Source organism: Zea mays, chromosome 2 (assembly GCF_902167145.1).
Source record: "Zea mays cultivar B73 chromosome 2, Zm-B73-REFERENCE-NAM-5.0, whole genome shotgun sequence".
NCBI classification, from domain to species: domain Eukaryota; kingdom Viridiplantae; phylum Streptophyta; class Magnoliopsida; order Poales; family Poaceae; genus Zea; species Zea mays.
In genome coordinates this window covers 156,013,516-156,085,604 of record NC_050097.1, presented here as the reverse complement: position 1 = coordinate 156,085,604, position 72,089 = coordinate 156,013,516, and the positions used below count along the sequence as shown (strand labels likewise).

The window sequence follows — 72,089 nt, the reverse complement described above, 5'->3', positions numbered from 1 at the left end:
GGAAGCCCTGCTGCTGCTGCGGTAGACTGGTCGGCAGTCGTTGCTCCCTCCCCAGCAACATCCGCTCAGGGCGCCCCTCGCTGCTTCCTCTCTTCGTAGCCGCGCGGAACGACGAAAGCAGAGGGGTGAGATTGGAGAAGCGGGCGGCCGCGGTCGATTCGGACCTCTAGGCAGTGTCGAGATCGCGGAACCAGGCCTGGGGCATCTCCGGGACGACTGGGTGCTGAGACGACAACCAATTTGGCGTGGGTGGCCATAGCGATCGGAGAATTCGTCGCTAGGATCACCGCTTCGCCGCAAAAGCACCCTGCGCCGTGTGCAGCATCGCCGGAGCCATCGCATCGGGTATGGGTACCTTAATCCCCTTCGGATTGATTCCCGCATCGCGTAGGACTACTCGAATTTGGGCGGGTGGCAGTGTGGCACGGGTTGGCCATCTCCGGCCTGGGCGCTGCCGTGAGGACGCGGCCACCGCCGTCACCTGGCCGCGGGGTAGAAGACAGGATCCGTGCCGTTCGATCTTTGATGGACGACTAGGAATAGATTTGTGCGTACCCCTTGATCGGATGAACATGCGCCCTAGGATTTCGATCGGGCGGCCAGAAACAGAGAGTACCCATTCGGCCGGGAAAACATTCAAAAGAGTCCCTGTAGTTTATAGAAATCAACCCGCCATCCACCTGTAGCTGTGCGCTGTGTCTTGGGGATTTTTGCCCCGAGCCCCCTGCTGTTCTCATATTTTGAGGCCCAGTCCAGAGATCGTTTAAATCGAATAAATGAATAGAAAATGGAATTTTAGTGTAAAAATAAAAGGCTAGAACTTGTTTATTTCGTAGAAAATTCATATGAGCTCCAAATCACTTCATTCTAATTTCTAAATTTTTGTAATTTAATTCTCTATCACTTAGAGCCTCTGTTTTGTCATGAAAACAGTAAGAAATTTAATTCCTCACTTAATCTATTTTAAACACATAAAACCTTTGAAAATCCATAACTTAAAATCTATAACTCCAAAAATTATAATTCATGTTCCTAGGATTTTATTTTAATATGTAGATTATTACTGTGTATGTTGTTTACATGTTTGGTGTGATGTTAATTTTTTCCTATATATTGTGCTTGTTTGTATTGTGGCGAGTAGAAGAGACCGTGACTGAGGATCCTGGTGAGCAGCAGGTTGAAGTAGCTGAGCAGGAGCTCATTGAAGGCAAGTTGTGCCCTTGATCACTTTTTACCCAATAATGTTCTTTAATACCATTTATTCATGCATAGGTTAATTTTGATGGGACCCAATAGGTCACCCTAGATTGTTTATCTCATTACCTTGCTTACCCCTCAATCACTTGGGTAGTTTGTGCTATTGCTTTACATGGTTTTGGGATAATCATTTATTATATCTATGTTCCAATTCTTTTGTTAATCTATTTATGTTCATGTCAAGATCATTAATGTTAATTGGAACATAGAGCTTAACTTGAGTAACACGTGCCACCACAAGGGATTAATGGGACGCCCTTGGCTGACTAATTAGGAAAGCTAGTGGAAGACTACCTTACCCGAAAGGGGCAAGGGCAGTAGGGGAGTTGCATGCAAGGAGGTTCTTGGGTTGATTTAGCTGCGATGGCGGTCAGACGGGGGATTCTTGCAAGTGCTCTTCCCATAAACTGTAGCGGGTTTTCGGAAGCTAGTGGAACTTTGTAAAGGCCTCGTAGTGTTGCCCTGCCGCGCTTCCTAGGTAGAGGTGTATGGGAGTCGCGACCCCTTGGCAGATGGGTAACATGACTTGTGGGTAAAGGGTACAACCTCTGCAGAGTGTAAAACTGGTATACTAGCCGAGCTCACGGTCATGAGCAGCTCAGGACTCTCTGAGGATTAAATTATGGAACCTAAACTCAATTTGTCATTTGCATTTGCATGGGATTATTTAATTTTGTTCTATTATTTTTATTAAGGTTTGGTATTTACTTACATCTAGTAATTGCTAATAAAAGTTTGATCAACATTAAAAGCAATGCTAAGCTTTAATTATTCTCTTTGATAAGCCTTACACTCCATGAGCTCCCACCTTTGGTGACTTCATGTCACATTATTCCCCACAACTTGTTGAGCGATGAACATGTGTGAGCTCACCCTTGCTGTCTCACACCCCCCCCACAGGAGAAGAGCAGGTGGTTCAGGAGGAGCCACAAGGCGAGGAGTATGATCTGATCTAGGTGGCGTTTCTCAGTTGACATTGACGCCAACGATCCTTAATTCGTTTTATGTTTATTCCTTTATTTTGTAATAAGTCTTCCGCTATGTAATAAATACTCTGATGTTTTATAACATTTATCTCTATACACTCTGTTATTGTATATGTTGTCTTCTTGGCGCATGTATGAGATGCACCTAGCTTTGTTCCTTAAAGCCGGGTGTGACAGAAGTGGTATCAGAGGCAAATGTTGACTGTAGGACGAAACCTAGATAGAAATGGACAAACCCTTACCTACTTATCTTACTCTGATTCATTCCATACTTACCTTTTGCTATTCTACCCTGATTATTCTTACCTTTTCTGTTCTAAGACAAGATGGATTTCATACCTTGGAATCCTACATTTATGAACTTTTTTAAGAGATAGGAAACCTAAGACAAAATTATAACTATTTTCTATATTTAAAAATGTTGGTTGATTGTTCTGATGATCAATGCCTGATTTGCTTCTTTGATTGAGTGAAATAGTATAGACGGGCATCTTAGCATGTACCACCATAAGGTAATGAATTAGCTTTAGTAGGTGACACACTCAGCTAATAAATTCCCCAAAGTAACATGCTTCGTAATTACATGCCTTGTCTACAATCCTTTCTTTCTTACCTGTGTTCCTAACCCAGATGGACTACCCCTATAGTGTTAGAAGAGAGCACTATATACGTGATCCTTGGTATGTCATGGTTAAGAAAGGCAAAGGTAGTTTATACACTGTGCTAAAGGAACCATAGAACTCACCAGTTCCAAAAGAGAAAGATTTGAAGTTGGAATTGCAGTAACTACCGCCACCAGACTAGCGGCATTCTTAGTAGATGGGAAGTTTGTTGGTGTCAACATCCGTGTGGTTAGAGATTTTCCGGATGTCTTCCCAGAAGAGTTACCAGAGATGCCACCAGATAGTGATCCCTTACCTGGGACTGCTCTTATTTCTAAACGACCATATAGGATGTCCATAGAAGAACTAAAGGAACCTAAGAAGCAATTAACGGAACTACAAGAGGCTGGGTACATTCGTTCAAATTCTTCACCTTGTGGAGCACCGGTTCTATTTGTACAGAAGAAAGAAGGATCGCAAAGAATGTGTGTGGATTATAGGTCCCTTAATGATGTTATCGTGAAGAACAAGTACTCGTTAGCCACATTGAGGATTTATTTGATCGGATGAGAGATGCTAGGGTATTTTCGAAGATTGATCTCCGATCGGGTTACCATCAAATGAATATTAGACCCTCGGATATTCACAAGACAGCATTCTCGACTTGATATGGATTATATGAGTTCACTGTTATGTCGTTTGGATTAACTAATGCACCAGCTTATTTCATGAACTTGATGAACAAGGTGTTTATGGAGTATTTGGACAGATTCATCGTGGTTTCATCGACAATATTTTTAGTTTTCAAGAATGATAGTGATCATGAGGTACATCTGAGATTGGTGCTACAGAAGCTACGAGATAATCAACACTACGCTAAGTACAGTAAATGCGAGTTCTGGATTGACGAGGTGTCATTCCTTGGACATATCATTTCTAATGGAGGGATATCAGTGGATCCTACTAAAGTCAAGGAGATAGTGGTGTGGAGCATACCCACTACAGTTACTGAGGTCCGGAGTTTCTTGGGACTAGCAGGATATTATCGGAGATTTATTGAAGGATTCTCTAAGATTGCTAAGCCTATGCCTTCGCTTCTGGAGAAAGGAAGAGAATTTAAGTGGAACGAGAAATGCCAAGATAGCTTTGAACAATTAAAGAAGAGATTAATGTCACCACCAGTGTTGGTTATGCCAGACCTACATAAAGGATTTGATATCTATTGTGATGCATGTGGCCAAGGCTTAGGGCGTGTGCTCATGCAAGAAGGACATGTGATTGCCTATGCTTCTCGTCAGTTACGCAAACATGAATTGAACTACCCCACTCATGACTTGGAATTGGCAGCCGTTGTGCATGCGCTTAAGATTTGGAGACATTATATCATGGGGACCAAGTGCCAAGTGTACACGGATCATAAGAGTCTGAAGTATATATTCACTCAGAAGGATCTCAACCTTAGGCAACGTTGTTGGTTGGAGCTTATTAAGGATTATGATTTGGAGATTCACTATCACCCGAGCAAGGCAAATTTGGTTGCAGATGCCTTGAGTCGAAAGGAGCATATTTATTCAGCTGTTATTGCCCAGCTACCCGATGAGATTATTGAGGATTTCAGGAGACTTAACCTGGGGATAGTTGCTCACACTGAAGGAGTTACCATTGATGTGGAACCTACTTTGGAGCAAGAGTTCCGCAAAGGACAAATTGGTGATGCGAAAATACAAGAGATTAAGGATTTGATTACTGAAGGTCGAGGTCCGGAATTCACGGAAGATGAGCAAGGCACTGTATGGTTCAAGGACGGGATGTGTGTTCCTGATATTGAAAGCCTTCGAGAGACTATTTTAAAGGAGGCCCATGATTCGGATTATTCTATTCATCCTGGTAGTACCAAGATGTATCAGGATTTGAAACAAAAGTATTGGTGGTATGGATTGAAGAGAGATGTGGCTGCACATGTGGCTATGTGCGATGTATGTCAAAGAGTTAAGGCTGAACACCAGAGGCCAGCTGGACTACTGCACCCACTAAAGATACCCGAGTGGAAGTGGGAAGAGATTGGTATGGATTTCATTACTGAATTGCCTCGCACCCAGAAAAGGATATGATGTTATATGGGTGATTGTGGATAAATTGACCAAAGTGGCTCACTTTATTCCTGTCAAGACTACTTATAAAGGTTCTCAGCTAGCAGAGTTATATATGGCTCGGATTGTGTGTTTACATGGAGTACCAAAGAAGATCGTGTCTGATCGAGGTTCGCAGTTTACCTCAAGATTTTGGAGAAGCTTTCATGAGAATATGAGTACGAGTTGAATTTTAGTACGGCTTATCACCCCCAGACTGATGGACAGACTGAAAGGACTAATCAAGTATTGGAAGATATGTTGAGATCGTGTGCCCTTTAGCATGGAGGAAGTTGGGATAAAAGTCTACCTTATGCTGAATTCTCATATAATAATAGCTATCAGGCCAGTCTGAAGATGTCACCTTTTGAAGCTTTATATGGGAGAAAGTGCATGACTCCTCTATATTGGGATCAGACTGGAGAAAGACAGTTCTTTGGGCCTGAACTGATTCAAGAAGCAGAAGAACAAGTCCGTATAATTCGAGAGAATTTGAGGGTGGCTCAAACCAGACAGAAGAGCTATGCTGATAATAGAAGAAGACCACTGGAATTTGAAGAAGGAGATTATGTGTACCTCAAGGTGTCACCACTTCGTGGAATGAGGAGATTTAAAGTTAAGGGCAAATTGTCCCCTCGCTATATTGGACCATTCTTGATCTTTAGGCGAGTTGGGGAGATGGCATACCAACTCGAGCTACCTACTACGCTATCGGATGTGCATAATGTATTTCATGTGTCTCAACTTAAGAAGTGTCTCCGTGTCCCTGAGGAACAGTTACCAATGGAAGAGCTCAGTGTTCAAGGTGATTTGACTTACACGGAGTATCCGATCAAGATTCTTGACACATTGACTCGAGTTACAAGAAATAAGGTGATAAAGTTGTGCAAAGTGCAATGGAGTCACCATGGAGAAGATGAAACTACGTGGGAGAGAGAAGAAGAGCTTCACATGAATTTTCCCCATCTTTTCCCTAGTCCTTCTTAAATCTCGAGGACGAGATTCTTTTAAGGGGGGTAGGATTTGTAATACCCAACTGGTAATTTGTGGAGGATAACCTAAAAGGAGAAATGATATTCCTATGTATATATGTGTTTTATCCATATTTATCATTCCATGAGAAGATCACATGAAAACAAATAAATATAAAATAAATGGCATCACTAAATTATGCATCATGCTGGGCTTTACTTGATTGCGCATTTGTGGACAATAAAAATAAATGTGTCATTAACAAGATATTAATGGATACATAGAGATTAACTTCTATATTTGAAAACAAAACTCCAAAGTAAAGAAGAGGAGAGGAAAATCTTAATTATAACGTGCAAGAAAAATTTTATATGTTGATATCCCTATCTTTACTAGGGTCTTTGAATTAAACTTAAATTTAGGGATGAATTCCCAACCAAATTTGGGTTTGCACTTGAATTCCAAAAATGTGAGAAAAAGGAACTAGAAAAGAAAAGGAAAAACAAAATAGAAGTGAAAATGGCCGTGTGGGCCGAATTCGACTCGGTCGGCCCATATACCCAACACACCTGCTCGGTGGTACCACACTCGGTGCCGACGTCACGGCCCCATCGGGCAGTCACACCCTCGCGTCCAAGCTTCGCGTCTGTGTCGCTGGCACCATGGCCCCTGCCGGGCGTTTCTCTCCACTCATCGTGCGCCACTGGAAGCCTGGGCTCGATCGTCAGCTGTTTCTCCAACGCCTGGCCATCCTCGCGTGGATCTCGCTACGTGGAGGACACTAACAAACCAAACGCGCCGACGCAGCCGCAACTCCGAAATCCGTGCTGGGAACGCGACCGGTTCTTCAGTTGCGCCCGCACGACTCGATCTCCCATATAACCGGGCCACCTTCGACATTGCTGGTCCTTGCCGTGGTGCGACTGCAGAGAACAGAGGATAGGGAGAGAGTGAGCGCCGCCGCGGAACCGGGGAAGAAAAAAAAGCTCATCACCGGGGGAAGCCCTGCTGCTGCTGCGGTAGACTGGTCGGCAGTCGTTGCTCCCTCCCCAGCAACATCCGCTCAGGGCGCCCCTCGCTGCTTCCTCTCTTCGTAGCCGCGCGGAACGACGAAAGCAGAGGGGTGAGATTGGAGAAGCGGGCGGCCGCGGTCGATTCGGACCTCTAGGCAGTGCCGAGATCGCGGAACCAGGCCTGGGGCATCTCCGGGACGCCTGGGTGCTGAGACGACAACCAATTTGGCGTGGGTGGCCATAGCGATCGGAGAATTCGTCGCTGGGATCACCGCTTCGCCGCAAAAGCACCCTGCGCCGTGTGCAGCATCGCCGGAGCCATCGCATCGGGTATGGGTACCTTAATCCCCTTCGGATTGATTCCCGCATCGCGTAGGACTACTCGAATTTGGGCGGGTGGCAGTGTGGCACGGGTTGGCCATCTCCGGCCTGGGCGCTGCCGTGAGGGCGCGGCCACCGCCGTCACCTGGCCGCGAGGTAGAAGACAGGATCCGTGTCGTTCGATCTTTGATGGACGGCTAGGAATAGATCTGTGCGTACCCCTTGATCGGATGAACCTGCGCCCTAGGATTTCGATCGGGCGGCCAGAAACAGAGAGTACCCCTTCGGCCGCGAAAACATTCAAAAGAGTCCCTGTAGTTTATAGAAATCAACCCGCCATCCACCTGTAGCTGTGCGCTGTGTCTTGGGGATTTTTGCCCCGAGCCCCCTGCTGTTCTCATATTTTGAGGCCCAGTCCAGAGATCGTTTAAATCGAATAAATGAATAGAAAATGGAATTTTAGTGTAAAAATAAAAGGCTAGAACTTGTTTATTTCGTAGAAAATTCATATGAGCTCCAAATCACTTCATTCTAATTTCTAAATTTTTGTAATTTAATTCTCTATCACTTAGAGCCTCTGTTTTGTCATGAAAACAGTAATAAATTTAATTCCTCACTTAATCTATTTTAAACACATAAAACCTTTGAAAATCCATAACTTAAAATCTATAACTCCAAAAATTATGATTCTTGTTCCTAGGATTTTATTTTAATATGTAGATTATTATTGTGTATGTTGTTTACATGTTTGGTGTGATGTTAATTTTTCCCTATATATTGTGCTTGTTTGTATTGTGGCGAGTAGAAGAGACAGTGACTGAGGATCCTGGTGAGCAGCAGGTTGAAGTAGCTGAGCAGGAGCTCATTGAAGGCAAGTTGTGCCTTTGATCACTTTTTACCCAATAATGTTCTTTAATACCATTTATTCATGCATAGGTTAATTTTGATGGGACCCAATAGGTCACCCTAGATTGTTTATCTCATTACCTTGCTTACCCCTCAATCACTTGGGTAGTTTGTGCTATTGCTTTACATGGTTTTGGGATAATCATTTATTATATCTATGTTCCAATTCTTTTGTTATTCTATTTATGTTCATGTCAAGATCATTAATGTTAATTGGAACATAGAGCTTAACTTGAGTAACACGAGCCACCACAAGGGATTAATGGGACGCCCTTGGCTGACTAATTAGGAAAGCTAGTGGAAGACTACCTTACCCGAAAGGGGCAAGGGCAGTAGGGGAGTTGCATGCAAGGAGGTTCTCGGGTTGATTTAGCTGCGATGGCGGTCAGACGGGGGATTCTTGCAAGTGCTCTTCCCATAAACTGTAACGGGTTTTCGGAAGCTAGTGGAACTTTGTAAAGGCCTCGTAGTGTTGCCCTGCCGCGCTTCCTAGGTAGAGGTGTATGGGAGTCGCGACCCCTTGGCAGATGGGTAACATGACTTGTGGGTAAAGGGTACAACCTCTGCAGAGTGTAAAACTGGTATACTAGCCGAGCTCACGGTCATGAGCAGCTCAGGACTCTCTGATGATTAAATTATGGAACCTAAACTCAATTTGTCATTTGCATTTGCATGGGATTATTTAATTTTGTTCTATTATTTTTATTAAGGTTTGGTATTTACTTACATCTAGTAATTGCTAATAAAAGTTTGACCAACATTAAAAGCAATGCTCAGCTTTAATTATTCTCTTTGATAAGCCTTACACTCCATGAGCTCCCACCTTTGGTGACTTCATGTCACATTATTCCCCACAACTTGTTGAGCGATGAACATGTGTGAGCTCACCCTTGCCGTCTCACACCCCCCCCCCCCACATGAGAGAAGAGCAGGTGGTTCAGGAGGAGCCACAAGGCGAGGAGTATGATCTGATCTAGGTGGCGTTTCTCAGTTGACATTGACGCCAACGATCCTTAGTTCGTTTTATGTTTATTCCTTTATTTTGTAATAAGTCTTCCGATATGTAATAAATACTCTGATGTTTTATGACATTTATCTCTATACACTCTGTTATTGTATATGTTGTCTTCTTGGCGCATGTATGAGATGCACCTGGCTTTGTTGCTTAAAGCCGGGTGTGACAAGTAAATAGCATTGATCCCTCGTGATAGTACGGTTATCTAGCCTACTAATATGATTAATGCACTTCTCTAATCACCTCTTATCCGGCAAAAGCAAAAATCTATGGTTTATCCTTGCCTTGAGCTATTCAACAATTCATACTAAAGTCCTCCAAGACTTTATGTATCTCACATGTCGATGGACCAACCTACATTCTTAATTTCTCCAAAAAAAAATTGTTAGTCCATACATGTTTATCATTAATTACTAAAACACTACTTATATTACTAAAGCAGAGATTGCTGACACGAAGCTCGATGGTGATGCAGATATCGGCGACGATGTAGAGGACCTCGGCACGAAGCCTAGTGGCACTGTAAAAGTCGACAACGGTGACAAAGTGTAACCACTGACGCGAAATCAAATATTCCTTCTCTTTTTTTTCCCGTTCTATTAGGATTGGAGCGGGTGAGACTAGCATGCATATGTTGTGCATGGTTGTCAGACAATATATACTATAGGAGATGGAGCACCGTCCTTACATTATTAATGATATTATTATGGCCGGCTAAGCTACAAAGTTATTTTAGATTTTTCAAATACAAAAGTATCTTTAAAAAGTTTAAAAAAACAATTTAGAACGGAAGAAACAGTAATTACGTACAACCTTAGAACGAACGGACATGCGATAATTAATTGGGAGGCGCAATCAAATTAACCACGTTTTGTGGCGGTCAACAAATCTCTCCGAAGTGCATGTGAATCTACAGCGCTTTTCTTTAAAAGCTTGAACTGTTCAACAAACCGAAATAGTATAGCTAGTGTTTGCGGTGAGATCGATGTTTTGCTAGCCTTTGGTTGGGAGTCTCCGGACATCTATCATCCCACCTAAAATATTCCATAAAATATAACAACTGATCATCATCGTCCCCACAAAAGAGGCGTTCTGGCTCATCCCAATTATATTTTCCTTCTTACTGCGTACGTACGTACGTAGCTATACAGTGCTACACATGCATATATATCTGGCGTGCCGCCACAGCCTTGTCGTATGCGTGCATGCATGTATCAGCAAGAACAATCAAACATGCATGCATGCATGTCCATATGCTAGCGCTGATGCGCATGATTATATTATATATATATGAACACAGGAGGAATCTAGCTAGCTCATTTGACTGACCTTTGGCGCTTGCATGGGATACCGGCAGAGGCTCCGTCCTTGTGGTATACTGTGGATTCATTCAGCTCCAGCTTCACCACTCTGGTGAACTGGTCTCTCTGGACATGTGCTACACATGTCCACTGCATGACCACAGCAAGAAGGCGCCAAATGAACTGCAACCACGAGACCTGACTCATGCATGCATGCCGAGTACTACTACTAGCTAGTACAAGAAGGCAGCAGGTCAAGCGCCATCAGATCGGAGTCAATTAGAAACACAAACTGCTAACGTATGCTATCTTAAACTACTATCCGGCCGTAATGCTACTGCCGAACTACTGGACAAATTAATTAAAGAATACAAGGAGGAGTCACGTATACGTATAGCCTCTCTAAGACTGCGAACTCATGCTCAAGACGTGTCCATGGTATTCAAATGTGACGAGTGATTGTACAACAAAGAAATGATCGGATACCTTAGCGTGAGTGTGGTGGTATATACTGTTTCATGTCCATCCGTGTAGTGTAACTAGGCAAAGTGCCTAACCTTGACCAATGTCTTTGTTTGTTTTTTCATCTTTCCGTGTTTCGCTTATTTTTGGCATTTCGGTGTGGCTTAATTAGGACAGTGGTTATTTGAAAAGGAATTTTGATTGACTCTCATTCCTTCTTCTCTAGTCGTCCGGCCGTTCAAAGACCAAATATACACACGCTAGCTACAGAACCATGCAACGAATTCAAACTTGAGATCTGATGTTAGGTAAGCAAAGGATTCCTTCTCGTCGTTTCTTGCATCTGGGTGAACCATCAGCTATCCCAGTATAGAAATAGACGATGCTCGTCTGTGCTGTACATGGTGGTAAACTAAGACTATTTCGATCTAAGCAAGCTAGCGCGCGTGCGCAGGTCCGTGATTCGTCGGTCAAAATTCAGATGCGTCTATCGGAGCTCAGCTCCCCAGTTAAGCTAAACATAATAGTAGTATATATGTAGCTGCTGCCTGCTAGCTAGAACTACGACGACGCAGCGAGCAGCTGCAAGGCTAGACATGGAGAGAACAAAGAGAGCCAGCATGGTTAGTCAGGTGGAGGAGGAAGAAGACGGCGAGCACTGCACACACAAGACGGTGAGGAAGGGGCTATGGTCTCCTGTCGAGGACGCGAGGCTTTCCAGCCACATCACACGCTACGGCGTCGGCACGTGGTCCTCCGTCGCCGAACTAGCAGGCAAGCACACACACATAGGATTACGTATTTGTATATAGTAGTAGGTACCATTGTTTTAGCAGCAGGATTGCATTGCGCTATGTGCCAGCCGAGATGGATGGATATGATCGTGGAGCGCACGCAGGGCTGGAGAGGAGCGGGAAGAGCTGCAGACTGAGATGGATGAACTACCTGCAGCCGGACCTCAGCCGGGAGCCCATCTCCAGGCAGGAAGAGGACCGCATCGTGTCCCTGCAGAAACTCCTAGGGAACAGGTGGTCCGCGATTGCGGCGAGGATGCCCGGCAGGACGGACAATGAGATCAAGAACTACTGGAACTCACTCATCAAGAAGAAGAAGAAGAAGAAGCTCAAGCAGAGCATGGACACCGGCGGCGGCGGCGGCGACTACCACCAATCACTGCCGGGCCCGGAGCCGGAACCGGAAGTGCACCGGACGGCAGCACATGAGGGATCGTCCGCTGGTATGTACACTACTACTGGTACTGGTCATATCGATACGTCGGAGGTTCGAGTCGAGCATGGCGGTACCACAGCCTCGCACAACAACGACTCGGCAGATCACCCAAGGCCGTCGCCGCTGCCTCAGCTTCCGGTTTTCGCAGGCCAGGTACTACTGGACCCTGATGCTGCCGTTCGGAATGGCGAGCAGACAGCAGCACCAGCTCAGGCCTCCTCCCTCAGCCTAATACCGTTTCCCAAGAGCCGTGAGATGAACTTTGTGGAAGAGTATGTCCAGTTCCTCGTGTCTCTCTCGGATGATCTGCTGGAAATATGAGCGTGCGCTATTGGGGAGGGCGGCCAGGGTGCAACACAAGATGCATGCACAAGCAAAATATTGAAACAGCTGGAGATATGTTCATCTGCGCGCAAAGCAAAATATTCATTTTTTTATGATGATGATGAACTAGCGAACTGAACCATGCAATTGTGTGACTAGTACGCATCAAGAATCCAGTATTGTATCATTACGACTTTTTTTTGATAAATAATGTACTTTGCCTTAAAATGGGTCTGAATTATCTTTGTTGTTGCTATACCTGAGGTTTGATATATGACTATGCTTACCATAACAATACTATATATAGGGTTGTTTGGTGATGAGTAGTATAGGGTTCACGGGTGTCATTGTAGAGGTTAAAATCGGGCCCCCTAATGCATGCAGAGGTGGGTTGAGCGCGGACTCATATCCGTGTCAGGAGTTTATCATCTACTTGGGGGACTAGTCTGTTTGGCAACCTTATTTTTCTACAAAAATTTCTATTTAATTTAAAAAATAGTTTATTTAATTTTTCTTAGAAAAATGAGAATCAGCCTTTAATAAAATGGAATTGTCAAACTAGTCCTTTATATGCAATACATAGACAAGGAGATATGCTATCACCTCGTTGTCGCGAAGGGAGTAACTAGCGGCAGCCAAGTCAATACTAGCGTTCATGCATTGGGTTGAGAATCTATTCAATGTCAGCCACTGTGGAGATGGCGATCATCTAGGTAACCTATCAACTTGCTGCTTCGAAGACAGGGAAGAAGCTGGACACGTCATATGATGTAATATATTGACCTTTATTCGTAAGGTGAATGATGGCAGCGGCATGATGGATTCGAATAGTAGCAAATTAAGGTGGTGGTTTGAGAAGAAGAAATCATATTGGATATGGTCACTAGTACAATTTAGCTCTATACAAGCGGTAGGCTTTTTACATCACAGGCGGTTCGGTTAGAAAACCGCCTGTGATGTCCCAGGCGGTTCAGTACGCCTGTGATGTAATAGTATCACAAGCGGTTTTTGTTTAGGACCGCCTGTGGTGCTCTATCCTTTTCACAAACGGACCCTAAGAAAAAACCGCCTGTGATTGTAAAAATATGAAAATACAATTTAAATATGAAAATAATTTTAATTTTTAACAGAAATATGCAAATACAATTTAAATGAATTAATATTTATTTTTTAACAATAATATGCAAATACAATTTAAATGAATTATAATAGCACACATAGATAACTAGAGAGATTTTAAATTAATTGGCAACCACAATTCATAGTCGATCATACATGATAACAAATACAATTTGATTCATACAATTTTTCATGACCTACCATTTTTCCGCATGTATGGCTTTAAGTTCTTATCAATTTTCTTTTCCACACGCTTGATTCTCTCTGGACCGTTAAAGACGAACATCTCTTCATACTTATTGTATTCCTCATCTTGGTCTCCCACATTCTCAACTCCAACAATTTTTTGCTTTCCAGAAATAACTACATGCATCTTCTCATCTGCTGGATCGAGTACATAGAACACTTGTGCAACACATTCGGCGAGAACCCACGGGTCATCTTTATATCCTACTTTCTTTAAGTCTACCAGTGTGAGTCCGTAGTTATCCACTATCACCCCCACGGGATGTTGTACCCATTGGCACTTAAATAAGGGTATTTTCATGCTTGGGCCATAATCAAGTTCCCATATTTCCTCTATGAATCCAAAATATGTGGTCTTCTGTCCATGTAGGTCAAAAGCATCGACACGAACACCGCTATTTTGTGCAACACTTTTCATGTCTTTTGATTTAGTGTAGAATGTGTACCCATTGATGTCATATGCTTGCCATGATGTCACAAAACACGATGGCCCAGAAGCCAAATTCTTCATTGTTTTCTCTTCCAAAGAGTCTCTGAATGAGATGTTTTTGTCCATTAACCATTCGCTGAAACGATGTTTGTGCTCCCTCATGATCCAGTCCTCTGTGCGGTTCTGATTTTCTTTACGAAGCTCATCCAGGTGTTCCTCTATGTAAGGCTCGGCTATCGTGAGATGTTGTAGTACACTACCATGAGCACAATGTACTAGCTTGTAATCCTCAACGCGAAAAGTTTTCTTGCCCATTCTCCCTCTCCCACATAGTTTACCCTCATGTTTAGGTACAGGCACACCTATCATTGTTCCGTCACTGATGTAATCTATACAGCTCTCAATCACTTCTTCTGTAGTGTATCCCTCCATGATTGAACCCTTTGGGTGAGCGCGATTTCGCACATAACCTTTTAATACTCCCAGGTATCGCTCCAACTGAAACATATGATGTAAATATAGTGGCCCTAGTATTTTTATCTGATCCACGAGATGTATGATTAGGTGTACTTGCATATCAAAAAATGATGGAGGAAAACACATTTCAAGCTTGCACATAGTCTCGATGATGTATGCCTTTAGATAGTCCAAGTCTTCTAAAGCTATTACTTTTGTGAAACCGCATTGAAAAAGTAACACAAGCGTGTGATGACAACTTTGACATGCTCTGTTTCGAGGGCTCTTACCGCAATTGGGAGGAACACTGTCATCATCACATGGCAGTCATGAGAGTTGTAGCCAAATAGAGACAAGTCCTTCATCCTGACTAGTCTGCTGATATTGGATGAGAAACCTGTGGGCACTTTGACCCCACGCAAACATTTGCAAATCTTTGTTCTCTCCTCAACTGACAAGTTGTAGCTAGCTGGGGGGAGGTAAGGCTTCCCTTTGCCACTATCCACTGGATGAAGTTCCGGTCTGATTTGAAGATCTACTAGATCATTGCGTGATTTGAGTCCGTCTTTTGTCTTACTCGGCATGCCCAGCAAGGTTCCAATGATGCTGTCAAAAACATTTTTTGTTACATGCATCAAATCAATGCTGTGGCAAATTTCCATATCCTTCCAGTACGGGAGGTACTTGAAAAAAATTGATTGCTTCTTGAAAGTTGTGTAAGTTGAAGGGTCAGTTCTCTTTCTCTTTTCTCCTTTGTTTTTTCCCTTTCCGAATACAACATGAATGTTCTTTACAATTTCAAAAACAAGTTTCCCACTATAAGGCTTTGGTGCACCTTCACTTTCCAGTTGATTGTTAAATTCCGCTTTCATCTTTCGATACTTATGTTGCTTCATCAAGAACCGTCTGTGTCCCATGAACACCAACTTCTTGGATGATTTAAGGTACATGGAAGCAGTTCCATCGACGCACACTACACAACCATTCTTTCCTTTAGTCTTTTGCCCTGATAGTGTGGCGCCACCGGGAGAATCATGGATGGTAACAAATATAATTGCTCTTAAGTTGAAATACTCATGGCAATACTCATCCCATATTCTAACTCCTTCATTCCAGAGCTTTGTCATATCTTCCATAAGAGGTTCTAGGAACACATCAATATCAACACCAGCTGATTTCGGACCTTGAATAAGAATAGTCAACATAATGTACTTTCTTTTGTGACACAACCATGATGGAAGGTTGTACATCGTTAAAGTCACGGGCCAGGTGCTATGTACACTTCTTTTTTCACCAAATGGATTCATTCCGTCTGTACCCAAAGCAAATCTTACATTTCTGGTTTCTTTGGCAAACTCAGGATACATAAGATCGAAATTTTTCCATTGTGATGCATCAGCAGGGTGTCGAATCTGTTTGTTATTCTACTTGCGATTTTCAGCATGCCAACGCATAAGCTCAGCCTCCCTAGGATTTGAGAACAAACGTTTTAAGCGATCAATTACTGGAAGATACCACATCACCAAAGCTGGGTTCTTTGACTTCTTTTTCCCATCCATGTCATCAAAAGTGTCATCGTCACTTTCAGGTCCAATAGTGGATTTCTTGTTTTTATTTTTCTTCGGGAATTTTTTACACAGTCTTGATTGTAGCTCTTCTTGTATCGACTGACATTGCAAACTGGGAATCTTGATGCGTTCTCAAAATCGCCACGATACAGAATACAATGGTTCGGACATGCATGAATTTTTTGCACACCCAGAGCTATGGGAGATATAAGCTTCTTCACTTTATAAGTGCTTGTTGGTAGTTTGTTGGGTTTTGGTAGTAATTGAGACAGAAAATTCAAAAGATCTGTGAAGCTAGTATCAGACCATCCGGCCTAGCCTTCAACTTCAGAAGTTCTAGAACTGTACGCAGTGTAGTAAACTCTTTGTCACAACCCTTTGATTCATCATATAAAGGTTCTTTTGAAGCACTTTCCAGTCCCTCCATTTTAGATAGCCCTTTCTGCGATCCCACAGAACTCAACATTTCTGGTTCCATATGGCGCAACATCTCTTCGCAATCAAATTCTTCAAAATCTTGATTAGCATCCACATTATCCACTTTACCATCAACTTTAAGATCTAAAATTCCGACAACTCTCTCGTCATTACCAGGCACTTCACACGGATCCAACTCACCATGTTCTGACCATATCGTGTAATTGTTTGTAAACCCTCTTTTTAGCAGATGTGATTGGATTACTCTTGTATCTCTCCAAGCTATATTATTATCACAGTCGATGCACGGACATAATATCTCCTTGCTCTTTTGCAAATTCGTGTGCTTTTTGGCCGCTTCAATAAAGCTTCTCAATTTTCGAATATATGACGGATGTGGTCTTGGCACATTGTACATCCAACCTCGGTCCATTACCTATCCTTATATTGATTAACATCAATAAAATCATTAATTAATTGAATTCATCCATAAAACATGAAACGAATTGATATGTATGAAAATAAAACAAACATTGCAACAATAGATACCTTGAGGTGAGATAATTGTGTTTTTAAAGAATCTTTAAACTAGATCAACTATTATAAGTCCAAATCTTGAATTCCAAAGCTTTTCTTCAAATCCGTTCTATATTACAAAATTAAGGCAAAAAATCGCATCAAAATGAGAAAGAAAACAAATGGAGATCATATATATGCATAAACTATTGAAATCAATCAATAAACTCAAAAACAAAACCTTCTCCCTGTAGATCTCAAAAAAAAATCATCGCCGCTAGTGCTGTGAATTAGGGTTCTGCGAGTTAGGGTTCTGGAACCCGTCGGGGGCTAGCCCTTTTATAGTGTACACACATCACATGCGGTTATTTAGCAAAACCGCTTGTGATAGATAACATCACAGGCGGTTTTTTTTGTCGACCGCCTGTGAAGTTAATTTATCACAGGCGGTCGGAATTAACAACCGCCTGTGATGTTGTCTATCACAGGCGGTTTGGCTAAATATCCGCCTGTGATGCTTTACAATATAAAAAGCTGAGTGCCGCCAGGAACCCTAACTCTTCCCACCCGAGCACGAACCCGAGCGCCGCCAGGCTGCCGTCGTGTCCCCGTCCCCGAGCACGAACCCGAGCGCCGTCGTCCCCGTCCCCGAGCTCGAGCGCCGCCGTCCCCGAGCCCGAGCGCCGCTGTCCCCGTCCCCGAGCCCGAGCGCCGCCGTCCCCGTCCCCGAGCCCGAGCGCCGTCGTCCCCTTCACCGAGCGCCCGAGCAACGCCGTCCCCTTCACCGAGTCCGAGCGCCGCCGTCCCCTTCACCGAGCTCGAGCCCCGCCGTCCTCGTCCCCGAGCCCGAGCGCCGCCGTCCCCAAGCGCCCGAGCAACGCCGTCCCCGAGACCGAGCCCGAGCGCCGCTGTCCCCTTCACCGAGCCCGAGCGCCCACCGTCCTCGTCCCCGAGCCCAAGGGCCGCCGTCACGGTCCCCGAGCCCGAAGCGCCGCCGTCCCCAAGCTCTTAAACTTCTTCCTCTCGTAGTAAGGTCAAAGTTCAGGTTCATTTCTTCTAAGTTCATGGCTCGAATTTCCTATATGTGTTTGAATCATATATGTGTTGGAATCATATATGTTAATTGATGGCAGATTACTTGTGTTTGAATCATACTTGTGTTTGAATCAAATGGTTAGGTTAATCGAATGCTTAGGTTAATCAATGGTTCAAACACATTAAGGTGTTAATCAATGGCTATCCCTGGTTATCAGTTCTTAGATTAATTACTGTTGTTGTTTTCACTTACATATTTTGTTTGGTTGTCAATATGCTTATTGCTTATTGCTTGGTTGTCAATTACTTGTTTGGCTATCCCTGAATCATATGCTTATTGCTTGGTTGTCAATTACTTCTCATGTATCAATTTTTTATTTCTTTTATCCCTTCTGATTAAATGTTTGTATACCATTAAGGTGTTAGTATCCTTCGAATGAAGAATTTTGTGTCCCTCCATCGATTGGGATCTATTTTTATCCCTTCTGATTAAATGTTTTTTCACTTACATATTCAGTTATAAGAAAATCATGGAAGTACATAGCCATGACAATGTTATTATCTCCCTATGTTATAAGACTTGTTCTTATCTCCCTTCTTAGTTTTTTGACTACCTATCTTTGCTTCCCAACCCTATGTTATAAGACTTGTTCTTATCTCCCATCTTTGACTTGTTCATAGCCATGACAATGTTATTTGGACCCCTCTTTTTGCCCTATAAGCCACATCCTTGTTTTCCCTTTGATCCCTGCCTTTGTTGCGATCTCAATTTTGATTGTGAGACTTGGCCATTTTCAGTTTTAGAGATGGAAAAAGAGCCACTTGACATGGTTGAGAGCTCAGTTCGAGTCATCGAGACACATGTTGACACCATTCACAGTCTAGTGATTGATGGGGTTGTGGATACTAGTGAACCGGAATCAGTGTACACACTTAAGACCACTTTGTTTCAAATTGGAGATGTATGCGACATGCTTGAGAAGTGTGCTCTGTCCATCAAAAAGTATGCTGACTCCAAGAGGGCTAAAATTATTCAAGATGAAGCCCTGCAATATGCTGAAGATGATGAAGCTGCAGATGATTTGGAGGAACTCCCAAGCCCAGATCTCCTTACTCAAGCCGACATATTGGAAAAATATTTTGGAATTGAGTATGATAGCGACCAGTCAAGGGGTTGTTGATGTTTAGTCCTAAACAACACGATATGAGTATCGTAGGTTTCACTCTTAGAGATAATGTATTTTGTATGAACCTCTTAGAGAGTGTCAAGTCAATGAACTATCTTCGAGTACTATTGGGAAGTGGATCTCTTTGATGTATTTTTTTTAGTGATATCGATGGTGCCGAGTAGCACCAAATTTGGACTTGTGTCCATATCTATAGATGCTAGTAGTTGAGCACTAGCACCTACAATCTTGACTACCTCATCCCTATTCTCTGTTTGGGACTTATATGGAGAATGGCATCGGCGGAATGCCTGAATCGGGTCGGGAAGCAAGCTCGTAGATAGAAGTGCACTTTCCAATGCAGTTAGACAGAGAAGGCATGGCTGTGATGTTATAATGCTGAAGGACCCCAAGAAGAGATTAAGCCCTATAGTCTACCACCTCCCGTTATTTGTGGGCTTCACCGATGGCTGGAAACATTTGGTGATAGCAAACGACCTTCGGGCTGAAGACGTCTGCGAGCTTGTTAAGGGGCCAGACGATGGTGAGCCGGTGTACTATGTCCGGATGTGTGGTCACAAAATTTAAAGCCGCCCCGGCTGCATGTGTGTGCTTCTCTTCTCTTAGGTGGGGTGCTAAGTGATCTTAGTAGCCGACATAAGAGAAGAGAAGCGCACAGATGAAGCCGGGGCGGCTTTAATTTTTGTGACCACACATCCGGACAGAGTACATCGGCTCACCATCGTCTGGCCCCTTAACAAGCAAGCAGACGTCCCCAGCCCGAAGGTCGTTTGATGTCACCAAATGTTTCCCGCCCTCGGTGAAGCCCACAAATAACGAGAGGTGGTAGACTATAGGGCATAATCTCTTCTTGGGGTCCTTCAGCATATAACATCACAGCCATGCCTTCTCTGTCTAACTGCATTGGAAAGTGCACTTCTATCTGTGAGCTTGCTTCCCGACCCGATCCTGCCCCGGAGGGGGGTTTGGGCTCGATTTCTTTTGAATCACCTTTTCTCCAAGTTCCCTTATTGATGGAACCAGTATATCAGACTAATAGTATATCCCTTTATCGATGGAACCAGCTTGAATGGCAGACAACGAGCAGCCTAGTATGGATGTGGTCTGCACCGGTGCGTCTAACAAAGTTGATGAAGACGCGACCAAACTTGAATGGCAGACAACGAGCAGCTCCGGTGAAGGGAGCGGGGAGGATAGTTCTAGTGACGACAATCCTTGTACTCCTATACCTCCAAGGAAGAAAAAACATCAGATGAGCTTGATGCCGACTATATTCCCAACGATGAAGAGGTAAATAGAAATATGCCGACTATATTCTAAAATAATGTTCATATATGAAAGGCCATTAATTGTTTCACTATATAGATTTCAAATGAAGAGAAGAAAGAGGATGCATCTTCTACACGAAACACGGAGGATGCTCCGATGCCTGAATCATCCGTTTCACATAAGCGGAAACGAGGGCGACGAGGTCCGAATCAGATGAAAGAAGGTGCAGTTATGTACGTAACAAAACTAAATGCAGAGGGGTTTCCTGAAGAACCACTTGACGTGGTTACAAAGTTTCGAAATTCCTGCGGGTCTACTGTTAGAGATATAGTGCCAATCACACTTCAAAAATGGAAGGATTTAGATGAAGACACCCGCAACAAGCTATGGGCTAAGTTGTCTGAGTCATTCAAGTTCCCAAAAGGCACAGAGGATGCAGTAAAGAAGTCGATGCTCTCTGCTATGGCTAAGATGTTTCGTGGGTGGAAGGCCGAGATGAATAGGGAATTTGTTAAGAAGAATAAGGTTCCTCCGCCCAAGAAAATGGGGAAAATCACTCAAGCTCAGTGGGAGGAATTTGTTCGTCAGAAGACCGAACTGAAGGCCAAAGAACTGGGTGAAACTAATTCTCAGAGAGCGAAGATGAACAAACACCCCCATCGCCTGGGGTCAACCGGATATCACCATAAAGTTGTGCAGTGGAACAGGATAATCGAGGAAGCTATAACTAACGGCACTTTGGACCCAATATTAAAAGATATCGATGAGAGAGCTATTCGTTGGATCTTAGGTCGGGCAGGTTTGAGTGAGGACGGCAAACTTTTGCATCCAGAATTGGTAGGCGAAGTTTCGACAAAAATTCAAGAATATGCAGATAAGAGAAAAAAGGAGAATTTAAGCCTCGGAGGGAGAATGACATACTAACTGCAGCACTAGGCAATCCTGAACACACTGGACGGGCTCGGGGAATCTCTTCTAAGATTTCCTAGAGAGAGGCGTTTCCAGAGTATGCGTCATCATATAGGAAACACGAGAAGTCGAAAAGGACCCTTGAAGAGACTATTGATGAAAGGGTACAAAAGGCTATTAATGACGTGATGAACAAAATGAAGAAAACAGAATGCATATCATTTGAACTCAAGCCAAGCCACATGAGTCCACCTATAGTCCCTAGCAGCGTTGGATCTGTGCAAGATTTGACCAAGTACCCTGTAGACGATATTGTTGAGGACAAGCCTTGCTTTCTTCATATTCCAATCAATCGATCTGGGACAAAAACAAAGCAAGCTGCTACTGGTTTGGTAAAACCAGGACTTGTTAACTACAAGGATAATCATGTCCCGCCACACTATGCTGTGGTCCAAGTTCTAGAAATCACAGACAGTGGTTGTGAAGATTGGGAGATAGATTTTCCAGTTGAAGGGATCATAACTTTGCAGGAGGCAATGAACGAGTTGGTCCTTTGGCATCGACGCGACATCAAGTTGGGTGATGAGCCGAATTCAACACCAATGCAACAAAAAGATAGTTCGATCATTCCACACCCCATGGTGCAGGAAAATATGACACCGACCTCCAAAAAATCGTTGAAACAATCATATCGCCTCTTGCGAAGGAACTCGACGAGGGGGACGTAGACAAAATTGTTCCTCAGAATGTCGACGTCAACATCAAAAAGGAACCAAAGGTTGGCACCAATGTTGAAGGGCCAACTATTTCAAAGAAAATTCATAAGCGAATCGCCACTGACGATGTCAAGAAACCGTCAGAATCAGTGGCACGCTACCTACATAAATTGCAGAGAGTTATGACAAATCAATCAAAAGCGGAATCAGCATCTCATGGAGTAGGCACACGGTCGACCCAAATAGACAATTTCGAAGTATGAGAAGAAGATGGAATGATTCATACTCGAGAATCATTACGTCTTAAAACCAATATCTCGGTATACAAGAAGGAGGATGTTCCTCCAAAATTTGTGAATGGGAGGCCGTTCTTAACGACGGTGCAACTTTCTAAGTTGTCGACTCCGGAGATTAGAATGCATGAGTGGTACATGGTGGCTAGCAACAAATACAAACTCGAGGAATTCACATTTGTTGTGCCAGAAGATGCATTTTGGAGCAATGATCATATAGATCCTGTGCGGCATTTATTCTTTGACGATCTCTGGTCGTTGTACCACCGACAAAGGATGGAAACCAACTATTTAACCCTCTTTTGCTTGTAAGTACCTCTAAACTTTCATTTGTTAGTTTTGTACACGCACACATAAACGAGAGTCTAACGATTAACACTATTACACGTAGGATGCAATACATGGATGATAAGAAGAAACAACTTAAGACAGGGTTTCTTGACCCGTTGATGATATCCCAAGCTCGCTACAAAGTAGTTGCTCGGAGGCATGGAGAAGAATATAAAGACTTGGACGATGTTGAATTTGAGAAAGCCGTCAAACAGAATCAGAGAAAGAAAATGAAGGTAATGGCGGCATACATTGGACGAGCCATGTATAATCATGTACAACATGGCAAGGACTTAATAATAGCTCTGCACCACTTTAAGTAAGTTATCGACATGGTTTAATTTTGAACTATAAATTATGGCAATCGTGATATTAACATGTGTTTTCGTCTATGTCTATATAGTGACCACTACATTTGTATCATGATCTGGCCAAAGGATGGTAAAGTCGTGGTCTTCGACTCACTGAGAATGGAAAAGACTACGTATAATGACTTCTTGAAGATTTTAGAGAAGTATGATTATTATTGCACACTTGTACTTATTACAACTTAACAAATGTATTCTTAATCTCACAATGCTATTCTTATATGCAGTGCATACCGTTTTTATTGGAAAGATCTTGGCGGCGAACATCCAGAGGACAAGCCTAATTTGTCAATATCATTATTTCCATATGGTGACAAACAACCTCCGGGTACTGTCCTGTGCGGTTATTATGTATGCGAATGGTGTCGTGTCACCTTCCATTACATGGTCAATCGTGAGGATGTAAGTTCGCTATCATTGTCTATGTTGCAATTTTTATGTTATATTGTTGCTCATCACATTACTCTTAGCACCGCTTGCTTTTTGCTTTCATTGCAGGTTCCTAAATCCAAGATCAATGTTGAATGGTTAGAAAGAGATATGGTTTCCGTCGGCGTTGCTAAGGTTGTAAGAGACTTGCTTTACTTTATGCGCCGTGAAGTTCTTCATCAACAAGGGCTATTCTACAATATAAATGGAAATTTGCAAAAATTCCCAGAACTAAGTTTGTACACAATATCACACAGTGTTTAGGTCTTTAGTTAGGAACTTTAGATGTTTAGTTGTCTATGGAACTTTGAGATGTTTAGTTGTATATGGAACTTGATATGTGTATAGTTCTGTGTATGACGATGGAACTTGATATGTGGATGAATCTGTGTATTATACCTGTTATGGAACTTGTAATCTGTGTATTATACCTCTTATGGAACTTGTAATATGTGTAAATCTGTGTATGTGGATGAATCTGTGTATAATCTGTGTATTATGCAATCTGTGTGAATCTGTGTATAATCTGTATATATGAATCTGTTTATACCTGTTTGAAAATTCTGTGTATTATACCTGTTTGATAATTCTGTATATATGAATCTGTATAATGAAAACCGTTTGTGATTTATAGTGTATGCAGTCGGTTCCTTTGAACTGGACCGCCTGTGATGTGTGTCTATCACAGGCGGTTCCTTTGAACTGGACCGCCTGTAATCTGTGTTTTTTATAGGCGGTTTTTGATTGACCGCCTGTGATGTTGTTTTACATCACAGGCGGTGCACCACAAGCGGTTCCTGGAACCGCCTGTGTAGTGGCGAACCAGACCGCCTGTACAGAGGTATGCTGTAGTAGTGGGTGGATAAGGAGGAGGAAGAAGAAATGAAAGTTATATGGTAGACATATTCTAAAAATATGTTTTCTTGGTTCTAGTACTATGTTGATTAAATGGTTCAAAGTTTTTGTTGATCCTATGAGTCATGACCTATATTCTTTATAATCAAGGAGAGGAAAAATTATCTTCTACCATTATTCGTGTGGTCCCCATCCCCACGCGCGTAGCGAAATATTAAAAAAACACCCACTAGGATTTGAATCATGGTCTCTAAAGTCTCTAACCACTTCTACTTATGTTGGTTTATGTTATGTAAAGAAAACTATATTTGATATATAAAAACCATAGCGATGCTCGAATAACTAACTAATAACATGCTCTATTTAAGATATAGAAGACACATCTCCTGAAATCAAGGAAATATTGCTCCAGAAAATAATAATCTCTTACCATCTCTACATATGTCATAGTATGTTTAACAATCCGATTTATAAACTCAGAATCTGTTGTAATTTTCTTTTGCTCATGAACTCCTGTTCGTTTCTTGTAACGCTACCTCTTATTAATAATAAACTTCTCCTGAGCCCCAAGCCATTCCAGTCTCATAAAAAAACAGCGGTTGAGCTAGCAATAGATGCACAGCAACATCACTGCTGCAAACGGCCTTCTGCAATGTTGTATTGCTGGAGTGTGCCTGTGCTACTGCTAGTAAGGCCCAGCTACAAGCAACTTCACTATGGGCATGTTTGGTTCGGCTTTTTTCTGAAGAGCTTTTCTGAAAAGCTGGCTGTGGGAAAAAGCTGGTTGTGCAGAGAAGCTGGTGGTTAGAATCTAGGTGTTTGGTTCGCCCGCTGTGGAGAAAAGCTGGTGGTTAAAATCTGGGTGTTTGGATACGCAGATTCTGAGATTGTAGATTCTGATTCAAAAAGGAAAACAGATATAAACACCGAACCAACAAGAAGGTCATTAATTAAAATTAGTATAGTTCATTACAACATAACTATCGATACATTGACATATTAAACTACAACACTAATGCATTTGTGTATGGTGTGAAAATTGGTCAAAAATGCCCTTGTTGTCTTATGTGCGTGATATAAATAAGCTCATTTGGACATCACTTATTAATTATGTTCTTTTAGTGCTACTGTATTCTGTATTGATTTTTTATACGAATTATATTCGGAAGCGTGTAAAAGTCAAGCCACAGAAAAAAGAATTGTCGCCAGACGATTCTGGGTGACGCGGCCTTTCCATGGCTTCCGCGTGTAACAACTGCGGCCGCTAGAATCGCGGCGCACAGAAGCTGTTCCAAAAGCGATGCGTTTGGAACCTCGAAGCGCTTATTCCGGCCAGAATCGGCTCCAAAAGCCGATCCAAACAGGGGCTATAGTGTACACTATACAGTAACAGTTGAAAAAGAAGAATCATCTCTCTTAAACACAAATGCTTCAGTGGTCAAAGCGATTCTGAAATTACCATTGTGCAGCATCCAGGTAGATACTCCTGTGATGCAGTAAGAAACACACAAGACTGTTAAATTGCATGCATCAATCAATTCAACCTAAAAGCTTAAACTGATAGCAGGAGGTTAAGTTGTATTGCATCAAACAATTCAATCCAAAAACTTAAACTGATAGCAGGAGGTGTACAGTTTACTTATATTATATTCCAACACTCCTTACGTCGAGCCTTACCTCTTTTGGGTTTCTGACATGAAATATAGGAACGAGCAACAATTATTTTATTTAATTGTGCTAACCAGTGTATTCGAACTCGAGAACTTTAGCTCTCGAGAACTTTAGCTCTAATATCTTATTAAGTTGCATGCACCAATCAATTCAATCCAAAAGCTTAAGCTTTTAGAAGGAGGTAGACAATTCACTTATATTATATTTATATTATATTCCACCACAACAGTAAACAGACTCTTGTGTTAGAATACCCGTTTAGGGTTTGGGGTCTTTCCCGTGTAATGACCATCTCACCCCTCTGTAATGAGCATGGCCCAGTTTACTCAGCCTATTAATACATCATTGTTAGGGTTAGGGATTTACTATTCCAATATGGTATCAGAGGACTAGGTTTAGTTCTCTCGTCTCTCTCTCCTTCCCAACCCGCCGCTCCCTGGCTTCCCAGCGCCTCCAGCCGCCAGGGCCGCGCGCCGGCCGCCGTCACTCCCTCCCTCCCAGCCGTCGGCCGCCTCCAGCCGCCAGGGCCATGCGCCGCCCTGCGCCCCGGCCGGACCGCCGCTCCAGGAAGCGCCCAGGCCGACCCCCAGCCGCCAGGGCCGCGCGCCGCCCCACGCCCCGGCCGGACCGCCGCGCTAGGAAGCGCCCAGGCCGACCCCTAGTTGTCGGCACTGCCGCCGGCCACCTCCAGCCGCCAGGGCCGCGCCCCGGCCGGTCCCGACGCCCCGGCAGCCGCGACTCCACCCGACCGAAGCCGCCGCGGAGCCGAGCGCGCCTGCACGCCCGACGCCGCCCAGGCCGAGCCAACATCGCGCCAGAGCCGCGACGCCCGCGCTCAGGCGCCACCGCCCCCACCGGCAGTCGCGCCCGTCCTGCTCGCGCCCGTCGACCCCGCGCTGTCCAGGAGCACCCGCCCGGAGGACCCGCGCCCCTGCTGTTCTGCGCCAAGGAGCGCCCCTGCTGTTCCACGCCCGGCTATCCAGTCTGTGCCTCCCTGTGCCGGCTGATCGCGCCCCGGCCCCAGCAGTGCCTCGACCCTCCTGCACCGGTCGCCATGAGCTTTACCTCGTCCGCCGCTATCGTGACCGTGTGTGTCCTCCTCCACGACGGTCAGCTCATCCGGGGCATGTTTGTGTCCTTCGATCCAGTCTGGAACCCTATTCTTCGGGACTGCGTCGAGGTCCACCCTCAGGCGGGCCGTCATGTGCCTGGACCGCTTGTCTTCCCACGTGCTGCGATCGCCTCCCTAGCGGTTGAGCCCGTGTCATCTCCCTCCCTTCCTAGTGCCTCTGTCGGGGCACCTTCTTTGGCCCTCTCCGCTCACATCGTACCTTCGCCACTTCCACCTCCTCGAACCACCACTGATTGGGTGGTTGATTCCGGGGCCTCCTTCCACACCACCCCCACCACTAATTCGTTACTCCACTCCCATCCACCCCACCCCTCACATCCTACCTCCATCGTCGTCGGCAACGGTTCCACCCTCCCGGTCACCACAGTAGGTACATTGGTTCTTCCAGGACCATTCTGCCTTAACGACGTCCTTGTTGCTCCCGGACTGACTCATCCCCTCCTATCGGTTCATCGCTTCACTAGTGACAACCAGTGCTCTATGGAGTTTGACCCCTGGGGCCTCACCATACGCCACCTTCCCACACATGTTGTGCTCGCTCGCTGTAACAGCTCCGGCCCCCTCTATTCTCTTCACTTGCCCTCCACTCCCCACACCAGAGTAGCCTCATCTCCTGTACTTACTACTACCACCACATCATATGCTCTTGCTACTACCACCACCTCCTCCGCCATTTGGCACCGTCGCCTCGGGCACCCTGGACCTTACGTCATGTCCCAGCTTTCCGGCCACTCCGACATATCATATACTCGGGGCTCTTCTGAGCGCCTCTGTCATGCTTGTCAGCTCAGCCGTCACTCCCGTCTTCCTTTTTCCACTTCCATGTCCAGGGCTGTTCAGGCCTTTGATCTTGTCCACTGTGATCTCTAGACATCTCCTGTCCTTAGCCTCTCCGGCTACAAATACTACCTGGTCATTCTGGATGACTACTCCCATTTCCTTTGGACTTTCCCCCTTCGGCTGAAGTCCGATACGTTTACCACCCTCACTCACTTCTTCGTCTGGGTATCCACCCAGTTCTGGCACCTGGTCCGTGCCCTACAGTGCGACAATGGCCGCGAGTTCGACAACAACGCCTCCCGCTCTTTCTTCCTCACTCACGGCGTCCAGTTGCGTCTCTCGTGTCCCTACACCTCTGCTCAGAACGGCCGGGCCGAGCGCATGATTCACACCACCACGAACATGATCTGTTGCCTTCTCTTTCAGGCGTCTCTCCCTGCCACCTACTGGGCAAAGGCCCTTCATACCACCATGCATCTCCTCAACTGTCTTCCCTCGAAGGCGGTGAGCCACCCTACACCTCACTTCGCCCTGTATGGCACAGCCCCTTCCTACGACCACCTGCGTGTGTTCGGCTGTGCCTGCTACCCTAACATTTCTTCTACCGCCCCTAACAAGCTTTCTCCTCGCTCCACTCGCTGCCTCTTCCTCGGCTACTCCCCTGACCACAAGGGGTATCGGTGCATGGACCTCACCTCCCACCGCATCATCATCTCTCGTCACGTTGTCTTCGACGAAGATGTGTTTCCCCTTGCAGACTCCACCCCACCCACCGATCTTGACTCCCTCCTCGAGTCTGACCCGGTTCCCCCCCACCCCCGGCGCCCTGTCTTGTGTCGTTACCTGCTCCTCGTGCAGCCATGACGCCACAGCTCGCGCCCATTTCCGCGCCACGCGCGGCCACGTCGATCATGCCTGCGCCATGCGTGGCCCCGTCGATCCTGCCTGTGCCACGCACGGCCCCGTCGACCCCGCCCGCGCCACGCACGACCTCGTCGACCACGCCTGCGCCACGCGCGGCCCCGTCGACCCCGGCTCGCTTCGCCAACCCCACGCTCGTCTACCACCGCCGCGGCCACGCCACTACCTCCGCGCCCCCCGGCTCGGGCCCGTCGACGAGCGCGACCCGCTTCGCCAACCCCGCCGTCGTCTATCACCACCGCGAGCCGGCCACACCCGCCGCTCTCGATGTTCTGGCGGTCCGCTCCGAGTCGTCTGTATACCACCCGGTCGCCATCCACCGCGACCCCGGACACGTCCACCCGATGATAACTCGGCGCACTGCTGGCGTTCTTCGCCCCGTCGACCGGCTGATCCTGGCAGCTGATACGTCCAGCACTCCACCCGACGCTTCCCCGGTGCCCTCCTCCGTTCGCACTGCCCTCGCTGACCCACATTGGCGTCGTGCTATGGAGAAGGAGTACGCGACCCTCTTGGCCAACCACACATGGTGTAATACCCATTTTGTAAAAGAAATAAAAGGAGAATTTGTTTTCCTTTATATGTGATTTTTTTTATTATTCATCATCACATGTGAACACTCCATTTGAAAATAAATGATATATATACCACTAAATTATGCATCATGCTGGATATTGTTTTTGTGTGTGCATTTTGTGATAAGGAATATAGTAAAAAGTCCAAAGTGGAATTCAAAACTTAAAAGAGATTCTAAAATTTAGGAAGAGAAACAAACAAATATCATGTGAAATAAAAATATAAATAGTATATATAAATATCTATGCCCAAGCTAGAGCTTGTCATGACATAACATAATCTGTGGATAAAAATTTGCCACAAAACATTTGGATTTGAATTTGGAGCTAATTTGAATGGGAAAATGAAAGGAAAATAAGATTAGAAAAAGAAAACAGGAACTGCTGCGCCTGGGCTCAAGTTCTTCATTTCGGCCCAGTAACCAAAACACACCGTGCGGCCCGTCCAGCCGCCTGGTGGTGGTGCCGACAAGTGGGCCACCCTTGTCATCCCGCTCTCACGCGCACTTGGCAAGAAACTTGGTCTCGCTGCCAAGTGGGCCCCGTTGATCAGCCGCTGGGTGCCAGGAAAGGGGGCGCGCGTCTCACTGAGTGGTGGACCCGCACAACTGTGACCTCTCGGTCCCTCACTCACTGCTTGTGGGCCTCCCACGTTCGGTCTTCGTCCCCGCGAAATCCGTGCGCCGGCGTAACAGAACGCCGCCGCGTCCGCGCTATCCCCACCGTGCGTTCGGGAGCTCGAGTAACGGTATTAAATGTCGGGCGCCGTTCTTTCCTCCCCTCTTTCTTGCCCTCGTGTCCGCCACTGTTCTGCACTGCATTTTGCTGCCGCCATTGGAGTGAAAATAGAGAGAGGGGCGGGATCGTTCCGCCGCCGTTGACAGCCGCAAGGAGAGCGTTTCAGACCCTGATTGGGTTACCCAAAGCTCGGGTTGCTCGCGTATAGGCGGTGCGTAGGCGCAATTGGGAAGGGGATTCACGACGCCGCAGGAATTCTTTACCGAGGTCGGAGATGCGTCGTTCGCCGTGGCCAAGACTTTCTGCGTCCTACCGCGGGGTAAGTTCGCGTTCACCGCATTCATCACGCTTAGTGCATCGAGTAGAATATCTCGGAGCAGTGCGTTGCGCACGGTGCTGTGCTTTGGGAGATCCCGGCCATGGCGCCGCCGCGCCAGCTTGCCACGCCGTCGTGCCGAGTATCTGTGTCGCGGGTCGGTGAGGCAAAGTTAGTAGATAGGTTAATAGTCGTCGATCCGTGAATGTGCTGGTCAGATCTGTTGCAGCGTACCGCTTGGATTGGATAGGCGTAACCGTCCGATCGTGATCCGGTGACTGTGATTCAATATCGGAAAATAAGATCGGTATCGTTGATATACCCATCAATGGTCTATTTGCGTATGAGACCATCGGGGTATCCGGACCATCTATCTCCAATCGTGCGGTCCAAGCGCAACGATACCCCTTCGGCCTGTCTGTTTCACAAAAGAGCCCCTGGAATATCTGTGAATCAACTCGCCGTCCTAAGCGACTGTGCTCTGTGTCTGTGGTATTTTACCCCGAGGCCCCTGAGTTCTCTGTAAATAGTGCTCCCAGTCCAGAGATCGTTTAAATCGAATAAATGAATAGAAAATGGATTTTTTTAACATGAAAATAATTACTAGAACTTGATAAAGGCATAGAAAATTTATTTGGAGTCCAAATTAATCCATTCCACTTTCTAAAATCTTGTAATTTTATTCTCTATCACTTAGAGCCTCTGTTTTGTCATGAAAACAGTAAGAAATTTAATTCCTCACTTATCCATTTTAAACACATGAAACCTTTGGAAATTCATAACTTAAAATCTATAACTCCAAAAATCATGATTTCTGTTCCTAGGATTTTATTTTAATGTGTAGATTATTACTGTGTATTTTGTTTATATGTTTGGTGTGATGTTAATTTCTCTATATACATTGTGCTTGTTTGTATTGTGACGAGTAGAAGAGCCCGTGACTGAGGATCCTGGTGAGCAGCAGATAGAAGTAGCTGAGCAGGAGCTCATTGAAGGCAAGTTGTGCCCTTGATCACTTTTTACCCAATAATATTCTTAATATCATTTATTCATGCATAGGTTAATTTTGATGGGACCCAATAGGTCACTCTAGATTATTTATCTCATTACCTTGTTTAGCCCTAAATCACTTGGGTAGTTTGCTATTGCTTTACATGGTTTTAGGATAATCATTTATTATATCTATGTTCCAATTCTTTTGTCATTCTATTTATGCTCATGTCAAGATCATTAATATTAATTGGAACATAGAGCTTAACTTGAGAAACACGTGCCACCACAAGGGTTTAATGGGACGCCCTTGGCTAACTAATTAGGAAAGCTAGTGGAAGACTACCTTACCCGAAAGGGGCAAGGGCAGTAGGGGAGTTGCATGCAAGGAGGTTCTCGGGTTGATTTAGCTACGATGGCGGTCAGACGGGGGATTCTTGCAAGTGCTCTTCCCATAAATTGTAGCGGGTTTTCGGAAGCTAGTGGAACTTTGTAAAGGCCTCGTAGTGTTGCCCTGTCGCGCTTCCTAGGTAGAGGTGTATGGGAGTCGCGACCCCTTGGTAGATGGGTAACATGACTTGTGGGTAAAGGGTACAACCTCTGCAGAGTGTAAAACTGGTATACTAGCCGAGCTCACGGTCATGAGCAGCTCAGGACTCTCTAATGATTAAATTATGGAACTTAAATTCAATTTTGTCATTTGCATATGCATGGGTTTATTATTAATTTTGTTCTATTATTTATTAAGGTTTGGTATTTACTTACACTTAGTAATTGCTAATAAAATTTTGACCAACTACTTAAAAGCAATGCTCAGCTTTAACCATTCTCTTTGATAAGCCTTACACTCCATGAGCTCCCACCTTTGGTGAGTTCATGTCACATTATTCCCCACGACTTGTTGAGCGATGAACGTATGTGAGCTCACTCTTGCTGTCTCACACCCCCCACAGGAGAAGAACAGGTGGTTCAGGAGGAGCCACGAGGCGAGGAGTTTGATCTGATCTAGGTGGCGTTTCTCAGTTGACATTGGCGCCGACGATCCTTAGTTCGTTTCATATTTATCATTTTATTTTGTAATAAGTCTTCCACTATGTAATAAATACTCTGATGTTTTGTGACATTTATCTCTATACACTCTGTTATTATATATGTTGTCTTCTTGGCGCATGTATGAGATGCACCTGGCTTTGTCCCTTAAAGCCAGGTGTGACAGAAGTGGTATCAGAGGAAATGTTGACTGTAGGACGAAACCTAGATAGAAATGGACAGACCCTTTCCTACTTACCTTACTCTGACTCATTCTATACTCATCTCATCTTGATCTTGTCTCACCTTTTGCTATTCTACTCTGATCATTCTTATCTTTTCTACTCTAAGACAAGATGGATTTCACACCTTGGAATCCTACCACTATGATCTTTTTAAGAGATAGGGAACCCAAGACAAAATTTAAAACTATTTTCTTTAAAAATGTTGTTTGATTGTTCTGATGTTAAATGTCTGATTTGCTTCTTTGATTGATTGATATATTATATATGGACATCTTAGCATGTACCACCATAAGGTAATGTATTAGCTTTAGTGGATAACACACTAATCTACTTAGCTAATAAATCCCCGCAGTAACATTCCTCATAATTACTCGCCTTGTCTACAATTCTTCCTTTCTTACCCTGTATTTCTAACCCAGATGGACTACCCCTATAGTGTTAGAAGAGAGCACTATATACGTGATCCTTGGTATGTCATGGTTAAGAAAGGCAAAGACAGTTTATACACTACGCTAAGGGAACCGTAGGACTCACCAGTTCCAAAGGACAAAGTTTTGAAGTTGAAGTTGCAGTAACTACCACCATCAGACTAGTGGCATTCTTAGTAGATGAGAAGTTTGTGGGTGGCAACATCCACGCAGTTAGAGATTTTTTCGGATGTCTTTTTAGAGGAGTTATTAGGGATGCCGCCAGATAGGGAAGTTGAGTTGGTCATTGATCCCTTACCTGGGCTGCCCCTACTTTCAAACGGCCACACAGGATGTATGTAGAAGAGTTAAAGGGACTGAAGAAGCAGTTAACGGAGTTACAAGAGACTGAGTACATTCGTCCGAGTTCCTCATCCTAGGGAGCGTCGGTTCTGTTTGTACAGAAGAAGGATGGATCGCAAGGGATGTGCTTGGATTATAGGACCCTTAATGATGTTATCATGAAGAACAAGTATCTGTTGCCCCGTATTGAGGACCTATTTGATCATATGAGAGGTGCTAGGATATTCTCGAAGATTGAGCTCCGATCCGGTTACCATCAGATGAGGATTAGACCATCGGATATTCCCAAGACAACATTCTCGACTCGATATGGATTATATGAGTTCACTGTTCTGTCGTTTGGATTAACCAATGCACCAGCTTATTTTATGAACTTGATGAATAAGGTGTTTATGGAGTATTTGGACAGATTCGTCGTAGTATTCATCGACGATATTCTTATCTATTCCAAGAGTGATAGCGATCATGAGGAACATCTGAGATTGGTGCTACAGAAGCTAAGAGATAATCAACTCTATGCCAAGTTTAGCAAGTACGAGTTTTGGATTGGCGAGGTGCCATTTCTTGGTCATATTATTTCTAATGGAGGAATATCAGTGGATCATGCTAAGGTTAAGGAGATAATGGAGTGGAGAGTACCCACTACAGTTACTGAGATTCGGAGTTTCTTGGGACTAGCAGGATATTATCGGAGATTTATTGAAGGATTTTCTAATATTGCTAAGCCTATGACCTCGCTTCTGGAGAAAGGAAGAGAATTTAAGTGGAACGAGAAATGCCAAGATAGCTTTGAACAATTAAAGAAGAGATTAATGTCACCCCCAGTGTTGGTTATGCCAGACCTACAGAAAGGATTTGATATCTATTGTGATGCATGTGGCCAAGGCTTAGGATGTGTGCTCATGCAGGAACGACATGTGATTGCCTATGCTTCTCGTCAGTTACACAAACATGAATTGAACTACCCCACTCATGACTTGGAATTGGCAGCCGTTGTGCATGCACTTAAGATTTGGAGACATTATATCATGGGAACCAAGTGTCAAGTATACATGGATCATAAGAGTTTGAAATATATATTCACTCAGAAGGATCTCAACCTTAGGCAACGCCGTTGGTTGGAGCTTATTAAGGATTATGATTTGGAGAATTCACTTTCACCCGGGCAAGGCAAATTTGGTTGCAGATGCCTTGAGTCGCAAGGAGCATGTTCATTCGGCTATTGTTGCCCAGCTACCCGATGAGCTTGTGGAGGATTTCAGGAGACTTAACCTGGGGATAGTTGCTCACACTGAAGGAGTTACTATTGATGTGGAACCTACTTTGGAGCAAGAAATCCGCAAAGGATAGATTGGTGATGCTAAAATACAAGAGATTAAGGATCTGATTACTGAAGGTCGAGGTCCGGAATTCACGAAAGATGAGCAAGGCACCGTATGGTTCAAGGACAGGATATGTGTTCCTGATATTGAAAGCCTTCGAGAGACTATTTTAAAGGAGGCCCATGACTCGGATTATTCTATTCATCCCGGTAGCACCAAGATGTATCAGGATTTGAAGCGGAAGTATTGGTGGTATGGATTGAAAACAGATGTGGCTGCACATGTGGCTATGTGCGATGTATGTCAAAGAGTTAAGGCTGAACACCAGAGGCCAGCTGGACTACTGCACCCACTGAAGATACCCGAGTGGAAGTGGGAAGAGATTGGTATGGATTTTATTACAGGATTGCCTCGCACCCAGAAAGGATATGATGTTATATGGGTGATTGTGGATAGATTGACTAAAGTGGCTCACTTCATTCCTGTAAAGACTACTTATAAAGGCTCACAGCTAGCAGAGTTATATATGGCTCGGATTGTGTGCTTGCATGGAGTACCAAAGAAGATCGTGTCTGATCGAGGTTCACAGTTTACCTCAAGATTCTGGAGAAGCTTTCATGAGAATATGAGTACAAAGTTGAATTTTAGTACGGCTTATCACCCTCAGGCTGATGGACAGATTGAAAAGACTAATCAAGTATTGGAAGATATGTTGAGAGCTTGTGCCCTTCAGCATGGAAGAAGTGGGGATAAAAGTCTACCTTATGCTGAGTTCTCTTATAATAATAGCTATCAGGCCAGTCTGAAGATGTCACCTTTTGAAGCTCTATATGGCAGGAAATGCAGGACTCCTTTGTATTGGGATCATACTGGAGAAAGACAGTTCTTTGGTCCTGAACTGATTCAAGAATTAGAAGAACAAGTCCGTATAATTCGGGAGAATTTGAGGGTAGCTCAAACCAGACAAAAGAGCTACGCTGATAATAGAAGAAGACCACTGAAGTGTGAGGAAGGTGATCATGTGTACCTCAAGGTGTCACCACTTCGTGGAATGAGGAGATTTAAAGTTAAGGGCAAATTGTCCCCTCACTTTATTGGACCATTCAGAGTTTTTAGGCGAGTTGGAGAGATGACCTATCAACTCGAGTTACCTGATAATATATCTGATGTGCATAATGTATTCCATGTGTCTCAACTGAAGAAGTGTCTCTGTGTCCCTGAGGAATAGTTACCAAGGGAAGAGCTCAGTGTTCAGGGTGATTTGACTTACACGGAGTATCCTGTCAAGATTCTTGATACATTGACTCGAGTTACAATAAATAAGGTGATAAAGATGTGCAAAGTACAGTGGAGTCACCATGGAGAAGATGAAGCAACATGGGAAAGAGAAGAAGAGCTTCACATAGATTTTCCCCATCTTTTCCCTAGATCTTCCTAAATCTCGAGGACGAGATTATTTTTAAGGGGGGTAGGATTTGTAATACCCATTTTGTAAAAGAAATAAAAGGAGAATTTCTTTTCCTTTATATGTGATTTTTTTATTATTCATCATCACATGTGAACACTCCATTTGAAAATAAATGATATATATACCACTAAATTATGCATCATGCTGGATATTGTTTTTGTGTGTGCATTTTGTGATAAGGAATATAGTAAAAAGTCCAAAGTGGAATTCAAAACTTAAAAGAGATTCTAAAATTTAGGAAGAGAAACAAACAAATATCATGTGAAATAAAAATATAAATAGTATATATAAATATTTATGCCCAAGCTAGAGCTTGTCATGACATAACATAATCTGTGGATAAAAATTTGCCACAAAACATTTGGATTTGAATTTGGAGCTAATTTGAATGGGAAAATGAAAGGAAAATAAGATTAGAAAAAGAAAACAGGAACTGTTGCGCCTGGGCTCAAGTTCTTCATTTCGGCCCAGTAACCAAAACACACCGTGCGGCCCGTCCAGCCGCCTGGTGGTGGTGCCGACAAGTGGGCCACCCTTGTCATCCCGCTCTCACGCGCACTTGGCAAGAAACTTGGTCTCGCTGCCAAGCGGGCCCCGTTGATCAGCTGCTGGGTGCCAGGAAAGGGGGCGCGCGTCTCACTGAGTGGTGGACCCGCACAACTGTGACCTCTCGGCCCCTCACTCACTGCTTGTGGGCCTCCCACGTTCGGTCTTCATCCCCGCGAAAGCCGCGCGCTGGCGTAATAGAACGCTGCCGCGTCCGCGCTATCCCCACCGTGCGTTTGGGAGCCCGAGCAACGGTATTAAAAGTCGGGCGCCGTTCTTTCCTCCCCTCATTCTTGCCCTCGCGTCCGCCACTGTTCTGCGCTGCATTTTGCCGCCGCCATTGGAGTGAAAACAGAGAGAGGGGCGGGATCGTTCTGCCGCCGTTGACAGCCGCAAGGAGAGCGTTTCAGACCCTGATTGGGTTACCCAAAGCTCGGGTTGCTCGCGTATAGGTGGTGCGTAGGCGCAATTGGGAAGGGGATTCACGACGCCGCGGGAATTCTTCACCGAGGTCGGAGATGCGTCGTTCGCCATGGCCAAGACTTTCTGCGTCCTACCGCGGGGTAAGTTCGCGTTCACCGCATTCATCACGCTTAGTGCATCGAGTAGAATATCTCGGAGCAGTGCGTTGCGCGCGGTGCTGTGCTTTGGGAGATCCCGGCCATGGCGCCGCTGCGCCAGATTGCCGCGCCGCCGTGCAGAGTCTCTGTGCCGCGGGTCGGTGAGGCGAAGTTAGTAGATAGGTTAATAGCCGTCGATCCGTGAATGTGCGGGTCAGATCTGTTGCAGCATACCGCTTGGATTGGATAGGCGTAACCGTCCGATCGTGATCCGGTGACTGTGATTCAATATCGAAAAATAAGATCGGTACCGTTGATATACCCATCAATGGTTTGTTTGCGTATGAGACCATCGGGGTATCCGGACCGTCTATCTCCAATCGTGCGGTCCAAGCGCAACGATACCCCTTCGGCCTGTCTGTTTCACAAAAGAGCCCCTGGAATATCTGTGAATCAACCCGCCGTCCTAAGCGACTGTGCTCTGTGTCTGTGGTATTTTACCCCGAGGCCCCTGAGTTCTCTGTAAATAGTGCTCCCATTCCAGAGATCGTTTAAATCGAATAAATGAATAGAAAATGGATTTTTTTAACATGAAAATAATTACTAGAACTTGATAAATGCATAGAAAATTTATTTGGAGTCCAAATTAATCCATTCCACTTTCTAAAATCTTGTAATTTTATTATCTATCACTTAGAGCCTCTGTTTTATCATGAAAACAGTAAGAAATTTAATTCCTCACTTAATCCATTTTAAACACATGAAACCTTTGGAAATTCATAACTTAAAATCTATAACTCCAAAAATCATGATTTCTGTTCCTAGGATTTTATTTTAATGTGTAGATTATTACTGTGTATTTTGTTTATATGTTTGGTGTGATGTTAATTTCTCTGTATACACTGTGCTTGTTTGTATTGTGATGAGTAGAAGAGCCCGTGACTGAGGATCCTGGTGAGCAGCAGATAGAAGTAGCTGAGCAGGAGCTCATTGAAGGCAAGTTGTGCCCTTGATCACTTTTTACCCAATAATATTCTTAATATCATTTATTCATGCATAGGTTAATTTTGATGGGACCCAATAGGTCACCCTAGATTGTTTATCTCATTACCTTGTTTAGCCCTGAATCACTTGGGTAGTTTGCTATTGCTTTACATGGTTTTGGGATAATCATTTATTATATCTATGTTCCAATTCTTTTGTCATTCTATTTATGCTCATGTCAAGATCATTAATGTTAATTGGAACATAGAGCTTAACTTGAGAAACACGTGCCACCACAAGGGTTTAATGGGACGCCCTTGGCTGACTAATTAGGAAAGCTAGTGGAAGACTACCTTACCCGAAAGGGGCAAGGGCAGTAGGGGAGTTGCATGCAAGGAGGTTCTCGGGTTGATTTAGCTGCGATGGCGGACAGACAGGGGATTCTTGCAAGTGCTCTTCCCATAAACTGTAGCGGGTTTTTGGAAGCTAGTAGAACTTTGTAAAGGCCTCGTAGTGTTGCCCTGCCGCGCTTCCTAGGTAGAGGTGTATGGGAGTCGCGACCCCTTGGCAGATGGGTAACATGACTTGTGGGTAAAGGGTACAACCTCTGCAGAGTGTAAAACTGGTATACTAGCCGAGCTCACAGTCATGAGCAGCTCAGGACTCTCTGATGATTAAATTATGAAACTTAAATTCAATTTTGTTATTTGCATATGCATGGGTTTATTATTAATTTTGTTCTATTATTTATTAAGGTTTGGTATTTACTTACACTTAGTAATTGCTAATAAAATTTTGACCAACTACTTAAAAGCAATGCTCAGCTTTAACCATTCTCTTTGATAAGCCTTACACTCCATGAGCTCCCACCTTTGGTGAGTTCATGTCACATTATTCCCCACGACTTGTTGAGCGATGAACGTATGTGAGCTCACTCTTGCTGTCTCACCCCCCCAGGAGAAGAACAGGTGGTTCAGGAGGAGCCACGAGGCGAGGAGTTTGATCTGATCTAGGTGGCGTTTCTCAGTTGACATTGGCGCCGACGATCCTTAGTTCGTTTCATATTTATCATTTTATTTTGTAATAAGTCTTCCGCTATGTAATAAATACTCTGATGTTTTGTGACATTTATCTCTATACACTCTGTTATTATATATGTTGTCTTCTTGGCGCATGTATGAGACGCACCTGTCTTTGTCCCTTAAAGCCGGGTGTGACACCTGGGACCTGGTGTCGTGTCCACCAGGCACCAACGTGGTCACCGGCAAGTGGCTATTTCGCCACAAGCTGACCTCGGATGGCTCCCTCGACTGCTACAAGGCCCGTTGGGTCCTTCGGGGCTTCACACAGCGCCACGGAGTGGACTACGACGAGACCTTCAGCCCCGTCGTCAAGTTCGCCACTGTTCGCGCCGTCCTCTCCCTCGCCCTCTCCCACGACTGGGCGATCCATCAGCTCGATGTCAAGAATGCCTTCCTCCATGGCACTCTGACGGAGACTGTCTACTGCAGCCAGCCCACCGGCTTCGTCGACGCTGACCGTCCGGATCTGGTCTGCCGGCTGAACCGGTCCCTGTACGGCCTGAAGCAGGCGCCACGGGCATGGTACAGTCGCTTCGCCTCCTACCTGGCCTCCATCGGCTTCGTTGAGGCCAAGTCGGACACATCCTTGTTCATCTATCGGCGCGGCGACGACACCGTCTACCTCCTGCTCTACGTCGACGACATTGTGCTCACAGCATCCACTGCCGACCTTCTACACCGCACGATTGTCGCCCTTCAGTGGGAGTTCGCGATGAAGGACCTGGGGCCCCTACACCACTTCCTCGGCATCACCGCCGAGCGCCGGCCCCGGGGTCTCTTCCTCCACCAGCGCCAGTACGCCATCGACATCCTGGAGCGGGCTGGCATGTCTGACTGCAAGCCCTGCTCTACGCTTGTTGACACTCAGGCGAAGCTCTCTGATGACGACGGGTCTCCGGTCGCCGACGCGACGTCCTACCGGAGCCTGACCGGCGTGCTCCAGTACCTCACCTTCTCCAGGCCCGACATCACATACGCCGTCCAGCAGGTGTGCCTGCATATGCACACTCCGCGGGAGCCCCATCTCACCGCGCTCAAGCGGATTCTGCGCTACCTCCGCGGCTCTCTCGACTACGGCCTCCTTCTCCGACCATCCCCGACGTCGGAGCTCGTGGTCTACACCGACGCTGACTGGGCTGGCTGTCCCGACATGCGCCGGTCCACCTCCGGTTACGTCGTGTTCCTGGGCGCCAACCTCGTCTATTGGGCTGCCAAGCGTCAGCCCGTCGTCTCTCGCTCCAGCGCTGAGGCCGAGTACCGTGCCGTGGCCAACGGCGTGGCAAAGGCCTTCTGGCTGCGCCAACTCCTCCACGAGCTCCACAGTCCCCTCCAACGCGCCACCCTCGTCTACTGCGACAACGTCAGCGCGGTCTACCTCTCCACCAATGTAACACCCCTGGTGTTACGATTACTAAAACTCTGACATGTCATCATCAACATTTGCATTAACTTGCTTGATACACCTAGAATGCATTCACTAGGTCAACAATTTGCAAAATTGGGATGTTTTGTATCGAGTGTAGGGCTTAGTGTTAGGGCTTTGCTTGAGCTAAGTAGGTGAGAATTATCTCTTAGGCGAGTGACAGTTGACTTGGAGTCTTAAGTACTGAAGGTAAACTTAGAACCTAGAGTAACTTTACCTTTGAAGTGTAAATCAAGTGGAAGGATCGCTTGAGGAGAGGGATCGACTTCAAAACCCTAAATTGAGCCCAAGAGTGAAATGGTGTATAAACAAAGCAACTCCAAAAATAAGGGCCTTTTTGGCCATGAGTTCTGAGTACCGGAGTTGGATCTTTGATTAAGGAGTAACTTTGCTTTTAGTGGTGGATCAAAGTTGAGAGGTGGTTTGGAGAAATAGTAGTCACATTTGAAACTCTAAATTAGTCCCAAAAGTGGAATTTAAAATTGATTGAGAATTTGTCAAAAGTCCATATATCAAAGTTGTGGAGCTTGGAAAAGTGAAAAAAATTCATATTTGGAGCTCTCCAAGTGGTGTGGGAGAATTTGAAGTAATTTGCAAAAGTTCAGATTTGGGTCATTTTGGAATCAGCCCAAAACAATTTTGTTTATCTGTTTTTGGATCCCTGTAACATTTAATCCATGAGTATTTTGGAAACAGTTGCTATAACAAACCTATAGAGTAACTATAGGAGAACAATGTTTATGAAATGTAGCAGCCCTAAAACCATATGTAACTAGGAGAAAAAGGAGTTAAAAGTGGGACTGTCAGACTTCTGGATTTTCAGACTTCGAATAGTTGCCTAATTCTGAAATCAGTGTTTTTAGTGCCATTTTGGGGCTGTGTGTTGCCTGTTCTAGGCAGCTTTGGACCATGGTTGATATGGGAGAGTTGAAGAGCATATGTCAGTGAACAAATTTTGTTATGTGCATTAGGCCTGATCTGACCCAGAACATGGAGTAAAAGTTACTCAAAAGTGGGCTGTCAGTGTTTACATGGACTGAATTTTGTTCAGTTAACAGACAACTGAATTTCAGCGATTGGTGCCCTATTTAGAGCACTTGTGTGGCCATTCCATTAGGTCTTAAACTATGAATTATATAGAAACATTGGAGATCATAAGTTAGTGAACAAGTTTCCTTAAATAAGTTTGATTTGGTGCTGCACCAAATTTGGAGTAAATTGTGCCCAAACTCTCTCTGTCTGGTGTTGATTTCAGTTTTTGTTTCAGCTAGCTGAACCTGAATTCTTGTATTTTCACACCATTTTGGAGCACCATAACTTTTGATCCATGAATGTTTGACCTAAGGCTGCTGCAGCAAACATTTAAATCTATGTGTTGGGAACAATCTTTGTTAACTAAGATTGGCATGTATTGCTTGCACTAGTGAGGATCAAAGGGGTTAAAGGTAGGTCTTCAGTTGATTAGTGCTGAATTCTGTTTCAAGTGACTGGAAACTGGATTAAGTTTTTGGGAGCAGAAAGCTCTGCACGCTGCAACCATTCGCCCATTGTTTTAGTGAATTGAAGCTGTGCTTTAAGATGCGGAAGGCTGGTAGTTGAAAGGGGAATCCAAGCCAATCCAGTAACTGGGCGTGTGGGGCTGAATTTGTTTCAGTTTGGACAGCAAGGGGGAGGGGGTCGGCATGCTCAAACTGCACAAATTTGTGCTGTCAGGCAAAAGAGCATTGCATGTTGTTCAGTAATCCAGACTGAATTTCAGTCATGTTGCCTCAACTTTGAACTTCCTTTGGGACTATTCTATGCAGTTGTGAGACATGCCTTGTGTAGCAAGGTTAGAGACCAAGTATTAGTGAACAACTTTACTTAGAGGTGCTTAGCTTGGTGCTACACAAAGTTGGGAATAAATCTATTCCAAAGTGCTTTCCGTCAGGTTCTTGTTTTCAGTTAACTGAAAACGATATTCAGTGGATTGGGTTCACTTTGAGCATTTGTAACTTTTGTTCTGTGTGAGCTAGACTTTGGATTGTTGTAGTAACCTGATAGTGCTATGGTTGGGGAGCATTTTTGGCCAACTGGGTTGGTCTGGTGTCATTGAAATTTGTGAGAAAATGAGGATTAACAGGAAGGGTGCAGTGTGGCCTAAGGTTTAGATTCAGAGAACTGAACTTTGTTCAGTTGACGTGGGTGCAATGAGTTTTATTCGGTCTTTGGAGCTGTTTTGTGACTGATTCATGGTGTTATGGCCTACAGCCCCTACAACAATTAGTTAGAGGATAATATGGTAAACAATTGGTGTTAAAGTTGATCCCTTTGTTACCACTTGAAGTAGTGAGATTTTGGTAGGATAACAGTAGAGGTTCAGTCTAGGTGCCTGAAACCGTGGTTTAGTCTGTTCGAATTCAGTTTGGAGAGCTGGAGTTCATGGTGTTTTAAGCTCCTCACTCCCTATGTCTAGCTGGGGCTTTGTAACTGTGGTTGGATGACGTATGACAGTGAACCAAATGGTAAGGGAAGGACTCGTTGTAGATAACAGAAGTGGGCAAAAGTTGATGCAAAATGGATAGAGTTAAGCGGTGGCCCACCTGTGATGCACCTGTCTGTTCTGTCCTAATAAGACCGTCGCCACCTGAATTCGCCGTATGCCCATGCATGGCCACGCAGCTGCTTGCCTCTTGCGATGGCTTGTGACGTGTCGTGAGTTGGGAAATATCTTCATCCGGATAGGCTCGATGGAGTGCGTTCTCTGTTTTTCCTTTGTCTAACACCGCCGTTGAGCTTCTTGCGTTTCCTGGCTGAGAGTTCATCCTGCTCACCGTGTTGAAGCGCAGCCCTTTTTTTCGTGCGTTGCACGGAGTCGCCGCGCTTGCAGCCCCGTTCGCGGCACCACGCTCAGCCCCAGCAGCTTCTCCCGTGTGCCGTCTTGTTTTGCTTCGCATTGCCGGCTTTCTTGCCTCCAGCAGCGAACGCACTGCCATCCTTGCTTGGCCTCACATCCTCCGCAGCTGGGCGTCACCAGGACGCTATGCACGCTGCTCCCGCATCTGGAGCTCGCCCACCCTACTCGCTCATCGTCTGACCATGCGCACTCGCTGTCGGTCGCGCTCGGCTGCTCGTCGTTGTCCTGCCTCCTCGTCCACGCCGCAGTCGTCATCGACCCTCTCCAACCTCGTCTGCGTTGCGACCTCCATCCTGCCTGCTCGCGTTTTCCCCCTCTGCTCAAACGTCGGCGCCCGTGGTGAAGGTAGGCAGCGGCTCTAGCGTTTGGATTTATGGGTAGGTTTACTGTGTCTAAAACAGTGCTGAGTAAAAGTTTTAGTGTATTTAGAGTTGGTTTGTCTAGAGAACATTAAAATAGCTAAAAGAGGAAATATAAAAGCCACATAAGTAGTGTTAATATATGTTGTAGCGAAGTTAGACCCTATAAATTGTTGGGTAGCAAATTTAATGAACCTTAGTATGTTTAGTCCTCTAGTTTGTCTAACTAAATTCAGTTTAGACCTTTAGATAAAATATTAAGTTAAGTATGGGTAAGCTTGTCATGCGCTTAGTTAGAGGTGTTTATGTTCCCCATCTCTCCTTTATGAGAGTTTGCATTTCATATCATTACATAAACATCCATGTATCTGTAATTGACTTGTAGAACACCTAGAAGAAGTGGTGTTTGAAGAAGAAGCCTGCTCCAAGTACTATTGATCCAGTGGTGGACTCCATCTAACTGCCTATCGTGATAGAAGATCTCAGGTCTCCTCCTGTAATAAGGCAAGCCCCGGTGCATTTGCCCCTTCCTTGTGTTTTAAATGCTTTTTCACCTTATCTGATGCATTAGGTGATAGGAGTTGTGTGATGAAAAATTGATGCATTACCATTCCTTGGAAACTCCTTAATCCCTGTTTTATAAAGAGAACTGATATTGCTTAGCCCTGCTTAAAAACTGAAAAATCATTTGTTTTCAAAAAGAATGATTGTGGAACATTGGTTATGGGCTTTTTGATTCAAAAATCAAAGGAAACTAAGGTGATGACTCCACTTCGGCCGGAGTGGGCTCATCATTGGAAAAGAGTACCCCTGCCGGGTACCAAAAATGGGGAAATGATTAATAAATCTAGACCAGGCGCTGAGCAGACAGAGTCGCCCGTCTGTGTCGATTAAGGACCGTACCGTTGACTGGCCTGTTGTGGTTGAGACTTTGCAACTAGCCACATACCCTGGTATGGGACAGGGTAAGCTTGAATCCGGCTATTCCATACGTGAAGAGACAATCGCGCACTGGGAGTGGAGAGATGGCGGGAGTATCATGTACCCTCCTGGCACAGCGCACGCCTGGTAGGTAATGTGCTCTCGGGTGGCGCGGACCTGTTCATGTAGTGGAGGACTCCGTGGGAACGGTTGACATATGCAAGGGTTAAGTGCTACATATGTCGTGTGGTTAGAGATCCCCAGCTGGGTATAATCGGTTCGAATCGTCGTTGCTCCTCGGTTATGGAGACTCATCCCGGTGACCATCATCGTAGTTAGCAAGTGAAATATGAGAATGAATAAAATACAGCTAGTATAGGCTAAGTGCTTGAACTAGACCAGGCAAATATAGATTCAGGTAATAACCTAACTAGTGAAATAAAACTTGGCTTAAGGATCAACTGGTAGCAAGCTTTTCTGCAAAAAAAAGGAGCTTTGATCATTGATAAACTTTACCTTGATTCCCAATCAGTTAGCATACCCTTGAGAGTCCTTTCTTTAGTCGGGTAAGTCTTGCTGAGTAATTGCGTACTCAGGGTTTTATCCCCTGTTGTTTTTGCAGGAGAAGTTTTATTCCCTTATCTTTTGGTTAGTTACTTCATGTGGAGGCCTTGAAGCTTAGAATGTTATGTGTATCTCTTATGGAAAGGCTTCACCCTTCCAATTGTTATAATAAGTTATGCACTTTGGGTACTATCAGGACTTGTAATAATTACCATTCTTCTTATGTTGTAAAACTTGAGCTTTGGAAATGTAAAATATGTTTTGAGAAGTATTCCGCTCTATCTCCGAAGTGTGTGTGTATCGAGTGTGATTACTGTAATATGCATGAATGTGGGAGATCCTTGGGATGATGAGTTCCAGTTGGCGAACTCGATAGCCTTGTTAAGTTACCCGGTACACGTGCACAGCCACCCGAGGCCATTAAGGCAAGGATTGGTGCACGTGGGCCCGATAACTTGGGAGAGCTGTCACAACCAACCCCGTGCAACATCAGCGCACGAAGCATGTGGAGATCGACCTGCACTTCGTCCGCGAGCGTGTCGCTGCCGGCGTTTTTTCCGGTTCTCAGCGTCCCCACCACGCTGCAGTTCGCCGACATCTTCACCAAGGGGTTACCGTCGAGTGTATTTTTAGACTTTCGATCCAGTCTCAACATCTGTACAGGATATAGTTGTGACTGCGGGAGGGTGTTAGAATACCCGTTTAGGGCTTGTTCGGTTCTACCCCAATCCATATGGATTAAGGGGGATTGAGAGGGTTCCAATCCCTAGTAAGTTAAAATCTCCCCCAATCCGTATCAATCCCCTCCAATCCATATGGATTGAAAATAACCGAACAAGCCCTTAGGGTTTGGGATCTTCCCCGTGTAATGATCATCTCACTCCTCTGTAATGGGCCTGGCCCAGTTTACTCAGCCTATTAATACATCACTGTTAGGGTTAGGGGTTTACTATTCCAATACATTGGACAACGGCCCTATTATTTTCTTCATCAGAAGGCTAATAGTTATACTCCAACATTAATTTCTCAGTAGGCACCGCACCACCACCAACCAAATATATAGCATGGATATCCATATCCCACTATCCATGACCGTCGAACCAAACGCATGCCACTGTCAGTCTTCGGTATTCTTCATGTGACAGAGAGAGGGGGGGAAAGCTGAAATGAAAATGAACTATATATGTTAGTGTCAATACAATGTTTACAGCTCCCATTTCTGAGTCGTAATTCAACATGCAGGAGTAGTGAAAGATTTGAAACTTACCAGTATACCGACAATATGATCAATTTTGACCAAGAGACTACCAACATTGTGGTATTAATAATTGTCACTATACTAGATATGAACAAATTTACAACAATAATATGCAATATCCATACACCATAACAAAAGAATATGACAAAACTAAATTGCTGCAAATATTTCCAACTTCTCTGAGAAACTGATGAAACTATTTGATGCCAAGATGCCAACTTGCCTTCAGATCATAGGAAGGGCTTCTACAGTTCAGATCATAGGAATGGCTTCTACTGACATTGCCGAGAGCTCAGTTGACACTTGACACAGTGCGTCGGGTGTACATAAAGACAGCCAATGACCACATGGTGAAGCCGGAGCACCAGGACGAGGCGGTGATTCGACTGTGGCTGCCGAGCAAGGTGGTGGTAATGGACACTTGACCACAGCCCTTTCTCCTCCACGCCGGAGCGAGCTGATCCTCAAGTCATTGTGATCTGTAAGCGATGGTGTATCGTAGTCCCGTTGGAGGTTCCACCTGTTCTGTTCTTTCAGTGGTGCTATATGTAAGCCAATCAAGTTATCATTCATCTATCAATATAAAAAAAAGGAGGAAAAACCATGAGGTGAGAAGGCTAAATATATACCACTCTCAGTCACACACAAGGAAAGAAAGGAGGAAAACTAGCTGGTCCACACACTATATCCCGATCATCTACCATATTAGGCAACTCTGCATGCCAGAAATGCAGGCTCCTCCAGTCCTGAGACCCTCTATTTACAATAGGAATCACCGGAAGCCTTGTCGGTTTGACATAATTTGGATTGTCCACGAAAATGCAGCTCCCCTGCCTCATGCCCATCAAATCGTTAAACTTGTTAGATCGGTAGGCAGAGAGAGGCCAGACTGATGGGAATGGCAGCGAAGGAGCACTTTGTGCTTGTTCATGGTGAAGGGCATGGAGCCTGGTGCTGGTTCAAGCTCCGCTGGCTCCTTGAGGGTGCTGGCTACCATGTTACATGCATTGACCTAGCCGGAGGCGGCGTCGATCCTACTGACCCCAACACAATCCGGTCGTTCCAGCAGTACGACAAGCCACTCATAGACCTCATTTCAACCTTGCCGGAGGGGGAGAAGGTACGTGTATTCTTCCTTTTTTGCCAACACATTTAATATAAGTGGTAATTAGGTAATATGTTGGCATAATCTATAATATCATTACTACGGGTTGCAATGTAAATGACCAGAAGCCAAATGTTTCATGCCATTTTGAATAAAAGGTGTATTAGATTGCACAAAAGTAGGTGCAACCTATTTTAAATAAATCTTAAAACATGTGCTTAAGTCTGCTAGATGTATCTATCTTCTTGTATTTCCCCATTGTATAATTGGTTTACTGTATATTTTCCCTCCTGTACCGGTGTATATATATATCGGCCTTAGTGTCTCATAATGAATGCAAATGCTATTCATAACAAAGTCATGATCCTTGACATTTTATCTAGGATAACACCTGAAAAATACCTTATACCTGTGTTCTACAAGAAAAAGTTGGAAATTATGTGACCCCAGCAAACGTACATAAGGAAGTCAAGGATCTATTTAAGAATAATGTTGAAAATTGATGACCATGCATGCTAACCCATTTCAGTCCTATTCTAGGTGATTCTAATCGGACATGGTGCTGGAGGGCTGAGTGTGATTCATGCAATGCACGAATTTGTTGACAGAATCAGCCAAGCATTTTTTGTGGCAGCTACAATGCTACCATTTGGATTTCAAGCTGATGAAGATAAGAAAGATGTAATGTTTTGAAGAGTTTGTTTGTCCTCTTTATAAAGCATAGATCTCCTGGCAAATGATAAAAAAAATATAAGCCATAGACTACACATCAAACAAACATATACATACAGTGCAAACATTAAGGTTTTTATTATAGAAAAGGAAATGTAATAACTCATATGAGCATGGGTCCACCTAGTTGCAGTAGCTACTAAAATGTGTTTGATCAAAAGTAGGGTAATACGGTGGATAATGTCAACTAGGAACCTAGTTACCTAAAAGACTGACTCACTGTTAGCATAGTCAAATGCATAGTAGACAAGAAAGAGAAAGTTGACGGAATTTTAGAAGAACTCTGAAACGACTATATGAACTTACCTTAGGTCGTGGTGAATTCACTGCAACTAATCTTCTGTTACAATACAATGTATGATTATTACATACTTCTTATATTAACATGTAACAGGGGTTACCAACTTTGCCTGAGAACGAGATTGAGTTGACACTTGGTGCGGGAGCAGATGATCCTCCAACAACCATTTCCTTGAGGCCAGAATTCCAGCGTGATCGACTATCACAACAAAGCCCTGAAGAGGTACTACATATTTATATTGAATGAAATGTGCCATGAGAGAAACATTGAAGCAAGAATGGAAAACATAATCTCACTAAGCATAGTAAACTTATGTGGGAATGATCTCACGAAAGCCACCCTTTTTATTAAACTACTAATTATGTCACAAAAATCTATTAAACATTTGATTTTCATAATTCATCATAAAAATATATGTATATATTATTCCCCTTTAGTATTTCCTAAGTATTCATTAAACATCTGCTCCAATGAAAGGTGAATAATGATGCAGAGGTTACTTACATCCTTATTTTCGTCTTGCATCCTTATTTTTATCTGGTATAGGAATCAGTACTTGCTTCAATGCTGATGCGTCCGTGGCCTGCAACAGCTATCAGTACAGCAAGCTTCGAAGGAGATGATGAAAGATTGAACCGAATCAAACGAATTTTCATAAAGATGCAGCGTGACCACATGCTGGATCCTCAACAGCAAGATTCCATGATCAAGAAGTGGCCACCCAGCGAGGTTTTGGCCATAGATACAGATCACAGTCCCTTCTTCTCTGCACCAGAACAGCTGTTTAATTTAATAGTCAAATCTCTATGATGCATAAATGCAGAAAGCTACAGACTGGGGTTGCCCGGATTCTTGTAACACTACCCACAAACAATAATCACCACAAGATTTACGACCTCAGATTTGTCAAACATGCTTCTCAGTGATTCTTCAAGTCATATCTGCAAATGTGGTTTAATGATGCAAGACTGCAAGTAAAACATCGCTTAGCGCAAACACTTACCTTCAGTTTTTTGAACAATTCACTAAAGTCAGAGCCTTATAATTTCCATTCCAAAAGTTCTTACATGTCTGGATAAAAATATGTAAAATATAGATGCTACTTTGGAAGCACTTTTAACTGCACCGGTGATGGATAAGAATATGTAGTTTTGGCCACTCGTTGTTAATCTAACTGATACGTTTAAAGAGTTATTATTTTTCTCTTTTGAGTAATTCAAGAGTTCTTGTTTTCATCAAATATAAAGGAAGCAAACTTCTGACACCCTAAAAGTTCTCAGATAATGAACAATAGAATTTTCACTTCAAATAGTTTCATAATATACAATCGCCTCATGACGTGTAAAGGATCATACACCGTTTATACGTGACAAAGAAATTATTACTTCATTTGTATAAGGATATTGTTGGAATGCAATTCGGTAAGGGCATGGCAGAGGGAATTTCATTCCAAAGTTCCATATCTAGCCTTTCATTTGCATGAAAAAAACATTATTTTTTAGATCCAGAGACCAGTACATATTATTGTGTCATACTCACACGTGCCTTGCAATTTACAAACTGAACTTTCTGAGACATGTTTTTGGTTTGCAAACCCTTATAGCATGGATTCTGTCATATACTTGTGTAATTAGGGAGGCAACAGATTGTCAAGATTCCAGACTTCTCGAGTGATCTGCAAGTAATTTTAATGTGGTTTCTGGTGATTTTGCAAAAATAACTGCATAACCATCATCCATGTGCTCAGCGCTTTCAGGGAAAAGCTGCCAAACAAGGCAGCCTCCTCCAATCACCCCAGTCTTCCAAGAGCGCAAAAAAATGTTGTAGACTGTATCCATGAAAGCTTCACGAAACTTATGGCCAAACTTTCCATCCTTAAGCGATACCCCAAACTCCCCGATCAGAATTGGCATCCCAAGCAAGTTGGCTGCATCATCAATATGCTGTTGCATCCAGGTTTTCACAAAATGGAGGTGACTGACCTCTTCAGAGTGAGTCAACCTGGCAAAAGGATCTCACTCAGTCAGGATAATGAATTCAATCTCATGAAGTGCATAGATGAAGCATTTATAGCTGCTCAGCTACAAAACTCGTAGTGGAAACATGTCTACATGAGGACTTACCAATTGTCAGAATAAATATGAACAGAAGCCAAATCAATTCCCAGTGCATGATGGTTCCTGATAAAATCTGTCCCAATAGTTCCAGAATAAGCATCTGGGTTCACGTGCAGAAGTTCTGGAGTCGACGGACCATAAAACCCTTCAACACCGATCTCTAAAAGGTGCACAGGGTCTATATCCTTCACATAAGACGCCATCTCTTCTATCCATGCCTACAAGAAACACCAAGTGTTAAAACGCCTGTAGTATAGGGAAAAAAACAGAAGGAAACAGATCTGTAACAGATAGAAAGCAAAGTAAGGACCTGCAATGTGTCGCCTGATGGATCGGAATGGCAGTGTGGCTCATTAATCAGCTCCCAGGCAAGAATCGTAGGGTCATCCATGTAGGCGACATTTGTGATTGTGTTTTTTCTTGTCAAAACAGCCTAATACATGAAAGAACAACGTACGTTTGTGATGGCAAGACATGACAGAACAGCGATCAAACAAAACGAGTGCCGTAAGAAACAGCTGTTGTCGAGAATTAAGGTCACGAAGCTATGGATACACCGAGACTCAGCTGTCCATTTTGGGCCATGCAAGCAGGACGTTTACCTTAACAAAAGCTTTATAGTAGCTCTTGATTGTGGCGTGAGAGAAGAAAGCGTCGTCATCGGAAGTAAGATCCAGGCCAGCCTCCTTTCCCCACCTTACATACTGTGCCTTACCTCCGTAATCTTCCCAGTTATTACACAGTGACAGTATCAGTCTCATCTTATGGTTTCTTGCCTCGCTGATCACGAAATCTAATGCCTGTAACAATAATGGGATTTCTAAGCTCTGCTTAGGTGTCACTTGCTTAGTATGTACTAATAACTAGTAGTACTCGTACTACTGCACAGATACGGGGAATGTAGTACAAATGCTGGACGATGGCAATAAATGATGTGAAGACGCGACGACCATGTACCAATCATTTCATCGAACAAGCACCGCGCATACTAGCACCTGGAAGACCTCCTCGTCGTAGGAGAAGGGCTTGAGCTGCAGCGCGCGGTGCCCCCCGTCGTTGAAGGCCCAGGTGCGGCACACGTTGAGCCCCGAGTGGGCGGCGTCCGCGAGGGCGGCGGTGACGGCGGCGCGCGTTGCGGGGTCGGCCGCGAAGTACATGAGCCAGTAGGTGTTGAAGCCGTGGACGACGAAGGGCCGCCCCGACGCCCAAAGGTGCGGGCCCCGGCGCTCCACCGCCGCCCACTCGCCCTCGTCGGCGACCGGCGGCATGGCGGGGGGGATGCAGGAGGCAACGAGGAGGACGCAGCGGAGGAGCGGCACGCGCGGCGTCGCTCGGAGCGGTGGCGCCGCCAGGCGAGGGCACGTCTGGCTGTTCCACTCCCACGTCGATTCCATGGGTCTGGGTGTGGACTGTGTGGGGTGGGTCCGGTCGGCGGGTCAACGCCCGCCCCCAACGGGGGCATCTCGAAGCTTGCTCTTGTTTGGAGGCTGACACGTGGGGCCTACCGAGCAGCGGCAAAAAGAAAGTCCAACCGAACCACGTCGACTTCACGTCCCCGGCCCGTCCTTCACCAGGTCTATCGTGCTGCCTACGCCCGTTTTATCTGCTGTTTTGCTCGGGTTAGAGCATCTCCACTAGCTACATAGTTTGTCAAGCTAAATTTTAGCTAATTAATAACATAATAGCTCTCCAACAGAGTAGCCATTTAACTTGCTAAGCTATCTGGCTCTCTAAATTAACTCCCTCACTAGCTAAATTTGGCTAGCAACTCTTGCTAGCCAAGCTAAATTGTATTTTGGAGAGTCTGTCGGAATGAGATGTTATATGTAGAGTTTAATATTTATGGAGAGACAAATAAAGAGTCAAATAAAGAGTAAAAAATAAAGAGTCTCTTGGAGATGCTCTTACAGTTTAGTCAATTGTAAGCCTTTGAGCTTCAATGTCTGTTAGAGCTGTTTCACACCCATAATATCTCAATTTCGATAGAACTGCAATAGCTATCCCTCCAGGATGTATGATTTCATGTTTGTTTTCTTTTCGATCACTGATGATGTCATGTCTTGCTGGTGGGCTCCGTGCGGACCATGGAGAGAGTCAGAGAGATCTCTGTCCAAGCGGGACTCTGTTCAAGGCAATCAAACATTGTGCCTGATCAACATAGCATCGAACATCGTAAAAGTCTTGTAACGTCCTTATGTAATCACATCTCGAAATTATGGTATTGTGTCTGATCAACATAGCGTGGTTGGATGTAAAGTTCTTTGAACTTTTACACGACTTATGAGTAAACATATGTGACCTCTACAAAGTGAAAAATTATATATCAGTCGTGTCTATGGTCAAGAGCGACCTAGACCCTGACATCAGTAAATTATGGAATTAAATTAAATTGGACATGCATTGTATTGTGGATATTTTATTTATGATTATTTTATTTAATTGTGATGTCTTTTACTTATACTTAGTAATTGCTAATAAAATTTTGACTAACAAAAATTAAAAGTTAATGCTTAGCCTCGGATTTTTTTCCTTTGTAAGTGTTGGGGACTTGTTCTCAAATGTTATGAATTAAGAATAAGGCAACACAAAATGTTTAAGGTTAGGGTCCTTCGTCCTTCGAAGCATTATTCCTCTTAGGACATAATGATCTTCAGACGAAGGTCATGAAAGATATACCTTCATTATTGCAGTGTATATTGATGAAAGAAGAAACATGTAAAACATAGAAAACAACATGAATGATTATTTAACATTATTAACTCATCTTTTATTATATTGTCATGAATAAACAGAAATAATAGAGAATTATATTTGTATCTTCGGCTTGACAGAAGGAGATAGTACAAGCGTAATGCATGAGCAAGTACAAATCAGCGTGGACAATACGGCGGTACTGTTCATCTATTTATAGGCACAGGACGCAGCCTGTGAAAATTACATTCATGCCCTTTATATTCACTATTAACTTATGGACAACTCCACGAGGACTAGATAGCATTTCCCCCTTTAAGTCGGTTCATTTTTCCGCTATTTAGCCAAGCTCCCTTGCGCGTAGCTTCAGAGCAACTCCAGCCTTCGTCACGATCATGCTTTTTACATCGTATATGCTTTTAACCCGAGTTCGAAGGTACCTGTTCATATGTCACACTTGGAAGACATTGTTAAATCACGTTTTTGAGGACCTTCGGATGACGAAGGCCTCCAACAGTAGCCCCTCGCGGTATTAATTTGTTTAAGATAACGAATTCAGACTGCGACATAGACGAAGGCCTTAAGCCGAAGGTCCGAAAAAACACCTTCCCTTTGCTAGAATAGCAACAGTCAATGACGGACGGGGGCCCCCAATTTGGAGCGTGCTGAGCGTATAAATAAGAACTCGCACCAGCTACATTTGATACGCTGCTTGTGCCATTTGCTTTATTTTCTCAATTTCATAGCTCTTGCTCACTAACGCTTGCTAGTTTTTCAAGCTCTCTGAGCTTCGGTTAAAAAGACGCATTTTCGTCATTCCTGAAGAAGAAATGTCTCAAGACAAGAAGGTTGCTGCTGAGACGAAGCTGACTGAAGAGGAGAAGCTTTTTGAGGAGAAGAAGGCTGTGAATCCTTATATTGCTGGATTTATTGAGTCAATGGCAAAAACAAATATAGAGAATATTACTAAGGAGATACTAGAGGGTCTGTCTGAACATACTGGTGACAGCGATAGCTATGATGTAGAAAGTGGAGACGAAGATTCTGAGGATCGGCCCTGGAGGCCAAGTCATTCAATCTTCGGAAAATCAACCATCAAACAAAGTCATCTTGAGAACATGAGAGGAAGGTATTTCCGAGATATGTCTATTGTGAGAGCTGGCAGAGACAACAACGTCCCTGCCTTTGAAGAAAATAAAGTTATGATCTACCGAAACTTCTTCAAGGCTGGACTTCGGTTCCCATTGAGTAAGTTTGTAGTTGAAGTGCTGAAGACGTTCCAAATCTTTCTTCATCAGATCACCCCCGAAGCCATAATAAGGATGGGGATTTTTGTCTGGGCAGCAAGGAGCCAGGGGTTAGAACCAAGCGCAAAGTGCTTTTGTAATATGCATGAATTGCTATATGAGACGAAGGCCATGGGTAAAGAAAACAGTATCACAACAACTTCGATTATTATGGATTTATCGCCCGTTCCAACGCAAGCCACCTAGTACCAACATTTCGGAAGAGATGGCCCGGAGCTTGGATAGAAGAATGGTTTTATGTGAAAAATGATCTGAAAGCAAGGGAAGATATTAAGAAAATCATTATGCGCCCCATTTGGTCCTGCTTCGGCCTCCGGAAGCCGAAGGTCGAAATTGATGATGCCGCCGAAGCGTGTCAAAAGGCCTTCAGTACAGTCTGCTCTTTCATTGGTACTAGAGATTTAATTCAAGAGCATATAGCATTCAGAGTATGGCCGCTTGTAGAAAGCTGGGAAATGCCGAAGGAGACCATCACCAAGTCTAGCGAAGGTGATTTGGTCCGGCTGAAGTATACATTCAGGTTTGGGGATAAGTTCGATGAACCAAACGATGACTCGCTGAAATGCCTCGAAGCTACAAGTGATGAACTGCTTGGAGCTTATTCCAAGGCAAAAGATAATGCGCTATCTGTAGCCTTCGGAGGTCGGGAAAAAAAGAGAATGAACAGAGTTTTTGACGCCATCGGCTTCGTCTACCCCAACTACCGCTACCCGCTGCGGGGACAGGGGAAGAAGAGAAAAGCTCCTGCTCTGGCCGCCCCAGCTGAGCCTGTGCCGAAGGCCGCGGGCAAAAAGATGAAGGTTCTTACCCACCGGTCGCGTTACATTGAACCGGCTATGGTGCCTGAGTTTGGCGGGGAGGCCTCTTCAGCTGCTGAAACAAGAGAAACTATTCCTCCCGTGCAAAGGACTGAAGAGCCTACTATAACACCGAAGGCACCTTCGGTTGAGCTAGTTGAAACGAAGGTTGACAATTATAAGGCTGAAAGGTCAAAAATTGAAGAAGTAACAAAGATGCCAGAGATTTTAAGCCCTTCAATAGAAGCAACAGCGTCGAAGACACAAAAGAGTTCTGCCACAACTCCTAAGAGGAGGAGAATGGCAAATGTGCTAGATGTTGTATTAGAAACAGCAAAAACCTTGAATCTTGCTCCTACCAGAAAAATTGCCGAAGCTTCTAAGGCGCAACCCAAAGCTGAAACAAAACAGGCAGAAATCAAAGCTACAATAATTCAAACTGAAACCAAAGCTGGGCCTTTAGAGCCGGCTGAGATAGAGCCTGCCGAAATTGAAGAAAAGGCAACAGAAGAAAAGGCCACAGAGCAAATTTGGTCTGAAAAGGTTGCAACTCCTGCTCCCGAAGCTTTAAAAGAGAGCATTGATTACATCATTCGCCATGCTTCGGGAAAAGGACTTTCTCAAGAAGAAAAACGAGAAGCACAACACTATGCCCAAAAATTGAAATACCCGAAGGGGGCATTAGTGTTTAATGGAAGTGGGGAAGAAGATTTTTTCTACTGTCTCCCAGATAATAAAGAGATATATGTCTGCCGGGAGATAGGTAGAAGCATCGGATTTCCGAAGCTAGAAGATGGCCTTTCAATATTATTAAAGGATGAGCTCGCTGACAGTTTGGCGTATAATAGCATAAAGGTATAAAAGCTAATTTTGTATTTTGAAAACAAAATATTTTATTTGTTTATACTTAATTTTGTCCTTCTCTTGCAGGGCTTAATCCTTAGCAATGCCCTTAGAGCACAGAAAAACATTGAAGATGAAGGATATACAATGGCTCTGAACAACCTTCGTTCAGAGGTAATCGAATTAAGGAACGAAGGTCTTGAAAAAGACACAATATTGATTTCATTGGTAAACAAAGTGAATGTCACACCCGGGTTTTAGGGGTCCAAAGACCGGGCACGAACATAATCACCAAGTGTGCTGGGACCAAGTCTCACACATATGATGAATCATGGCACAGGATCGAATGTCACATCTTTACTATATAATAGGAGTTCTATACAAAATAAATAATTACATTATAAGGAGACAACGGTCCAGCAACCCAAAGTTGACTGGGAGACGACGGCCTAGATCTCTCACGAACTCATCGCAGCATCCTCCTTGCGCCTCATCCTGCGATACCTGTTCTTGACCTGTGGGGGGTGTGAGACAGCAAGAGTGAGCTCACATACGTTCATCGCTCAACAAGTTGTGGGGAATAATGTGCATGAACTCGCCAAAGGTGGGAGCTCACGTGAAGTGTAAGGCTTACCAAAGAGGATGGTTAGAGCTGAGCATTGCTTTTAAAGTTGGTCAAAATTTTATTAACAATTACTAAGTATAAGTAAATACCAACCCAATTAAGTAGTAGAACAAAAGTAACAACATCACCTGCGATGCAATGCATATGACAAATTGAATTTAGTTCCATAAGTTAATCGTCAGAGAGTCCTGAGCTGCTCATGACCGTGAGCTCGGCTAGTATACCAGTTTTACACTCTGCAGAGGTGGTACCCTTTACCCACAAGTCATGTTACCCATCTTCCAAGGGATTGTGACTTCCCATACACCTCTACCGAGGAGGCGAGGCAGGGTAACACTACGAGGTCTTTACAAAGTTCCACTAGCTTCAGAAAACCCGCTACAGTTTATAGGAAGCTCCAATGCAGGGTTCTTGCCTGACCGCCATCGCAGCAAAATCAACCAAGGACCTCCCTACACTGACCACTCCTCTACTGCCCTTGCCCTTTCGGGTAAGGTAGTCCTCCACTAGCTTTCCTAATTAATCAGCCAAGGGCGTCCATAAACCCTTGTGGTGGCACGTGTTTCTCAAGTTAAGCTCTATGTTCCAATTAACATTAATGATCTTGACATGAACATAAATAGAATAACAAAATAACTGGAACATAGATATGATAAATAATTATCCCAAATCCATGTAAAATAATAGCAAACTACCCAAGTGATTCAGGGGTAAACAAGGTAATGAGATAAACAATCTAGGGTAACCTATTGGGTCCCATCAAAATTAACCTACGCATGAATAAATGATATTAAAGAACATTATTGGGTAAAAAGTGGTCAAGGGCACAACTTGCCTTCCATGAGCTCCTGCTCAGCTACTTCTATCTGCTGCTCACCAGGATCCTCAGTCACGGTCTCTTCTACTCGCCACAATACAAACAAGCACAGTATATAGAGAAAATTAACATCACATCAAACATATAAACAAATACACAATGATAATCTACACATTAAAATAAAATCCTCGGAACAGAAATCATAATTTTTGGAATTATAGATTTTGAGATATGAATTTCCAAAGGTTTTATATGCTTGGAATAGGATTAAATGAGAATTAAATTTTCTTACTGTTTTCATGACAAAACAGAGACTCTAAGTGATAGAGAATAAAATTACAAAATTTTAGAAATTGGAATGGGATGATTTGGAGGTCATATGAATTTTATAAGTTCTAGTAATTCTTTTTCTCATTAAAATCATTTCAGATTTTATTTAACCATTTCTTATGAACTCTGGACTGTGCGCACTATTACAGAGGAAGGCAGGGGCCACGGGGTAAGAAGTCCAAGACTCAGTGCATAGTGAATATGGATGGCGGGTTGAGTTTTGTAAAGTACAGGGACTCATGTGAAAAACAGTTCGGCGAAGGGGTATGGACAGATCCTGGCCGTTGGATTAGACACCGAGCGCCCAGATTAAACCAGAAACTGCGCAAGCCGGTATTCATCGTCGACCCTAGGATCTGGATCCTACGGTCAAGGCGGGTCACGCGAAGGGCTACACTGATTTCAAATCTGAGCCGCTCATCTCCTAATCGATGTCCCTGATTACAACCCGCGAAGGGGTATTACCCCAATCTAATCGGAGCCGCGCAAATCACATCCAACGGTCCGCGACGGTTTCCCCCTTCTAGCTAAACGAGACAGCGGCGCCGCTGAAAGGGAATTAGGCTTACACCTAGTCCCTAATTAATTTTGGTGGTTGAATTGCCCAACACAAATAATTGGACTAACTAGTTTGCCCAAGTGTATAGATTATACAGGTGTAAAAGGTTCACACTCAGCCAATAAAAAGACCAAGTTTTGGATTCAACAAAGGAGCAAAGTGGGAACCGATGGCCCTCTGGTTTGGGAGCACCGGACTGTCCGGTGTACACCGGACAGTGTCCGGTGCACCACCGGACAGTGTCCGGTGCACCAGAGGACTCCAACTCGAACTCGCCACCTTCGGGAATTTCCAGAGGCGACTCCGCTATAATTCACCGGACTGTCCGGTGTACACCGGACAGTGTCCGGTGCGCCAAGGGAGGTCGGCCTCAGGAACTCGCCAGCTTCGGGAAACTCCAACGGCTAGTCCGCTATAATTCACCGGACTGTCCGGTGTGCACCGGACTGTCCGGTGTGCACCGGACTGTCCGGTGCAACTCCGGAGCAACGGCTATCTCGCGCCAACGGCTACCTGCAGAGCATTTAATGCACGCGCAGCGCGCGCAGAAAGCAGGCGTGCCCATACTGGCACACCGGACAGTAAACAGTACTTGTCCGGTGTGCACCGGACATCCAGGCGGGCCCACAAGTCAGAAGCTCCAACGGTCAGAATCCAACGGCAGTGATGACGTGGCGGGGGCACCGGACATGTCCGGTGTGCACCGGACTGTCCGGTGCGCCATCGAGCAGACAACCTCCCAACGGCCACATTTGGTGGTTGGGGCTATAAATACCCCAACAACCCCACCATTCATTGCATCCAAGTTTTCCACTTCCCAACTACTACAAGAGCTCTAGCATTCAATTCTAGACACACCAAAGAGATCAAATCCTCTCCAAATCCCACACAACGCCATAGTGATTAGAGAGAGTGATTTGCTTGTGTTCTTTCGAGCTCTTGCGCTTGGATTGCTTTCTTCTTTCTTGATCCTTTCTTTGCAATCAAACTCACTTGTAATTGAGGCAAGAGACACCAAACTTGTGGTGGTCCTTGTGGGAACTTTGTGTTCCAAGTGATTGAGAAGAGAAAGCTCACTCGATCCGTGGATCGTGTGAGAGAGGGAAGGGTTGAAAGAGACCCGGCCTTTGTGGCCTCCTCAACGGGGAGTAGGTTTGCAAGAACCGAACCTCGGTAAAACAAATCTCCGTGTCTCACTTGCTTATCGCTTGGGATTTGTTTTGCGCCCTCTCTCGCGGACTCGTTTCTTTATTACTAACGCTAACCCGGCTTGTAGTTGTGTTTATATTTGTAAATTTCAGTTTCACCCTATTCACCCCCCTCTAGGCGACTTTCAATTGGTATCAAAGCCCGGTGCTTCATTAGAGCCTAACCGCTCGAAGTGATGTCGGGAGATCACGCCAAGAAGGAGATGGAGACCGGCGAAAAGCCCACTACAAGCCACGGGAGCACTTCATCGGAAGAGTCCCGCACCAAAAGGAGGGAGAAGAAGAAGAGCTCCTCCAACAAAGGGAAGGAGAAGAAATCCTCTTCTCACCACAAAGAGAAGAAGGAAAAATCTTCTTCCCACAAACCACATCGGAGTGGGGACAAGCAAAAGAGGATGAGGAAAGTGGTCTACTACGAGACCGACACTTCATCAACATCAACCTCCGGCTCCGATGCGACCTCCGTAACTTCTAAACGCCAAGAGCGTAAGAAGTTTAGTAAGATCCCCCTACACTACCCTCGCATTTCTAAACATGCACCTTTACTTTCCGTCCCATTAGGCAAACCACCAACTTTTGATGGTGAAGATTATGCTAGGTGGAGTGATTTAATGCGATTTCATCTAACCTCACTCCACAAAAGTATATGGGATGTTGTTGAGTTTGGTGCACAGGTACCATCAGTAGGGGATAAAGACTATGATGAGGATGAGGTGGCCCAAATCGAGCACTTCAACTCTCAAGCAACAACGATACTCCTCGCCTCTTTAAGTAGAGAGGAGTATAACAAAGTGCAAGGGTTGAAGAGCGCCAAGGAGGTTTGGGATGTGCTCAAAACCGCGCACGAGGGAGATGAGCTCACCAAGATCACCAAGCGGGAAACGATCGAGGGGGAGCTCGGTCGGTTCCGGCTTCGCAAAGGGGAGGAGCCACAACACATGTACAACCGGCTCAAGACCTTGGTGAACCAAGTGCGCAACCTCGGGAGCGTAAAGTGGGATGACCATGAAGTGGTTAAGGTTATTCTAAGATCTCTTATTTTCCTTAACCCTACTCAAGTTCAATTAATTCGTGGTAATCCTAGATATACTAAAATGACCCCCAAGGAAGTGATCGGGCATTTTGTAAGTTTTGAGTGCATGATCGAAGGCTCGAGGAAGATCAACGAGCTTGATGATCCCTCCACATCCGAAGCTCAACCCATCGCATTCAAGGCGACGGAGGACAAGAAGGAGGAGTCTACACCAAGTCGACAACCAATAGACGCCTCCAAGCTCGACAATGAGGAAATGGCGCTCGTCATCAAGAGCTTCCGCCAAATCCTCAAACAAAGGAGAGGGAAAGACTACAAGTCCCGCTCCAAGAAGGTTTGCTACAAATGTGGTAAGCCCGGTCATTTTATAGCTAAATGTCCATTATCAAGTGACAGTGACAGGGGCGACGACAAGAAGGGGAGAAGAAAGGAGAAGAAAAGGTACTACAAGAAGAAGGGCGGCGATGCCCATGTTTGTCGGGAGTGGGACTCCGACGAAAGCTCTAGCGACTCCTCCGACGACGAGGACGCCGCCAACATCGCCGTCACCAAGGGACTTCTCTTCCCCAACGTCGGCCACAAGTGCCTCATGGCAAAGGATGGCAAACGGAAGAAGGTTAAATCTAACTCCTCCACTAAATATGAGTCTTCTAGTGATGATAATGCTAGTGATGAGGAGGATAATTTGCGTACCCTTTTTGCCAACCTCAACATGCAACAAAAGGAGAAACTTAATGAATTGATTAGTGCTATTCATGAAAAGGATGACCTTTTGGACACTCAAGAGGACTTCCTTATTAAAGAAAATAAGAAGCATGTTAAGGTTAAAAACGCTTATGCTCTAGAAATTGAGAAAGGTCAAAAATTATCTAGTGAGCTAAGCACTTGCCATGAAACAATAGACAACCTTAGAAATGAAAATGCTAATTTGTTAGCTAAGGTTGATTCTCATGTTTGCAATGTTTCAATTCCCAACCCTAGAGATAATGATGATTTGCTTGCTAGGATTGAAGAATTAAACATTTCTCTTGCTAGCCTTAGAATTGAGAATGAAAAATTGCTTGCTAAGGCTAAAGATTTTGATGTTTGCAATGCTACCATTTCCGACCTTAGAACTAAGAATGATATATATCTTGCATGCTAAGGTTGTAGAATTAAATTCATGCAAACCCTCTACATCTAGTGTTGAGCATGTTTCTATTTGTACTAGATGTAGAGATGTTAACATTGATGCTATTCATGATCATATGACTTTAATTAAACAACAAAATGATCATATAGCAAAACTAGATGCTAAAATTGCCGAGCACAACTTAGAAAATGAGAAATTCAAATTTGCTCGTAGCATGCTTTATAATGGGAGACGCCCGGGCATCAAGGATGGCATTGGCTTCCAAAGGGGGGACAATGTCAAACTTAGTGCCCCTCCTAAAAGATTGTCCAATTTTGTTAAGGGCAAGGCTCCCATGGCTCAGGATAACAAGGGTTACATTTTGTACCCTGCCGGTTATCCCGAGAGCAAAATTAGGAGAATTCATTCTAGGAAGTCTCACTCTGGCCCTAATCATGCTTTTATGTATAAGGGTGAGACATCTAGTTCTAGGCAACCAACCCGTGCAAAGTTGCCTAAGAAAACTCCTACTGCATCAAATGAACATAATCTTTCATTTAAAACTTTTGATGCATCTTATGTTTTGACTAACAAATCCGGCAAGGTAGTTGCCAAATATGTTGGGGGCAAGCACAAGGGCTCCAAGACTTGTGTTTGGGTACCCAAAGTTCTTGTGTCTAATGCCAAAGGACCCAAAACCATTTGGGTACCTAAAGTCAAGAACTAAACTTGTTTTGTAGGTTTATGCATCCGGGGGCTCAAGTTGGATCATCGACAGCGGGTGCACAAACCACATGACAGGGGAGAAGAAAATGTTCTCCTCCTATGAGAAAAACCAAGATCCCCAACGAGCTATCACATTCGGGGATGGAAATCAAGGTTTGGTCAAAGGTCTTGGTAAAATAGCTATATCTCCTGACCATTCTATTTCCAATGTTTTTCTTGTAGATTCATTAGATTACAATTTGCTTTCTGTATCTCAATTATGTCAAATGGGCTACAATTGTCTATTCACTGATGTTGGTGTCACTGTCTTTAGAAGAAGTGATGATTCAATAGCATTTAAGGGAGTGTTAGAGGGTCAGCTATACTTGGTAGATTTTGATAGAGCTGAACTCGACACTTGCTTAATTGCTAAAACTAACATGGGTTGGCTCTGGCACCGCCGACTAGCCCATGTTGGGATGAAGAATCTTCACAAGCTTCTAAATGGAGAACACATTTTAGGATTAACAAATGTTCATTTTGAGAAAGACAGGATTTGTAGCGCATGCCAAGCAGGAAAGCAAGTTGGCTCCCATCATCCACACAAGAACATCATGACGACCGACAGGCCACTTGAGCTACTCCACATGGATCTATTCGGCCCGATTGCTTACATAAGCATCGGCGGGAGTAAGTACTGTCTAGTTATTGTGGATGATTATTCTCGCTTCACTTGGGTATTCTTTTTACAGGAAAAATCTCAAACCCAAGAGACCTTAAAGGGATTCTTAAGACGAGCTCAAAATGAGTTCGACTTAAGGATCAAGAAAATAAGAAGCGACAACGAGACGGAGTTCAAGAACTCTCAAATTGAAGGCTTCCTTGAGGAGGAGGGCATCAAGCATGAGTTCTCTTCTCCCTACACCCCACAACAAAATGGTGTAGTGGAGAGGAAGAATCGAACTCTATTGGACATGGCAAGGACCATGCTTGATGAGTACAAGACTTCGGATCGGTTTTGGGCGGAAGCGGTCAACACCGCCTGCTACGCCATCAACCGGTTGTATCTACACCGAATCCTCAAGAAGACATCGTATGAACTCCTAACCGGTAAAAAGCCCAACATTTCATATTTTAGAGTCTTTGGTAGCAAATGCTTTATTCTAGTTAAACGAGGTAGAAAATCTAAATTTGCTCCTAAGACTGTAGAAGGCTTTTTACTTGGTTATGACTCAAACACAAGGGCATATAGGGTCTTTAACAAGTCCACTGGACTAGTTGAAGTCTCATGTGACGTTGTGTTTGATGAAACTAACGGCTCTCAAGTAGAGCAAGTTGATCTTGATGAGATAGGTGAAGAAGAGGCTCCATGCATCGCGCTAAGGAACATGTCCATTGGGGATGTGTGTCCTAAGGAATCCGAAGAGCCTCCAAATGCACAAGATCAACCGTCCTCCTCCACGCAAGCATCTTCACCGACTCAAAAAGAGGATGAAGCTCAAGTTGATGAAGAAGAAGATCAATCAAATGAGCCACCTCAAGATGACGGCATAGATCAAGGGGGAGATGCAAATGATCAAGAAAAGGAGGATGAGCAAGAACCAAGGGCGCCACACCCAAGAGTCCACCAAGCAATCCAACGAGATCACCCCGTCGACACCATCCTCGGCGACATTCATAAGGGGGTAACCACTAGATCTCGTGTTGCACATTTTTGTGAACATTACTCTTTTGTTTCCTCTATTGAGCCACACAGGGTAGAGGAAGCACTTCAAGATTCGGATTGGGTGGTGGCGATGCAAGAGGAGCTCAACAACTTCACTAGAAATGAGATATGGCATTTAGTTCCGCGTCCTAACCAAAATGTTGTAGGAACCAAATGGGTCTTCCGCAACAAGCAAGATGAGCATGGTGTGGTGACAAGGAACAAAGCTCGACTTGTGGCCAAAGGATACTCTCAAGTCGAAGGTTTGGATTTCGGTGAAACCTATGCACCCGTAGCTAGGCTTGAGTCAATTCGCATATTATTGGCCTATGCTACTTACCATTGCTTTAAGCTTTATCAAATGGACGTGAAAAGTGCCTTCCTCAATGGACCAATCAAGGAAGAGGTCTATGTTGAGCAACCTCCCGGCTTTGAAGACAGTGAGTATCCTAACCATGTCTATAAGCTCTCTAAGGCGCTTTATGGGCTCAAGCAAGCCCCAAGAGCATGGTATGAATGCCTTAGAGACTTTCTTATTGCAAATGGATTCAAAGTCGGAAAGGCCGATCCTACACTCTTTACTAAAACTCTTGAAAATGACTTGTTTGTATGCCAAATTTATGTTGATGATATTATATTTGGGTCTACTAACGAGTCTACATGTGAAGAGTTTAGTAGGATTATGACACAAAAATTCGAGATGTCTATGATGGGGGAGTTGAAGTATTTTCTAGGATTTCAAGTGAAACAACTCCAAGAGGGCACCTTCATCAGCCAAACGAAGTACACTCAAGACATTCTAACCAAGTTTGGGATGAAGGATGCCAAGCCCATCAAGACACCCATGGGAACTAATGGGCATCTCGACCTCAACACAGGAGGTAAGTCCGTGGATCAAAAGGTATACCGGTCGATGATAGGTTCTTTACTCTATTTATGTGCATCTCGACCGGATATTATGCTTTCCGTATGCATGTGTGCAAGATTCCAAGCCGACCGTAAGGAAGCTCACCTTACGGCCGTGAAACGAATCTTGAGATATTTGGCTTATACTCCTAAGTTTGGGCTTTGGTATCCTAAGGGATCCACTTTTGATTTGATTGGATATTCGGATGCCGATTGGGCGGGGTGCAAAATCAATAGGAAGAGCACATCGGGGACTTGCCAGTTCTTGGGAAGATCCTTGGTGTCTTGGGCTTCAAAGAAGCAAAATTCGGTCGCTCTTTCCACCGCCGAAGCCGAGTACATTGCCGCAGGCCATTGTTGTGCGCAATTGCTTTGGATGAGGCAAACCCTGCGGGACTACGGTTACAAATTAACCAAAGTCCCTTTGCTATGTGATAATGAGAGTGCAATCAAAATGGCCGACAATCCCGTCGAGCATAGCCGCACTAAGCACATAGCCATTCGGTATCATTTTCTTAGGGATCACCAACAAAAGGGAGATATCGAGATTTCTTACATTAATACTAAAGATCAATTAGCCGATATCTTTACCAAGCCTCTTGATGAACAATCTTTTAACAAACTTAGGCATGAGCTCAATATTCTTGATTCTAGGAACTTCTTTTGTTAAAATTGCACACATTGCTCTTCTATATACCTTTGATCATATCTCTTTCATATGCTATGACTAATGTGTTTTCAAGTCTATTTCAAACCAAGTCATAGGTATATTGAAAGGAAATTGGAGTCTTCGGCGAAGACTAAGGCTTCCACTACGTAACTCATCCTTCGCCGTCGCTCCAAGCAACTCTCCATTCATAGGGGAGAAAAGCATGAGCATCAAAGAAAAGGACTTTGTCTTTGGGAGAGAAAGTAAGAGCCCAAAGCAAAAGGACCGGACTTCGTCTTTGGTATAATCTTAACTCATTTATTTATGACCAAAGGAGAAGATAGCACTTCTAGGGCTCTAATGATTCCGTTTTTGGCGATTCATGCCAAAAAGGGGGAGAAATGAGCCCAAAGCAAAAGGACCGCACCACCACCAATTTCAAAAATTAAGTGTTGAATATTTTCAAATTGGTACCCTATTGTGTTCAAAAGGGGGAGAAAGTAGTATATATCAAAACCCTCTTGAACACTAAGAGGAGGATTTCATTTAAGAGGAGTTTTGTTTAGTCAAAAGAAAAGCATTTGAAACAGGGGGACAACATTTCAAATCTTGAAAATGCTTCTCAAAATCTTATTCATTTGCCTTTGACTATTTGCAAAAGAACTTTGAAAAGAATTTCCAAAAGATTTTGCAAAAACAAAACATGTGGTGCAAACGTGGTCCAAAATGTTATATAAGAATGAAACCATCCATGCATATCTTGTAAGTATTTATATTGGCTCAATTCCAAGCAACCTTTACACTTACATTATGCAAACTAGTTCAATTATGCACTTCTATATTTGCTTTGGTTTGTGTTGGCATCAATCACCAAAAAGGGGGAGATTGAAAGGGAATTAGGCTTACACCTAGTCCCTAATTAATTTTGGTGGTTGAATTGCCCAACACAAATAATTGGACTAACTAGTTTGCCCAAGTGTATAGATTATACAGGTGTAAAAGGTTCACACTCAGCCAATAAAAAGACCAAGTTTTGGATTCAACAAAGGAGCAAAGTGGGAACCGATGGCCTCTGGTTTGGGAGCACCGGACTGTCCGGTGTACACCGGACAGTGTCCGGTGCACCAGAGGACTCCAACTCGAACTCGCCACCTTCGGGAATTTCCAGAGGCGACTCCGCTATAATTCACCGGACTGTCCGGTGTACACCGGACAGTGTCCGGTGCGCCAAGGGAGATCGGCCTCAGGAACTCGCCAGCTTCGGGAAACTCCAACGGCTAGTCCGCTATAATTCACCGGACTGTCCGGTGCAACTCCGGAGCAACGGCTATCTCGCGCCAACGGCTACCTGCAGAGCATTTAATGCGCGCGCAGCGCGCAGAAAGCAGGCGTGCCCATACTGGCACACCGGACAGTAAACAGTACTTGTCCGGTGTGCACCGGACATCCAGGCGGGCCCACAAGTCAGAAGCTCCAACGGTCAGAATCCAACGGCAGTGATGACGTGGCGGGGGCACCGGACATGTCCGGTGCGCCATCGAGCAGACAGCCTCCCAACGGCCACATTTGGTGGTTGGGGCTATAAATACCCCAACCACCCCACCATTCATTGCATCCAAGTTTTCCACTTCCCAACTACTACAAGAGCTCTAGCATTCAATTCTAGACACACCAAAGAGATCAAATCCTCTCCAAATCCCACACAACGCCATAGTGATTAGAGAGAGTGATTTGCTTGTGTTCTTTCGAGCTCTTGCGCTTGGATTGCTTTCTTCTTTCTTGATCCTTTCTTTGCAATCAAACTCACTTGTAATTGAGGCAAGAGACACCAAACTTGTGGTGGTCCTTGTGGGAACTTTGTGTTCCAAGTGATTGAGAAGAGAAAGCTCACTCGATCCGTGGATCGTGTGAGAGAGGGAAGGGTTGAAAGAGACCCGGCCTTTGTGGCCTCCTCAACGGGGAGTAGGTTTGCAAGAACCGAACCTCGGTAAAACAAATCTCCGTGTCTCACTTGCTTATCGCTTGGGATTTGTTTTGCGCCCTCTCTCGCGGACTCGTTTCTTTATTACTAACGCTAACCCGGCTTGTAGTTGTGTTTATATTTGTAAATTTCAGTTTCGCCCTATTCACCCCCCTCTAGGCGACTTTCAGCCGCCATGGTCCCTCGGTGGCGCACCCACCGGAGACACCCAATCGTCGCACACCGGAGCCCAAACTTCAATTCACAAGTCCTACGACGAGTATGCGTAACCAGGAATCAAATGATGGGGTTCTCACCATGGATTTCGAAGTCGCAAGACCCCAGTGACGACGCGAGGAAGATCCGCCCCGCAACACAAATTCCGGTGAGGAATTACTCGCCGACGGAGACTCAGGATCACCCAATGACATCGCGACAACAACGCCCACACTCCAGCGACACACCACGAGTACTTTCCAGTGGCCAATCGGGGGAATTGACAGGGCCGAAGGGCAGCGACCACCGTTCCTTCCGCGACGGCGAGCAGTTCTTGCGTTTGCGGTAGAGAAGGCGGGATGGAAGGGGACGAGTGAATCGAGTCGACGACCGAGCGCTTTATACGACTACCGCGCAGTCAACGCGATCCGATTTTTGGTGGGCGCGATCCGCCGAGCTCGGTTGAGCTGTTGCGCCCGACTACACGAGGAAGACGGAGTCCGTGAACGCGCGACGGCCGCCCTCTGACCAATAGGGCCCATCCGTCAATGTAGCTGGGAGCGCATGCGGAGGAGACTTGGGCCGCGCAGAGAGCTGGGGGTGGGCCGGAATGTGGTAGAGCTAGCCTAATTCTCTGTTTTATCTTTTTCTTTTATGTTCTATTTTATTTCATAATTATTTGAATCCAAATTTGAATTTGAATTTGAGTTTCAGCTTTGAGTCAATTATACAAATTCAAACTCTACTGTAGGAATAATATATCTTTATTTACTTATTTTTCTCCTCGTGATATTCATTTTCTTCTCTTTTCTAAATTCTAGAATTCCTTTTAGACCTCAATTTCCATTCTAGATTTAACATATTAATTTTTATATTATTTTTTTTACATTGTCACAAGTAATGCACACACAATAAAATCCCAGCATGATGCATGTATCATTTTGGGTGTCTTTTGTTATTTATTTATTTATTTATTTGTTTAATTGTGGTGTTCACATGAAATGAGAAACATAGATAACACATATATAGATATAAAGTAATATAATTTCTCTCTCTAGACTTTGCTTCCAAAGTGGGTGTTACAGTGAAAGAAGATGAAGCTAGTTTCAAGGCTCAAGCTAAAATTCAAAAGAATGAGATCGAAGACCTTCGGAAACAGTTGGCCGAAGCCAAAGAAAAATATCGTCCCGCAGAAGCTAACCAAGATATTAGTGAATATTGGAAAAACTATTTAGAAAAGACAGTTGAAGAACTTCGTGCATCCAAAGAAAGATGCTTCGAAAAATCCTTGGGCTGCGTGGAGAAGATAAAGGCTAGCTTCGCCAACGTGGGCGCCTATTCCAATGAAGATAACTTCATACGTGGCGACCCTGAAGGTGTTATTGAATGGATAAGTGGAGAAGCCGAAGCTTTCGAAGAAATTTTAAGTGATCGCGGGGATGTCTGCGCGTTCTCTGGTGCGAGAGGAATTTTAGCCATCCTGGAGAAAGCGGGGTGCGACCATGTCAAGACCCTAGCCCAAGCTGAAGCTGCCTTTTCTGTGGATGATACAAAGGATCCCTCAGCTGAAGCAAGTTTAATGGGCGGAAAATTTTACAATGACATCTAGGTAAATGGTGGCCGAGAAATGGCTCATGAAATTATGAAGAAAAGTGAGAAAGAGATTCACGACGCCTAAGTACAAGCAAAACAAGCTGAAGAAGCTGCAGAGCGCGAGAGACGCATAGGTATTGCTTCGCAGCACCTAGCTTCGGCTTTTGTTTTTGTGGCTTCAGACTGACTAATTTTTCCGTTGTAGCTGAATTATCTCCGCTACCGGAACCATTCGATCCACTAGCCGATCCAGCAATGAAGGAAGCACTAGAAATCACAAATATGGCTGAATCTGTTGTTGACGAAGTCGTTAACAAATTGTTGAATGAAGTTGCGGAGAAGGTCCTGAAGGAAGACTAGTACTTATTGTAAAAACATTTTTAGATGAACAATGTAACTTTGCTGCAACAAGGTTGTAATATTCGATGTGTAAAGTTTTGAATCTAATATGTAAATTATTTGTAATTCTCTTCTTTGTGATGCATGAAACTTTTATACACATACCGTTTTTGAGCCTTCGGCGAAAAAACACCTTCCCTTCTTTTTCATGCTTCGTAAAGAAAAGAATCCATGCTTCGTGAAAATATCCATACTTCGTAAAAACATTCATGCTTCATAAAATCATCCATGCTTCAAAAACAAGGGATCCCTTCTTTTGCAACATAGCTGATGAAACTGCATTGCTCGGCTTACTTTTGTGCCTTGGCACATTTTTATTTCACGAAGCATTCTCCGAAGATCGACTTCGTATTCAATTCGTGTCATTAGTGCGATATGATGTATGATGTGATGCTATACGGGATGATGTGATAATATGATGCAAAATATGATGCTAATGCCGAAGACACACATCCACACGCCCAGACTGAAACACACAATCTCTGCATTCCCTTAGGAACAACCGAAGTCTTCTTTGCCGTTTATTTTTCGGCTTCACCGCTTATTTTTCGGTGTAAGTTCTACATCCCCTTAGGAACGTCATTTGAACTTCTTCGCCTTATATTTTGGCGGTATCACTGTTGACTTTTCGGTGTAAGTTATGCATTCCCTTAGGAACGTCTTTTGAACTTCTTCGCCTTATATTTCAGCGGTATTTGGCTCTGCATTCCTTTTGGAACGACTTTTGAGCAGAAAACTTACACTGCGCTCCCTTAGGAACGACTTTTTTGTAGTTTCGGCAAAACTTACGCTGCGCTCCCTTAGGAGCATCTTTTTTGTAGCTACGACATTTATCTAGCTCTACATTTCCTTAGGAACGATTTTGAGCTTCGGCAATTTTTGAGATTCATAAATCTGTGAAGGAGATATATTTCATTTTAATAGAAGCGAAACTATTACAAAGAATTAAAACTAAATTTACTTTACTTGTTTCTTATTGAAAAACAAAAAGAAATAGGACGTAAAAGTATTTCAGAGGTAGGATATCTCTTAATAAATGTGCTTTGATTCCGGTACAGTACTATTGACTATGCGAGCTTCAGATTCCTCCCTGAATTCTCGTTGCTGTTGAGAGTGCTGGCGCCCCTCTGGCTGTTGGCCCCGTGAATAGGTAAGTTGAAGTGGTGGTG

The 72,089-nt window shown here is 44.3% G+C and overlaps 3 protein-coding genes across 4 annotated transcripts; 2 read left to right on the top strand and 1 right to left on the bottom strand.

Moving 5' to 3' along the window:
• The first annotated feature begins 11,419 nt into the window (after positions 1-11,419).
• LOC103647152 (transcription factor MYB86) lies at positions 11,420-12,757 on the top strand. Of its 2 annotated transcripts, XM_008671715.2 has the most exons (3): positions 11,420-11,738; positions 11,863-12,201; positions 12,343-12,757. In XM_008671715.2, exons 1-3 carry the CDS (start codon positions 11,561-11,563, stop codon positions 12,513-12,515), a joined length of 690 nt encoding a protein of 229 aa, XP_008669937.1. In that variant the 5' UTR covers positions 11,420-11,560; the 3' UTR covers positions 12,516-12,757. The 2 variants fall into 2 exon arrangements, with proteins under 2 accessions (XP_008669937.1, XP_008669936.1); XM_008671714.3 differs by having other exon boundaries at positions 11,422-11,738; positions 11,863-12,757.
• Positions 12,758-47,216: 34,459 nt separating this feature from the next.
• Positions 47,217-53,038, bottom strand: LOC103647149 (mannan endo-1,4-beta-mannosidase 8). The gene is made up of 6 exons (XM_008671711.4): positions 52,462-53,038; positions 52,069-52,266; positions 51,777-51,899; positions 51,473-51,684; positions 49,854-51,350; positions 47,217-49,563 (listed from the first exon to the last, which is right to left on the bottom strand). The coding sequence occupies exons 1-5, from the start codon at positions 52,858-52,860 to the stop codon at positions 50,999-51,001; spliced, it is 1,284 nt and encodes a 427-aa protein (XP_008669933.1). The 5' UTR covers positions 52,861-53,038; the 3' UTR covers positions 47,217-49,563; positions 49,854-50,998.
• On the top strand, positions 47,940-50,260 carry LOC103647150 (methylesterase 17). Its single transcript, XM_008671712.3, has 4 exons — positions 47,940-48,331; positions 48,857-48,997; positions 49,443-49,571; positions 49,896-50,260. Exons 1-4 carry the CDS (start codon positions 48,104-48,106, stop codon positions 50,157-50,159), a joined length of 762 nt encoding a protein of 253 aa, XP_008669934.1. The 5' UTR covers positions 47,940-48,103; the 3' UTR covers positions 50,160-50,260.
• Positions 53,039-72,089: the final 19,051 nt, after the last annotated feature.

Bases quoted from the DNA above. Each gene is read 5' to 3' on its own strand.
- LOC103647152 (XM_008671714.3), top strand. From the start codon at position 11,561: ATGGAGAGAACAAAGAGAGCCAGCATGGTTAGTCAGGTGGAGGAGGAA. The intron at 11,739-11,862 runs GCAAGCACACAC...GAGCGCACGCAG, and splicing joins CTCCGTCGCCGAACTAGCAG to GGCTGGAGAGGAGCGGGAAG.
- LOC103647150 (XM_008671712.3), top strand. From the start codon at position 48,104: ATGGGAATGGCAGCGAAGGAGCACTTTGTGCTTGTTCATGGTGAAGGG. The intron at 48,332-48,856 runs GTACGTGTATTC...GTCCTATTCTAG, and splicing joins CCTTGCCGGAGGGGGAGAAG to GTGATTCTAATCGGACATGG. The intron at 49,572-49,895 runs GTACTACATATT...TATCTGGTATAG, and splicing joins CACAACAAAGCCCTGAAGAG to GAATCAGTACTTGCTTCAAT.
- LOC103647149 (XM_008671711.4), bottom strand. From the start codon at position 52,860: ATGGAATCGACGTGGGAGTGGAACAGCCAGACGTGCCCTCGCCTGGCG. The intron at 51,900-52,068 runs GTAAACGTCCTG...TTCATGTATTAG, and splicing joins ACTATAAAGCTTTTGTTAAG to GCTGTTTTGACAAGAAAAAA. The intron at 51,685-51,776 runs GTCCTTACTTTG...TGTTTCTTGTAG, and splicing joins CATCAGGCGACACATTGCAG to GCATGGATAGAAGAGATGGC.